Raw genomic sequence first — 62269 nt, 5'->3', positions numbered from 1 at the left:
TATCTCTAACTTAATATGTCAAACAATACAATATGATCATAATTATTAATATCACAAATTCTAAAACATGCTATCAAATTCAACTACTAATAAAAATCAATAAATATCAACCACTTATATATACAAATACATATAAAACATAGAGGGTGTCTGGGTAATTTTATAAGATATTAAAAGAAGCTTATAAATTGTGAAGCGTTTGGTAAAATTTTAAAAAGATCTTACAAATTCGGCAAATAAAATTCTGGAGAACAAATAAGATAGTTTTTAAAAAGTATATATACTACACATTTTTTATTTAAAATCTTATAATGAATAAAAATAGTTTAAAAAATCATTATCCAAATACTTTGAAAAATTAATACTAAAAATAAAAGGTAACAATTTAGTTTATTAGCTCATAAAACGGCTTATCAGATGTAATGTAAGAGTTTATCAGTTGTTTAAAATAATCTTAGGCAAACGAGACCATAATCGCGTCTGAGAATGTACCATGCCCAATGATATCTTAAGAAGATATGAAAACGCATTTTGGAGGATCAAGACTTTGAATCTTTCGTTCCCTTAAACGGAAGGGGAAATTAGCTAAAACTACGTATATCTATCCTAATTAATTTCATTCAAGGTTTTGATTGAAGTCCTTTGCGCGTTATTTTGACATAAATACCTCCACATTTATCACACTCATCCGACTTTAAATAAACTGGAAAACAAAAAAAATATTTGCAATATGAGACGGAAAATTTATTATTTTATTCTAATTTCAGGAAATTCCAAAATCCCGGTACAAAATAAATTTCAACTCTATAAGATACCAAAAACCTAAACTGCAAATTTGATCAACTGGTTTTAGTAGTTAGTTGCTTTCAGTCAATTAAGCAAATTAATTTCCCTCTTGAAAGATTATTTCACCTACCAAGTTTTGACACTAACACTAAACTTAACCAAAAGTCCAACGCTGGGATTTTAATAAGAAACCGAATTTAATTTTTTCTTAAAAAAAAAAAGTAAATTACGCCCAGACCCCTGAAGTAAGGTGAAATTATTAAAAAAAACCCTGATGTTTGGATAATTACAACCACTCCTCAATTATGAATCTTTTTACATGTTCACCCTTGCAGTTTAAAATTTAGTAGAATTTCTAGATTATGTGTATATACTCCACTTTGTACCTGTTTTACCCCCTTCGAGCTACGCATTTTGAAACAAGATGATCATAAGATATGTCGCTCGCCTTGCAAAAATCAGATTGTGGTGGATCAGAAACTGCATTTTTTATACAAAACGAGTACAAACTAGAGAACATTCCACATAATCTAGAATTTTCTGTTGAATTTGACACTATTAAAATAGACGTGTAAGAAGATTCATAGTTGTAATGTGATTTTAATTATCAAACATTAAAGTTTTTTTTTTTGGTAATTTGAAGTTACAGAATAAAATAAGGGTTTTAATGAGTGAGCCTTCAAGGTTCAACCGAAGAATTGTTGGGATTCCCACAAGATTCTTTATTTATTTTATTTTCTTTTTCATTCTTTAAAGTAAAGATTCGAATTGTTTATTAAAAAAAAAAACAATTCTGAAAAAAAATCCAAATAAATGCTCAAAACTAACTATAAGGACAGATTGACAAATGCAACTTTAAATGTCACATGTATCAATCATGGCCAGTTTGGAAGCTGATTCAATTATATTGCCAGATATTAATTTAAATATTTCGAAATAATTATTGAATATTCACTAATAACAAAATTATAATAGTTCAGTCAGTCGGTCCCTAATCCAAATAATCAGAATTAAATAAGAAAAAGAAGAACAATTCAATAGATGTATTTTCATAGTCAAATTGCCTTAAATTGTGTTATATTCTAAGTAGGAAAAATGTATAATCAGATTACATGCAGCAAAAAATAAAATAAAATAAAAGGATATTAATAATCTAAACATTGCTCGAAAAAGATGAATGAACAATCTTGTTTTGCCTTCCCATAAGCCAGAAGAGTGTCCCTTTCCCAAAAGACGATGAATTCGCCTGCGAAAAATCCAAACTATTACAGCTCTCGATTTCCTCGTCGTCACTCGCTCCGTTTTCCGACCGCCCATTCTTGCCGCCACCAACCGGAACATTCCGGTGCAACGGAAAACGGAACGAAAATGCCCTTCTCGACGAATCCGCCGCAGCACCACCACCATCAACACCCTTATCCTTCTTCCCCCTCAACCAAATTTTCGAAACCGAAAAACTCTCCCTCCCACTACCCCCACCTATTGACTTATTATCGACATTGCCATCGCTTTGGATATCAAGAATCTTGAAAGCTTCGAACCCGTTGAACTCCCTCCTCGAATCGCACCCGCACTCCGACACGGCTGCCCTATGACATTGTTTCTTGCTCGAAGATTGTTTCTTAATAGGCGTCCTAATCGGCACTTGTAACGACGAACCCTCGTCCATTACGTACGCAAACGAACCCATCGAGAAGCATCTCCTCGCATCGGCATTACTCTCGCTACTCCCCCCTTCACCCCCACCATCCACATTCTTGAATTTCCCAAGCTTCACATAGACAACCTTTTCGATTACTTTTTCTCTCTCCTGATCGCCCTCATCCTCATTTTCCACAACAATTTCACCCGATTTACGAGGCGGGTCCGCCTTAAAACCCTCGTCGGAGAAACAACTCAAATGGGAATTCACCCTATGAATATTGTTATTATTATCGGAAACGATTTCTCTAGAACTTTCGCTACTACCAGATTCAAGAACAAGAACTATGGGGGAACAATGCCCATTCGGAGAGAATTCAGACAGCAAACTCGCCCTGCAGAGGGGGCAAGTGGAGTGAGACAGCAGCCACGTGTCAATACAATCCATGTGAAAAGCGTGGCTGCATTTGGGCAGGAGTCTGAGGTTATCCTCGCCTTCGAATTCACACAGACACACAGCGCAGTCGAACGGATCCTTCTTCGCGCCGCCCAAAATCGCCTTGTAGTTGAACACGGGGAGGCCGTCGATGAAGGACTGGTCAACGCCGGCGTCGTGGAGGTGGAAGAGCTGCTGCAGCTGGCCCTGCAGGGCGGTGACGTCATCCGTTTCGTCGTGGCTCCGGCCGCTCGGCGGCCGGAGCAGAAATCTGACGAGGAGGTGGAGCAAGCCGGAGACGAAGAAGATGACTGCGAGGATTATGATGATTAGTAGCATGCTCGGGCTCACCTTGTTGTTTAAATTGAAAGCGGCGGAGTGCGGCGGCGAGGAGAGAGAAAGTGGCGGCGGCGGTGGAGGAGAGAGAAAGGTTGCTCCGTCCTTGATTTGGAGAAGAACCCACTCCATATTTTGGTGAATGCGATGCGGGAAACTTCGAAAGATTGGATCTTTATGGTTGTACCGCGTGGTACAAGTGCCCCATTTTTCTGAAGAAGAAGATGCGAATTTTTTTTGAAAGTGTGAATTCAGGTGAGATGAGATATAGGTGAAGGAGTTTCTTAGTTTTATCTTTTAACTGGAAAGAGAAACCTGCAAGGTCAAATTTACAGAGAGAGAGAGATAGGAGAGGGAGAGAGAGAGAGAGAGAATGCTGAGAGAGAAATAAATGTGATGCAGAGAGGGTGAAGATTTGAATTTTTATTTTGGCTTTGCATTAAATTTTACCAGCAGAACCCCATTATTATTGGATCTAATTAGCACTAAAATCTAATGTCAGGCTTTTTTAAAATATTATTTAAAAATACTAGGGCAGCTGGTAAAATTTTTGCATTTTTTTAAGGTTAAATTATGAAATACGCACTTGTTTTTGTGTAATTCAAAACCAAACCCTCATTTAAGAATTTTCTTACACGTTCATATTATGATGTTAAATTCAACTGAATTTTGTAGACTTCGTGGAGTGTTCTCTAATTCGTACTCTTTTTGTGTAAAAATACAGTTTCTGATGCGCCACAATCTGATATTTACAAGCTAAGAGATACACATCTTATGATCATCTTGTTTCAAAATGTGGAGCTCGAATGGTGTAAAACGGATACAAACTGGAGAATATTTCACAGTATCTAGAAGATTCCACTAAATTTGAGTCACACTGCAAAAGTATATATGTAATAAAATTCATAGTTGAGGGTGATTGTAATTATCCAAACGGTAGCGAATTTTTTAGTAATTTGACATTCACTCAGAGGAGGCCGTAATTTACCTTTTTGTTTAATAAAAAAAATACGCATTATAGATGTGTATCGAATAAATTTATTCATTCTCGTGCAATACGACAAGCCATGTGTTCTAAGTTCGATCTAAAAAAATATTCATGGAATGAGATTGTTGCACTCTTCTTTCTTTGTTCTACAATTAATTCATCAAAAAAAATAATAATAAAATAAATAAATGTTTATGACTTTGATCAAATGGTAGGAGGGTTTTGGGGGTTGACTTGGAAGAACCACCACATTTCATTAACCCCAATGCACATTTAATTCTCTTGAATTAAATAATGTAATCTTGAGCAGTAAAATAATACTTAATTAATAATTATATTAATTTAATCACCACTTTGTCATGGTATTAGTGAACTCTTTTCTTTTCTTTTCACATCTGATCACATATTCTTGATTTGGTGCTTCCATTCCATGTAAAGCCCCTTTTGTGGGAAAGGCAACAAAATTATTTACATATTCTCAAAGTCAAAGATAGGTAGTGGTGAAAACTTTTTTTAAGCTATTTAATCCAAAAAAAAAAAAAAAGAAAAAAATTGAAGCTGGAAAAAAATAAAATTTGGAAGTTTATGGGGTCAATGTGGTAGTTACGGAAATGGAAGGGACCACATATATAATTTTGAAAGTGACAATAATTATTTGCACTTTTGTTATGGTAATTGGTAGTGATTATTTTACATCTTGCTTTTGTTTTGTACTTAACTTTTTGTGCCGTCTAAAGAGCAGTCAGCTTTTTGAAACAAAATCCCCACATAGAAGATGTATCCTCTCTTCCATCTCTCCTTCAATAAAATATTGGGAAAATAATAATTTTTTTAAAAAATTTATGAAATTATAACTAACTTTCATGATTATTGCAGACGTATGAAATCTTAAAAAAATTTATGAAATTATAACTAACTTTCATGATTATTAACGTATGAAATTTTACACCCGATGAAATAAATTATGTTATTTTAAATCGTATATCTACATAAATGATTATTCTCTAAGTACATATACACATAGATGTGTGTTATTATATATAGATCAATAGTGGAGGAAATAATTATTAAGTCATAATATATGTTTGAATTACGATAGACTCTCTCTTGATCAGTGCGGAAGCCATTGTAGGACTAGAGGGGGTCGTGGCCTCCTTTTAAATTTTATTTATTTCTACTACTACTACTACTATATATGTATATATAATTTGCTGCATTTGTATTGTGCTTCTATAATTTTAACAATTTAATTTTATGTAGAAAGATATAATCAAGTATTTTTAATTGAAAAAAATAAAGAAAAATGATTAATGAGTTTAACAAGTAGGATGCGATGTTACAAATTTATAACTTGGAATCAGGGGCGAGTCCACTATTGGAAAATGATTAACTCAAGCTCATCCTTAGTGGAAAAAAGATTCACTATAATATTACACCTATATATTAGTTAAGTCCACCCAATTTTTATTATTAGTCCACTCAAAATTTAAATTTAAAAAAAAGAAAAAAAAAATCACTAAATTTTTCTTTTCCTATCTTCTAATTTGTCCTAGAAAAGAGAAAGTCGATAATTTTTTTTTCGAGTGATGAAATTCTAACTTCACGACTACAGTCGATGCTCATTTAACGCTCATAGAGTATTTGGAAGATTCTAATCATAGATAAAAAGAAGGAGCAAAACTTTTATATCATAAAGTATAAATAAATGATGCAATGTTTGAATCTTGTGTTTTGGTAATCATTAATCTTCAAATTATATTCATCTATTTCAACAACAAATTAAAAATGATGAGTACCAAAGTTAGATGCATAACCTTGATTAAATGATCATTGTATAAAATTCTTCAAACTTAACCTTTTCAATCAATTATAAGGTGACCGGCATGGTTGCTGTTAGTGAGTTGAGGTTGACCTAATTTCATTAATCACTTTTATAACATTTACTATACGTTTTCTCCGATGCTTTTGTGGCTTCTCGTTGATAGTCGAATAACGATTTCAAGGCCTATATATAAAAGCATATCATTCTTTCATTTACAAGTTCGTTAGATCTAATTTGGATCTGTCATGTGTAGTGGCGAGTCCAGAAATTTGGTACAAGGGAGTCTTAAATTTTCGAGGGTACGCCCGAAAATTTTTTAGAACTTTTTTGTGAGAAAATCAGTAAATAGGAAAAGAAAAGGAAGAAAAAAATAGAGTATTTTTGCATTAATTTGAATTTTTTGTGGACTAATTAACAATAGTAAAGGCTTCTTTTATATTAATTTGAATTTTGCGTGGGCTAATTAATAAAAAATAGATGGAAGTGATATATATACAAGTATAATATAGGGAAAATTTAGAAATTTTGGGTGGGCTTCAGTCCACCCTGCTAAAGGGGTGGACTCGCCCCTGGTCATGTGTATAGAGAACTCCGAGTTTGGCTTCAGTCGAACTTGGACGTTCTCTATCAACACGTGATATCTAACTTGCTAGTCGGAAAATAATTGTCGAAAAAAATCTCGATGTATCCAAATTGAATGATCCAGCCTCACAAACATATGATAACTTGGTATATATATTTTCTTAATTTCAATTTTTTATGATGTTTATTTATCATGATAATTAATTAATATGGGGCCTCACAAAGTGTAAATTAAATAATGGAGTTCACCTTCCAAGCCTGTGAATTGTTGAATTAATAATTAATATTGATTATCCCAATTTCGTCCAGGCAACATTATTCAGTGCTAAGGTAAGGTTCATTAATGCAATATTGTTCAGCATATGACTATTTATTACACGCCCCTTTAATCTTTAATTTATTTTATCTTTCTTGTACCTCCAATGTTGTCTAGTTGTTATTGTTTTATCATAGTATACTTAATTATTATTTTTTAATTCGCAACATATGATAATTAATTATGTGATGTAAATTTATTATGGGAAATTTACATTTTTGTCCCTCAAGTTTACCTCAATTACACATCTAGTCTCTCATATTCACAATAAAAAGTTTTAGTCCTTGTCTGGACATACGAGTCACAACCGTGCGGGAAGAGGAGAGATCAACGACGAAGCTACTAGCTACTAGTCGGAAAGAAAAGGATAAGACCACCTTTCGTACATTTATACTGGTCCAAAATTCGAATAGCGAACGAAAGATCAGGGGACGATTGGATCTAGAAAGCATTTCCTGCAGGGTTTACGGTTGTGTGGCCCTCATTCTACTGGAAGTAGGAAATCAACTCCGGCACAACCGATGACTTACTCTTAGTCTCCTTCTACGCTTCGGCTCAACCACCTACCTAACTTCTTAGAAAAAATCCGATAAGTAGCAGCTACCTAAGGCGCTTAGAAGAATTTAACATTTTTCGGTCATTTCCGTCAATTTTCCGTTAGTACTAGCGGAATCTAGCATGTGCCCATCATTCTATTAACTGATGGGCTAACGGTGAATCTGTGAAAATGACCAAAAGTGTCAAATTATGAAACATGAGGGACCGAATTAATGTGTTTTTTTGTGAATAACTGGGACCAAATATGAAACTGTGCGCTAACTTGTGGGGCGAAAACTATAATTTTCCCAATTTATTACTACAAGATTGTGAAAGACGGTGTTATACAAATTGCAAACATGGCTTCTATTAAGATTGTGATTTTGCGTAGTAAAAATCGACGTGATATTTGTTGAGTAAGTCGAGCAAAAAAATTGTAAAACTGATTTCGGATTTGGATATTCAAAGATGTGGGAAGTTCCAAAATTTGGAAGTTTCAACATGTATTACATATACTCCATCTGTTCCATAATATATGTCGCTTTGAAGAATTTTTTATGTTCTATATTATCTGTGACTTTAAATTTCTAACATTTCATTTGATCCAGCCCATTACCGTTTGGCAGATCCAGTGAAGTCCAAGGGCCCAATTAGGGTCAAAAGGCACCATTAAGCCCACCAAGAGAGGAGGACCCATTAAGCTGACGCCTTGTTAGGCGAGAGGGACCAAGCGACCCGCGAGAACGAGAAGCTCTCTCGCAAGGCTTCTCGCCCGACCAGCCCAGGAGTCGGTGCTAGCTGCACGTGGAGGTATTTAATGCATGTCTAATCCACTGACAGGCGCAGAGGAATGTCGTTCTGATCTCCTACTTTTTGCAGCTGCAGCCGCTAATGAAATGACATATTAAACTGTATTGAAGTTAATTTGGAGTCCGGGGTGCCTAATTACCGCTATTGGACAGGTAAATTAAATTGGAGAATATTTGACGTCCGTCCCCTTTCTAGTATAAATAGGGGCAGTAAATACAGGTATCGATATATATATATACAAATCTTCTACACCAATTACAAAAACATAATATCTTCCTCAAGAAGTTACTGACTTGGCCGTCAGAGTGCTAACTCCGGTTCTTTCCTTTTTTGTAGGTTCATCCGCGGACCCGGGTCCAAGTTCAGGCCTACCCATCTCTCTAAACCAACCCACCACGAATCTAGTCGGATCATCATTAATTACTTCATTTCTAGTTTATACCCTTATTAATGTTTGGGATTATGAATATAGCCAATTGAGATGTGGACCATATAGTCGTGGATGACATGACACGACACCTCCGCTAATCCTTTGTTTAATTAAAATCAACACTCCATTTCATGCAATTATTACTTCCACTCTCATTTATTTCCATTATTTCCATATACACCCCCTGATGAATTTGGCGTTATAAATCTACACACATATGATAACATATGTACAAAATGGATAACCATACGAGAAACGTAAATCCACTAGATTAATGATATGTGACACGCTTCATCTAGCACTCGTTGGCAATAGAATTCGAACTTGGATCAATTAAAACAACTTCACTTGCTCCAGCCGCTACATCATCCCTTGCAGGACAATAGTACCCTTGTTCTTGAAATGAATACCAGAAAGCCCCTAATTAAGGCGAATTTGAAGATCCAAGTATTTATTGTATAAAAAACATAAACACTGAAAACACGATAATAGGTTTCAATTTTGGATTTATGCCAAATAAATGGGATCGTGTAATTATGGCACGATGCTCAAAATTGTAATTAGAAGACTCCATCCATTATTTTAAGTCCCTATACACAAAATATTCAAAAGATGCAATCCCAATGTTTTTTTTCTTTTTTAATGCATAGCATAGGCTTCTAGCCATATTACTTATTTCATAGCCAAATATGTGATGGTTATAAATTATGGGTGAAAATTGCAATAAAATTTTCGAATTTTATCGATTCTTATTTGGTTTTTTTTTTTTTTTTTTGGAACTAATTTTTTTCGACTTCCTTTTAATTACTGAAATTTCAATTTTTAATTATTTTTCTGAAATTATTTAGTGCGGAATTGGAATATTAGGAGATTTTCCTCTTGAGCTGGGGAAGTTAAGAGGTAAATGTAGTTTTACAAACAAAAAAAGTGATCTTTATAATTAGACATATTTTAGCGATTTATTTGCAATTTAAATATTCTATTACCATCTCTTTGATTTTCATTAGGGGCATTTTTTACTGTTTATTGCCTTTTATGTTAAACTTTTGATATATAGACCAGTAATTTGAGAAAATAAATATTATTTCACAAACAAGATAAATTATTATCTTAGGAACTATTGTTAATTTACCTACAAAAAAATGACAATATATATGTATGTACACCTGGCATTCCGACAGATGCAACACGTGCGAAACCTGCAAAAGTCCAAAACCTAAATGAAAAAATTTGTTTGATTATGATTAGTACTTACGTGGAAGATCCGTTAAGTAGTTGACCTTGCCAGGAAGATTTTGCTGGACAAAAATTGACGTATTCCTTCATCCATCTCTTCTACATTTTCTATGTTATCATATGATTGGTTTATTCTCGCCTAAATAATATTTTTTTTTTTCGTTCCCGATTAGGTGAAAATAAGTTAAATTTATAAGTGCAGTAATTTAATATTTTGCTAAATTAATAAAATTTTACTAGTCTCGACTGAAATTGCACATATATTGGTCAAGAGATTTACAACGGTGGGTCCGGCGCAACTTCGTTTTTGTAATCGAAATTGTTCCTTCTTTTTTTCCCTAGTTTTCGATCTTTTGGGATTTTTATTATGGGTAAATTACAAACACCCCCCTGAGGTATGGTCAAATTACAAAAAAAAACTCCTCTTGTTTGGATAATTACATCTACCCCCTCAACTATGATTTTTTCTTACACCTCCACGCTTATGGTGCCAAATTCAACATAATCATTTAGATTCGGTGAAATGTGCTCTAGTTTGTACTCGTTTTGTGTAAAAATACAGTTTCCGATGTACCACAAACTGATATATACAAGCTAAAAATCACATATTATGATCATCTTGCTTCATAATGTAGAGTTTGAATGGGATAAAACGGGTACAAAAGTGATAATATTCCATATAATCTCGAAGATTCCACTAAATTTGAGGAGTTGAGGGGGTGGTTGTAATTATCCAAACAAGAGGGGTGTTTTTGTAATTTGACCATACCTCAGGGGGTGTTTGTAATTTACCCTTTTATTATTTATTATTGCAAAAGATAATGGGCCAAAGCTAAAAACTAAGGCCCAATAGCCAAATAGCAGAATTGTTGATCCAAAGCCAACTCTATTATTCTCTAACGAATAAATGTCCAATTTATGAATTTTAATTTATTTTTTTATCCTTTCACCTCATAGTTTCATTCATACTTCAATAACACATTAAAGAAATGGTGTAAGTGAGAGGAGTTAGATGCTACACCTAGTTATTCACACCGAATGGATTTTAACCGTAGATTTGATTAAATAACTACCCACTAAGCGCACACACACATGAGTGTGTGTTGATTATGAGTAGATCTACGACTCAAATCCACCCAATGTAAATAACCAGGTATAGCATCTAATTTCATGCTTAAGTGATTTGATACCCAATTTTGATCCAACTAATAATAAATTGACACGTGTTCGTTCGGGTATAACCCCTGATTTGAGCTGAGATGCACCAATTTCTGTTTAATTCTTTGCGGGCTTATTTTATTTAATAAAGTTTGGCCCATATGCTTATTTAGGCCCATTTCAACCTAATCAACCCGACCCACTTAAATAAGATGTGTTTCTTGACTTGTAAATATCAAATTGTGGTGCATTAGAAGCTGTTTTTTGCACAAAACAAGTACAAACTAGAGAACATTCCACGCAATCTAGAGGATTTTGTTGCATTAGACACCATAAGAGTGGACGTGTAAGAAGATTTATTGAGATGCTATTGAAATTACCCAAACTTGAGGGACATTTTTGCAATTTAAACTTAGTAATATTCCTTTTTCTAAAGTAAATTTGAGCAAAGATGCGTTGGATTCATCCAATTTTATCTAAACTCCACTAAAAATGCATTTTTTTAAAAAATATACAAAGAACAAGATTGGGGAATAGGCTATGCTCAAAATTATGTAGATGGGGGACCATAAAAGAATTGACAAGATTGGAGAGAGGAGAACAATAACAACCCCAACTACCAAAATTGACTGGTAATAATGAGAATAATAACAAAGTGGCAATGATGATCAGAGTGCACAATTTATTATTATTATATTTTTCAATTAAGGAATCTTCAGCTAAGTGTGTAAGCACTGGATAAATCTACGCTCTCGTCTAATAGCTAGTAAACTGTACAAGAGATGTAAACTACACTAGGCTAACCATATGTGACAGACTAAACTCGATCTAACAACTGTGGACTAAAGAATTCGAACATTGATTAATTTACACAAGTTCGTTACGGGACAACAAAGTGGACACTTTTCCTTTGTAGACAAGTTGGTTTGAGGTTGCCGCAAAACTCGGTGTCGGCTTCCTTTTTTTTAATTAATCAAACCCACCCCTTAAACAAATACACCGAAACAAAAGCCAGCCTTAATAACTGGCAGATGAGTTTGTGAGTATTAAATTAGCTTTTCTTTTTTCTTTTTTTCCCTCATTTTTATGCCGATTATTAAGCCTTACACCTCATTCTTTAATTAAGATAATATATTTATAGAGTGAGAGAGAGGGGGGGAATGTAGAGAGATTTCCTGAGATGTTTGTCTGTCATTAATATTATAATTAACCAAAAAAAAAAAACCAAAAAAAAAATCAAGAAAAGAAAACAACCCTTTTCTTGGTTGAGTTTGTGGAGCGGTGGGTTCACATTTATAGTGTGAATCTCGGGTTTCTTGCTTGTGATCTGGGTTTGGTGGTGTTCTTGATTTTCAGGCAAAAAAAATTAAGGTAGGGGGTTTGAAGAAATTTTTTCATTAATATACTTGTGTAAGAAAAGGGCATCTCCAAAAGAATCTTTTGATTGCTGAGGTGAAAAGTGAAAACAGAAGAAGTGGGGTTTGTTTGAATCTTTCTCAATTGTAATTTCTACCTGTAAAGATTAAATTTTTATTTCATTTTTATTCACCTCTATATATATAATTTCTCTTGACAAAGTCAGTTCCAGCTTATAGCTAATACAGGAATCTGTCTTCATCAAGACAAAAACAATTGTTTAATGATCAATTTGTTACTTGCAAAACCGGTCCATGATGGCGAAATTCCGCCTCCCTCTTTCCCAAATCGATCAGACCTAATCGAAAATATGCAATTCTTGCATTTCTGTGTTCTTCCCGATTTTCGGATATAGAAAGAGTGGTGATTTTTATTCAAGATTTTGATTTGTGGGGTTTGTTTGTTTGTTATATATAAATATTGTGGGGGAAAATGGGATTTTTGAGTATTGTGGGGAATTCGTTCGGTTGTTCGGCATCCGGCGAGCGTTTAGTCTCTGCAGCAAGAGACGGAGATCTTCAAGAAGCAAAGGCATTATTGGATTATAATCCGCGCCTCGCTCGATATTCCACTTTCGGTGTTCGTAATTCTCCGTTGCATTATTCTGCAGCTCAAGGTCATCATGAGGTATATATATCTATATATATTGCATCAATGTAATAACAATAATAATACAATGTAATAATTAATCTCTATAGTGTGGTTTGTTTGACTTTGGATTTCGGACTATATTCTTTAGATCGTTGCACTTTTGCTCGAATCCGGAGTTGATATTAATCTCAGAAACTACCGCGGACAGGTACAATTAATCGTTTTTTTTTTTTATTTTTTTTTTATTTTTTTTATTTTTTTTATTTCTTGAAAATCGATATTTTTGTTTATGAAATTTAATTTGCTTTTTTCTTGTCTATGTGGTGAATTTAGACTGCCTTGATGCAAGCTTGTCAATATGGGCATTGGGAAGTTGTTCAGACACTAATACTCTTTAAAGCAAATGTATGATAAATTGCGATTGTCTTTATGTTTTTTTTTCCGTACACTAAAGCTAATGTCTGAATTAGACATAATATTTGAGAATCGTGTTGATTTCGATTTTTAGATACACAGAGCGGATTATTTAAACGGAGGAACCGCACTCCACTTAGCAGCACTAAACGGTCACACCAGATGCATACGCCTTCTATTAGCCGATTACATTCCGAGCATCCCTAATTTTTGCAGTATTTTGAGGAAAAAATCGAGAAACGAGGAATATATTTCCGAGTTCGACGAAGGGTACTTCATTCATGCTATCGGTTCTTGATTTAATTAATTTAGTTTTTTTTTTCTTTCCTATGAAGTGGATTTGATTTTTTTTTTGTTAGTGCGCTTTACGATGTAATAAGTAGACCGGCCGATGGAGGTGTTACCGCCCTTCATATGGCTGCACTGAACGGCCACGCGGAAACGGTTCATCTACTTCTCGATTTAGGGGCTTCGGTAAATGAAGTCACGATTGAAGATGGCACTACAATTGATTTAATAGGTACAATAAAAATCCAATCTTTACTGCAATTTTATAAAGTTCCGATCTTTTTTTAATACAAAAATTGCCGAGTCCGAAATGTAAAATTTCTTGTCGTTTGCGTAACCGATGAATTAATCGCCATGGGGGCAATTCTTTAAGTTCATTTAAATGGTATTGCTAAGATTCAAGAATTTAGTTTTATGTATATGTACATATATAATGTCGTGATTTTAATGGATAAAATAGACATTCTAAAGCTCGATAATGTGTTCGTCTTAAATGTATTAATTCCAGACGAGACGTTTTTATTTTCTTACTATAGGTGCTGGAAGCACTCCACTCCATTACGCTGCATGTGGCGGTAATGCACAGTGTTGTCAGGTTCGTTTATTTGGCGATTAAAATAAGTATTAAAATTATCCGAATAAATTTATTCCTTAGTATAATTCGTATTTCGCCGTTTTTCAGCTTCTAATTGCCAAGGGTGCGAGTCTGACCACAGAGAACGCAAACGGGTACGCAAAATCCCCGTATATTTTATTGAGAACAAGTGGAATTTAAAGTATTTATTACTTTTATCGAATTATTGTTTTTCTCCTCTAAATTACTATTCTGCCCTCGATGTTCGAAGATGGACGCCGTTGATGGTTGCTCGATCGTGGAATAGAGATTGGCTTGAAGATATTCTAAGCCGAAGGCCAGGTGGCCGGCCGAGACTCAGTCCTTCACCGTGTTTATGCCTTCCTCTCATGAGCATTGTCGAAATTGCTAGGTGAGAGAATTACTATACACATAACCGATATTGATTAATTTTGTACAATAAATTAGATTTTTTTAATTTTTTTTATATTATATCTCGTTTTACGACGTTTCAGACAATGTGGATGGAGAAGTAGCGATTCGCCCAGCTCCGGGTGTATAGATCCATGCGTCGTTTGCTTAGAGAGAAGGTGTACAGTTGCTGCAGAAGGTATGCTTATTTAAAAGGGGATTTTTTTTAATTATTATTATTATTATTATTATTATTTTTTACTTTCTCTTTTTTGGTTGTGTTTAAATTGGGAGAATTACAGTTTTGGTCCCTCATGTTTGGTCCGATTCCACTTTTGGTCCCCATTGTTCCAAAGTGAACAAAGTTCACCTCCGAGGTTCAATTTTAAACACTTTCGCTCGCTGCCGTCACATGTCCGTTAGCATGTAACGAAAAACACTATTTTTGGGGTCAAAAGTGAAATTTAAAACTTTTTTGGGGCTGAAAAATAATTTCCAAACATGAAGGACCAAAACTGTAATTTTCCCGTTTAAATCTCTAAAAGGTTTATAGTTAAATACATAATAAAACCACTTCGTAATGAAATTAGTTTGTATGTAACAACTTTTGGTTAATCAAAGGCTAAATAAAATTTGAGATTCCCTTTAATTTTGCAACACGAATGCATTATCCACTGTGGACTCAGTTCGTTTGCCAACATAAGCCATGTCTAGGGCTGGAAATTTGAATATAATTCCCTTCTGATCCGAAATTTTCCAATTTTGGTACAATATTTTTCATTCCGATTGTTCCGAATTTTTTTGAATTTTAATTGGAAAAAATATGAGATTCCATTTTTGATCCAATTCCCAATTTAAAAAATAATCTCATCTCAGCTAATCCTATCACAACCAAACAAAACCCAACATAATATTTTTTTCCCCTCGTTTTTTTTCGCAGGTTGTTTCCACGAGTTTTGCACACACTGCGCGCTCTACCTTTGCTCAACAAACACCGCCTCAAACGGGGGCCACGGCCCCCCGGGCTCAATTGCCTGCCCACTATGCCGCCACGGCATAGTCTCTTTCGCCAGGCTGGCAGGGACAGAACCGATAATAACGAAAGAAATCGCGAGAACGAGCTTATCTCTACCCTTTTGCACATGCTCAACAAACGAATTTGCCGACACAAACAACAATTCTCTGGAAACACCGTTGGATTTCCACTGCGCTCGTTTTCCTTCGCCCATCGGAGCATCTTTTAGATCGCTGAGCTGTAAAAGATTCCCTTCGGTGAATTGCATGGGAGTTTCGGAAAGTTCTACTAGTCCTTGTTTGGTTAGGTGTTCGACGAGATCTTCGAGTTTTAGGCGGTCGAATTCGCAGAGTGACGGCAGGAAATGGCTGTGTTCTTTGAATCATAGTAGCTACTGCTGATTGTTATTATACATGGTTGAGAATTAATTTTATTATTTTTTTATTTGTATTGGTTTGTGAAAAAGTTGTTTGGGTAAATATGCAATTGTTTAATTTGTGAAAAAGGAGATCATATTTTTGTTTGTGGTTTACATGAATTTTGTATTTTGAGAGAGGGAATTTATTCGAATTTTTATTATTTTAATTGTACAATTGATACATAAAATCTTTAAACAATCTATCAAGAATGATATATTTAATGTGTAACTATTAATCATTAAACACTTAAATATTTCTTTATTGATTTTCTTTTACATTTGAACTTAATTAGCTTATTAATTCATAATGTTAATTATTTTATGCATTAATGAGAAAGTAATGCTTGTGAAAAACTAACAGTTTCCACCCATTGCACAGCCAATCAAATTCAAGCTAAACATCATTCCATTAACAAATATTACATTACAACAAAATTCTGCACATTGCATCTAATTCAAAACAAAAACACAAGCTACAAATTAGAAAACAGGAAAAAAAAAATGAAAAACCAAAATAAAAGGCCAAAAAAAATAATATATATAGAATGATTGAAACTTACTTACACGTACCCAATTAAGCTCAGAAGGAATAGCTAAAAACGGAGAAGATGAAAGGTTTGAACGGGATAACAGAATATCTAAAAATAAATTAAATTGCTTCAATTGAAGAAAATTAAAATAAAAGAAAATATAAGTCTTGCAAGGTCAAGAAAAAGGAAAAACAAAAAAAAAATTACTTAAAAAGCTCAGAGAGGATAGCGCCCGAAAACTTCAAAACTTTGCCGTTAATTTTTTTCCCGGCGAGTTTCGAAACCGCAAAACTGTTTTATTCAGACATGAGAACTCCACAGAACATGCATTCTTCACCTCGTACAGTTCCATATTGATAGTTTTGATGAGAGAGAAAGAAGAGAGAGAAAAGACAGTCATCATATATGAAATTATGAATGTGCTGCTGTGAAGTTTGAAGTGATGGAATTTGGAACTAACTTGATGAATGTAGCATGTTTATATAGACAATAAATGGAGCGCAAAAATACATAGGAAACTGCATTTAGTATTTTATTCATTTATTTTTTTTATTTCCTTTTTATCCAATTTTTTTAGTGGTCCAAAATGGAATATAATTTTGTTGATTCCTATTAGAAAATTATTGATTTCGAAACAATATTTTCTATTTCAAATTATGAAATGTTTCGATTTTCGTTTTTCTCGAAACATAATTGGAATACATATTAGATTCCAGTTTCCAATCCAATTTTAGATTTCAATAATATTTTTAAATTTTTTGATTATTTTTCTAAATTACACTTACAATATCAACGTTATTATGTATTTGATATTACACAATACAAATGACTACATTATAGAATTTTTAACGTCCGCCATTTCCAATTTAAAAGTTTGAAATTGTCGAACAAATTTTGTCATTTCAAATTTTTAAGTTACGATTTTTGCTTTATGTGCAAACTATTTTTGAGCGGATTTTCACTTAGTCTCTTATTTCGGAAAAAAAAAATCTCCAAAAGTGTTCATTATTAATTTATGATTCCCAATCCATCCGACTTCCACCCTTAATAACAGTCTCCCAATTAAAATATTTGAATTAAGATACTCTCTACTATCCCACTTGAAAAAATAAGTTTATTTTTACCAAAAATAAATAGGATAAATTACTGCCAATCTTTGAGGTAAGGTCAAATTACGAAAAAAATCTTTTATGTTTGGGTAATTACGGCCACCCTCTCAACAATCAATCTTCTTACACATCCATCTTTACGGTGTCAAATTCAGCATAATATAATCTTCTAGATTCAGAGCAATGTTCTATATTTATACTCGTTTTATGCAAATTTTAGTTTCTACTGTACCACAATCTAATATTTACCAGCCAAGTTATGATCATCTTGTTTCAAAATGTGAAGTTAGAATGAGATAAAACATGTCCAAAACTAGAGAATATTGAAGTTTCTATTTTCTAATGTATATTTCTTTTTTTACATATATGCAGTGTCAAACTTTGAAGTAATAAATTAGTTCTGAAAATACAAAAAAAAAAAAAAAGTCAAAAAAAGTCAACTATACTGTATACTTATGCGTGTGTGTGTGTGAGTGTGTGAAACTCTGCAAAGTTAGAAAGCAGAGAAAAATCAGAAGTTGAAGTAATGTGACTGAACAAAAGAACTCTGCCACTCACATATCTTTTATCTTCTGTTTTACGTTATATGCCTAACACTTAACTTGGGAAATCTCAACTCTTTTCTACATCATTTAATACCTAATATGTATTTATATATATGTATCTATACGTATGGTTTTTTTTTTTTTTTTTTTTTTTTGACTATTTATTAATTTTAGGTGCAGAGTAGTCTTCTTTAATTATGCACTGTAGCTTTCAGAAATTAATTGAAGGAAAAATAAAAATGGTGATCAATGAATTCCAATTTGCTTACTGACTAGTTCTTGTCTAGCCTTACACTTGATTAAGACTATACACTTCTCCCAATCCAAATTTAGTTTTAATTAGCTAGTCAACAACTTGTTGCATAGAAAAATATTATCTATTTTTTCTTAAAATGTGTTTTATTGCATTTTTTTTAAATAGTGATGAGATATATTTTTATTTTTGGATTTCATAGTTTTAAAAGGATTGAAGTATATAAAAAAGGTAAGTTACAACCACCCTGAGGTATGGTTAAATTACAAAACATCCCTCTTGTTTGGGTAATTACAACCACTCTCCTCAATTATAAATCTTTTTAGACGTCTACCTTTGCGGTTTAAAATTTAGTGGAATCTATTATACGGAATGTTATCACTTTTGTACCCATTTTATCCCATTCGAACTCCACATGTTGAAGCAAGATGATCGTAATATATGTTTTCTGGCTTGTATATATCAGATTCTGGTGCATCAGAAACTGTATTTTTTGGCTTTTTATTATGTTTGCTTTGTTGAACAATCAAAATATTAATATTACTGTATTACACAATAATAGTGATTTTTGTTGTGTTAATATTACTATGTTAGAAAGTATTATAGCAATATTACTGGTTTAAACAGTAATATAGTTAATATTACCGTGTTAAACAGTAATATAGTTAACACATCCGTCGAACACATCAATATTATTGTTTAAACGGACAAATAAATGTTGAACAAAAAACTTAAAAAAAAAGGGTAAATTACACCCACACCCCTAAGGTATGCTTAAATAATTTTCAGGACCCTATGGTATCGATAATTACAGTCACCCCCTGAAACGTAGTTAGAAACTCTAACGGGATAATGCATTGGATACATTATTCCGATATGTTTCTAATGGACTATTACTTTTAGCTAGTGGTGGAGATAACATAGAGTTGTGGGGAGTAATGGGGTGACATGGCTCCCCCAATATTTCTTAAATCACTCATAATCCTTTGTTGTCTCCACCATTTCCTGAAACCAATAGTCCGTTAGATTTCTCTCGTAATAACGTATCCAATACATTATCCCATTGGAGTTTATAACAACGTTTCAAGGGGGTGAGTGTAATTATCGATACCACAGGGACCTTTAAGTTATTTAAGCATACCTCAGGGTGTAGGTGTAATTTACCCTAAAAAAATAAAAAAAAAAAATAAAATAATAAAAAATGAACGCCGCCGAAAACCAGCGTCGACTGTCGGTCAGCGACGTTAGAAAAGAAACAAAAGAGTCAACGTCAAAGATCCACGGTTACGGGCGAAATTATAGTCAAAATTGAATTAGAGGTCAAAATTAAATAATTGGTGAAATTTGTGGTTAAATTAAAGTTAAATTGAATTAAATGATAAAATTGAAGCATATTAAAGTGTGAAGGGTATTTTTAGTGTTTTGCTTTTATATAATTACTATTACCATAAATCACTTCGATAAACACAAATTACTTAAATTATACATTGTTTTCTAATAGAAAGAAATTAAATTATATTTTTATGGATAAATGGCAAATAGAGTCATGATAAGGGCATCTAATTAAAAATGAGACATTCAACTTTTTTGTCTTTCAACTAAATCCAGCTCATTCAAACTTATTTTCAAGTAAGGAAATTTTTTTTATATATGCCAAAATTACCATCAATTCCTTGAAACTCTAATTCAACTCCAATTTCATGATTCACACCCCAACTTAGCCCAATTTTACCAATTAATCAATTTTGACCCTCATTCCAATTCTGACCCACCACCGTCGGTGACCGCCGTTGACCGTCGGTCTCTGGTGTTGTCTTTTTTTTTTCTTTTTGAAATTTTATTTTTTCTTAAATAAAATATTTAATTAATATTACTGTCTTGGCTGCTAAATTACTATCTCCATCGGTAATATAACTGTCTGAGATAGTAATATTACTGTATCCGGCGTTGATTTTTTTTTTAAAAAAAAAATTTAATTAATATTACTGTCTTGGCTGTTAAATTACTTACTGCAATAGTAATTTAACTGTCTCAGACATTAATATTACTATTTGAGACAATAATTTTACTGTATTAATTAATTTTATCGTCTTAACCTGCAATTGTTGTCTTCGACCGTAATATTACTGTCTCATGCAATAATATTACTGTTTGAGACAGTAATATTAGTAATATTATTATTTTGGTATTTAATATTACTATTTTCAGACAATAATTTTGTTGTTAACACAATAATTTAGAGAGGAAAAAAAAAAGTCAACGCCTGAATCCGACCTGAAAAATATTTTAGAAAAAAAAAGTTTTCAAAATAAAAACTATAAATAAGTCAACACCGGAATCTGGCTGAAAAAAAAAATTCATAAAAAAAAATATTTTTTGAAAAAATAATTATTTTTTCAAAAAATTATGAAAATTGATATGATATATTGATCAAAAATCCGAGGTCAATGTTTAATATTGAGAAAATTAGAGTATAATGAAAGGAATTGCATAATATAGAGGATATTTTTGACAAAAGACATGAGTATGAGATTATTTACAAGACTCTTTTTTACGTAAATCTAAGTGCATTTAAGTCCCTTATCATGGGCCTCATTGTGATTCTCTCTATTTTTATATTTATAAATAATCTAAAGTGGAAATAGTGTATGAATATTCCAAAAATATTAATTAACAACTATATAAAGCTGAGGCTACAGAAACATAATCAGAGTTTTTTTTAATCGTAAATCCTGTGATTATTATTATTTATTAATAAAATAGTGCGTGTCACAATGTAAATAGGGTAAAATGTGGGGCTACTTTCACAAAACAAAAAAGTAGGGTTTTGTGCTTGTTCTGCTTCTGCATTTGTGCAGTAAATATGCATAGGAAAAACAATTATTCCCTATTAATTTTATACGCCACTTATATACGGAATATATACTTTTTATATAATTCTAAATTTTAAATAATATTTAGGGTAAATTATACTTCCCCAAATTTAACTATTGTTATTTTAGACCCCTTAGATTTGAAAAATTAAAGACACATCCCTTGAGGTTTGATTTTAAGTTACACTTAACCCCTTGTGGCAATTGACGTTTTGAATATTCTATTTTCACTCTGAACGAAAATATTGAGTAATTTATATTGGCCCTCTATGGTTGAACCTAATTGTATTTAGACCCCTAGAGTTTTAAAGATATTATAGAGACCTTCTTTAAAGTTTAGTTTTAACTAAAAATTGAAGGGTAAATTCCATTTCACATTGGTTTGGTATCACATTACCCCCTTTTATTGTCGATTGCATCGATTTGCCCTTCTGCAATTGAATAATTGTCTCAATGTGGCAATGTTAAGGTCAAAGGTCTAAAAACTAACGGCGAGGGCCACATTGAGAAAATTTTCAAGTACAAGGGGCAAATCGATGCAATCAAGAGTAGAAGTGAGTAAGTGATATCGAGCCAAAATACAAGGGGGGAAAGTGGAATTTATCTAAAATTGAACTTAAACTCATATTCAGGCTTAATTTCACTTCGTATCCTTTAAATGTAGCATTTTGACACTTTGCACCCATAAAATACAATAAATTGATCACAATAACAAATTAAATTGTTCTTTCTTCTATCCCCAATATAAATTCAAGTGTACAAAAGGCAAAAAAAAAGAAGAAAAAAAAATCACAACGAATTATTGAAAAAAACTATAATTTCTTACAAATTGTTTCACTAAATTATTTGACTAATTGGTGAAGATATTCGGTAAAAAACTTTGGAAGAAAGTACAATTTTCAAATAACTTGATAAACAAAATAGCTGAAGAATTTTTATTTTTTGTAAAATATTTTTTGTGAAAATAAATAAATAAATATATTGATGAAATGTATTTTTATTTTTATACTTTATAGTTTCAAAAGAAATGATATTATGATTGAATATTTGGCATCCTAAAAAATACTACTAAAAATATTAAATTATGCACAACCCCTCCCCTAATCTCCGCTCTTTTTTTCTTTTCTTTTTTGGGTAAATTACACACACCCCCCTGAGGTAAGCTTAAATAACTGTAAGGTCCCTATGGTATCGATAATTACACTTAGCCCCCTGAAACGTAGTCAGAAACTCTAATGGGATAATGAATTGGATACGTTATTCCGATAGGTTTCTAACGGACTATTGGTTTCAAAAAGTGGTGAAGACAACAAAGAGCTATGGGGTGACATGGCTCCCCGAACATTCCCGAACATTTCTTAAATCACCCATAGCTCTTTGTTGTCTCCACCACTTTCTGAAACCAATAGTCCGTTAGAACCCTATCGGAATAACGTATCCAATTCACTATCCCATTAGAGTTTCTGACTACGTTTCTGGGGGCTGAGTGTAATTATCGATACCACAGGGACCTTACAGTTATTTAAGCTTACCTCAGGGGGGTGTGTGTAATTTACCCTTCTTTTTTTTGTTCTTTTTTCCTTTGGTATATCTAAGTGGTGGGTGACCATGGTGGGTATGTTAGAAATTTATCGTAAACACATATACGAAGCCCAAGACCAACATGCTAGAATCAACGAGAATTATACAGAAATATAAACACGGAAGCGTACCTTACATCATGGAATTGAATCTTCGAATCGCCACTGGATTTGGGACAGGTCTTCCAAAAAATCCACAGTTCCTTAATTATCTCTCTAACGATGGATTTTAGAAGAGACGGAATGGTTGCGTTTCTTTGGGAACCATGACCCTTTATATAACTTTTAGATAGCGATACGCATTTACATTACATATATTGGCCCACATAATTATTGAAATAATTCCAACAGTACAGTGGGAGTGGTTATGGAGAGGACAATGATGGATGGTAGCGGCGGGCATGGTGGGGATGGTTTGAGGCGAATTCCCAAGGTGTGGCTTGGTTATGAAAGCGGCTATGGTGGGGTGGTGGGTATGAAGGCGCCTGTGGTGGGTGGTAGACCTGACAGCGGCTATGGAATCAGTGGGTATGGGATGTGGTTATGGAGGCAGGTAGGGCAGAGGAGGTTGTGGTGGTGATGGTGATATGAGAGGTGATGATTATATTGTGGTATACTGCGATATTGACTACACTGACATTGACTACTATGAGTGTCTACGGATGGCTGACGGCTAGGATTAGAAGGGGAGTTATGCTTTTCCAATAGTGTGAGTACGAATGACTATAATTGACTGAGAATTATTACGGGTTCCTACGATTGTCTATAGATGACTACTACAAAAATTAAAATAACAATATGTTATTTTCAATATTACGTAGAAACATAAACAAATAATTAGGTTATCATAACAGTGAAAAAAATATAAAAGTGAAAAGGAAAAAACAATGTGATCTACATAAAAAAGAAAAATAATAAAATTAATAAAAATGTTAAATGAAAAACTAAAGATATTGAACGCAGAATAAAAAGTAATACTTAGTGCATATTTCACTTTTTGCATAAGGAGGACAATTTTAAAATGAATTTAATAAAAAAATGTGAAACAAAAGCTTAATTGGAGTTATCATTTCATTCAATAATTTTTGTAGCTACCTATATCTTAAGACAAATATTTACTAAAAATTATGATCAAGCAACATGTCTACATCCTTGTAATATAAAATACTCCTAGACCAATTAAAAAACCCATCTTTTCCAATAAATGAATTATGATGTAATATATATATCAAAGTGATGTCATATTTTATCCATGGCGGACATTGCCCAAACCACCATATAATCAATAAAATTATAATTCCGTTGACCTTATTTTACCCCCCTTCCAATTCAGTTGATTTGAGCTTTGGTGGATGATTCTAGATATGGCAATCACCATCCATATCCCATCCCCTTCTCCGCCGTCATTTTCCGCGCCGCACGCCTCCGCAAGCCTCCGCCGTGAGCAAATTCACGGCGGCGCCGCCTTCCCTGTAAAATTCCCCCGCCGCCGCCCCCCCGCCCTTCGCTCGCTCCGTGCTAATTGCCAGCTAGCGGACCAACGAGTAACACCTCCGGCGGCGACTCCGGCCAAGACGAGTAGAATTAGTAGGCCTTTGTTGTCGGTGTCGGAGACAACCTCGGAGGCGGAGCTGTGGGCCGCCGTGTGCCTCCGCGTACGGACGTTCTACGACTTCAAGGAACCCACGTTCGGCATCGAAGTGAGTGCTATGCTGAAATCCATTTTTTACTAAAAAATTATTGCAATTTCTGTGTTTTGTTTGATATTTTTTTTTCAGATTGGTAGTAATTGCTTTTACACTACTCTTGTTCAATTGAAAGTTTGCCGATCATCTGTCTGATCAATTAAATTTGGACAAATCGGACCCGAAATTATCCATTTCGAATTGAAAAACTAATTTCGATTCCGTTCCGGAAAAATTGGAAATCGGAATTTCGGAAATTTGAATGATAGAACTTTGTTCCGTAATTGTAAAAATTCGGATTGGAATCGCGGCCACTTTTTACTCACTTAGGGCTCTCATGGTTACCTATATCGGATAAGTTTAGATTAGATTAGATTATCGGATAAGTTTAGATTATATTAGATTAGATTAGATTAGTTCTCTACTGACTAATTAATTATTTAGTTAGTATGATGTTCGGTATGTAAGCTTAGATCTTGTATTAAATCTGTTAAATTTTGGTATTATATGTGATTAGCCTGTAAAACATTTTAGGGTAAATTAAAACCCACCCTTGAGGTATGGTAAAATTACGAACTCCCCTCTTGTTTGGGTAGTTACAACAACCCCTCAACTATAAATTTTCTACACGTTCACCCTTCAGTTTCAAATTTAGTAGAATCTTCTTGATTATATGGAATATTATCACTTTTGTACCCGTTTTATCCCATTCGAGCCCCACATTTTGAATCAAGATGATCATAAGATGTGTTTTTTAGCTTGTATATATCAGATTGTGGTGCATCAGAAACTGTAGTTTTACACAAAACGAGTACAATCTAGAGCACATGTTCCACGAAATCTAGATGATTATGTTAAATGTGACACCATAAGGGTGGAAGTGTAAGAAGATTCATAGTTTATGGGTAGATGTAATTATCCAAACAAGAGGGGGTTTTTCATAATTTGACTATACCTTATATAGGGTGGTTGTAATTTATCTAATATTTTATTTAATAAAATTAATATGTGGTTTGAAGGATAAGCTAGTATTTTACTTGTTTAATCACCTTCTATTAAATTGAGCTCATGGGTAGGGGTGTAGCGGACTTTGATTTTAGGTTTGAAAAAGTGTGAATCTTGCCAACTGAATGTGTTACTGACCTCTACTATTTAGTCAGTAGAACCTTATAGTGGTAACCAAACGAGCCCTTATTATACTAAATGCACATTAATGTCGATATTATAAGTGTAATGTTGGGAAATAAATCGGAATTGTTGGATTTATGTTCGGCAATTAAAACCGGATCAAAATCAGAATGTAATATGCATTCCAATTCCGTTTCGAATTTTTTTTTTTAAATCGGATGTCAGAACTTTCGTAATTCTGAATGAAAAGTTGATATTGCTCCAAAATCGAAAATTTTCGAATCGGGATCGGCTGAATTCAAAAATTCCATTCCAATTTTGATATTTTTCCCTCAGATGAAGCTGATGTTTTTTCTCCTACTTGTCAAGTTTTAATAGGATCATAAAAAGTACTTGGCTGAGCGCGAATTCGAAGCGCTGAAAGAACGAGTATCGGGATTGAGAAAGGGCTTCAGAAAAGTTTCCTGCATCAATGCTACACTGCCACTCTCATTAGTTCTTAATATCTCCGAAGAATTGTCCGCCTCTTGCAAAGTAATCACCTGTTCTTTCGATTATATAATTTGAATGGGCCTTTAATCAAATTTTGAATTTGATTTTCGACATTTTTCCCGTTTTGCAGTTTTCGCAAAACGGAGCAGATCGAGTTGTTGTTGGGACATTAGATCTGAACCAGTGCCTTAGCCTTCCGGATGAAATGATAGGAACGAAGCCTAAGGTGTTCGCATTCACATTAATATTTATTTCGTAAGTTTATTTTATAAACCAGACGATCTTCTAAAAAGGTCTTTATTTGACTTACTTCAACAGGGAATTGGAGCTGATTTTGCACGGGCATACATTAGCAATGTATGCGTGGCTGAAGAATTGCAACGAAACGGTTTGGGCTACGAGCTTATTGCAGACGCAAAAAGGGTCGCTCAAGAATGGGGTAAGCAGTTACATACATATAGATAGGGTGAATTACGACCACCCCCTAAGGTAAGGTCAAATTACGAAAACCCTCTCCTGTTTGAATAATTACAACCACCTCTCAACTATGAATCTTCTTACACGTCCACCCTTATTGTGGTAAATTCAACATAATGTTCTAGATTTGTGGAATATTCTCTAGTTTGTACACGTTTTGTGCAAAAATACAGTTTCTGTTGCACCACAATCTGATTTTTGATATTTACAAGTTAAGGGACAGATCTTATGATCATCTTTTTTTCAAAATGTGGAGCTCGAATGGGGTAAAATGGGTACAAACCGGAGAATATTCCACTAAATTTGACACCGCAAGGGTGGACGTAATTTACCCAAACAGAAGGGATTTTTTTCGTAATTTGACATTACTTCAGGAGAGTGGCCATAATTTACCATATATATATATATATATATATATATATATATATATATGTGTGTGTGTGTGTGTGTGTGTGTGTGTGTGTGTGTCTGCGTTATCTTTTGGCACCTGTCACATGACTCAATTTTTTCGACGATTTTTTGTTTTAAGGAATAAGCGACTTATACGTGCATGTGGCTGTGGATAATGAAGCAGCTAAGAAACTGTACATAAAAAGTGGTTTTACGATAGAGAGCGACGAACCTGCATGGCAAGCCCGATTTTTGGATCGGCCAAGAAGGCTTCTTTTGTGGACTGCTCTTCCTATCCCGTACGAATTGTAATAACCTTCAATAAATGTCGTCATAATTAAGACACACACATTTTTTCGCTTTCTATATATAGTGTCTTTTGTAAATTACATTCTTGTATCGTGTCCTGTACACGAACGACGAATTATATTGTTAATTACGTTAATAATTGAAATTGCCTCACGGTTTTCAAGAAGAATCAATTATAATTGTTCGTTTTATTTTTTTTTTCGATTTGGTATTTATTCAATTCAGCGAGTATTTTCACATATTATCTTTATTTTTCACGAGTTTGCTTAAAATTTTCACGAAAAAATTATTCATCCACATGCTTGTCGGAAAATGTTCTCTTACAGCAAAACCACTACTACGTTACAAATTATTAACGATGTCTCGGAAACAAATGACAAACAATTTCATAAACGCCATAAACAATGAATTCGCACTCTATATGCTTCAACTTTTGTAGAATTGCAGCTCGTATTTCGTATACGTAGCAGAGAGAATTAGCATGTGATTTATAGTCATCGACCATGTCTTGTACTTTTGATAATCGTTCATCATGTCCAGCTTCGTTATTCCCTTGTCTGTTTTTAGTACAATTAGATAGCCTGTCTCGATTTTCCCACCTTCCGAATCTTTATATATCTCAGCGTGCAAGTCGATCACAGTACCTAAAATAAAAAAAATAAAAAAAACAAAATAAATTCGTTTGTATGATGCTAGCAAGTTTTGATATGGATCATCTTTAATGCTGTCACAAATGTACGTTTATATGAAAAAAGGTGAAATTATAGTTTTCATCCCTTAAGTGCATTTCATATTTGGTCCTTCATGTTAACAAAAAACACATTTGATCCCTCATGTTTTAATAATTTAACATTTTTGGTTATTTTCGTCAATTTACCGTTAGGTCGTCAGTTAAGAAATGATGGGCACGCACTTGATTTTGTTAGTACTAACGAAAAATTGACGGAAATGATTAAAAGTGTTGAATTTTTGAAACACCAGGGGTCAAATGTGATTTTTGTGAACATGAGGGACTAAATGTGAAATCAGTGCAAATGCGAGGGAAGAAAACTGTATTTTTCCTGAAAAAAAAAACCTACTTTCTTTTTGTCTTGTGAAAGCATTTAGCATGTTGAGTTTCTTCAACTTGAGAACAACCTGTATAATTCAAGAATAATATCTTAGTTTAGAAATGCAATTTAAATAAGAGTAAATTACGAAAAATTTCCCGAACTTAGGCTAAAATACGAAAACACCCCACCTATCTATAATTACCAAAACCCCCCGAAGTTTGTTTCCATCTTACACCGACCTCCTTACCATGTGATTTTTCACGGAATCTTTTTGATTCCGATGTATATTTCGTGAAAATTGGTAATTTTATCCATGCAGACGCGACATTTCCTTAACTATGTTACTTTTTTAAGACAAAAATTAACCTCAAAAGGGCAATGGTAATACTAAAAGGTCGTGAAAATGTTATTTACGAAGAATAAAGATTCCGTGTAAATGCCCTCATAAGGTTATTTTTTGTCTTTAAAATGTAGTATAAAGAAATGTCACGTCAGGGATAGAAACGACATGTTTTTGGGAATAATCCCTCGAATAAAAAAGATTCCGTAAAAAATCACACCATAAGAGGGTCGATGCAAGACAGAGACAAACATTGGGGGGATTTCGATAATCACTGATAGGTGGAGGTGTTTTTTGTAATTTACCCTAAGTTCAGGGTTCTTTTCGTAGTTTACCCTTTAAATAATCATAAGTTAGCAGTAGTATAAGTAATTAAAATTACCTTTCCTTCATGATTAAGGATGATTGTGACTAACCTCAGCAAATACCTTCCTGTTTCAACATTACATGTTAATCATATACTAAATGTGATTAGGGAATGGAAATCGGAAGCTGGAAAACCGAGTTAGAGGAAAAAAGTAGCGGATAAACGGAGCAAAGCGACGTTAATAATTTTTTTTTTCTATAACAAAACGATTATGATAATATTCGTACCGTCTTTTGTCTCGATATTGAGCTCTGCACCTTTGGCCAAAATCGATCTGCATTTATCGAAATTGAAATCGATTTCGTTATTATCTTCAATCGGCAGCACTGGAGAGCTTCCGTTTATTCTGTTCTTGTGACCTCCTCTGGCTTTTAGAGTATCAGCTCCTCTTATTGCTTCAATAAAATCGAAAAATAAAAGTTGCATGATTGAGAAAACGAGAAGAATACTTAGGTTCGTAAATTGTACGTAACAGCCTAAGAGACATATTATTAATTCGTCAGTTTGAATAATGGAATTTTCTAATTCCATTGATCCCGATTCGAATATTTCCGAATTTGGAACAATGTTTTTCACTCTAAATTCCAAATTTTGATTTTTCCGATTCTTTTTTGGAATGGAATTGGAATTCATATGAGATTCCCTATTCCGATCAGATTTTAATTTTCAAAAACTTCGATTTTATCCAAAAACGACACTTAATATATCAATATTATTATGTAGTTTATATTATAGGTGACGAAAAATCTGGAAATTGCGAATTCCGCCAATTCTGATCCGAAAATTTCCAATTATGAAACAAGTTTTGTCATTCCAATTTCTGAAATTCCGGTTTCCTTTTATTCGAATTCTTATGGAACATAATTGGAATTAGATTTCCACTTTCGAAACAAAAAAATGGATTTTTTCCGCAAGTACTAATTCCGATCCAATTTCCAAGAATTAAATTTCGTGCTAACGCGTTATAATCATAATTAAATAATAATAGTAAAAAAGATAGGTCGTTACATGTGGAGGCGGCAGCCGTCAGCGCAACTATCTCACCAGCGTTCGTGCTACTTATGGCGGAGCCTATCACACCCCTGAGCTGCTCCCTCTTCGCCCCCATAGCCTCCGCCACCTTTGCGCATTGTGCCGCCACCAAGGCGGCAGCCGAAGCAACGGCAGATTCCTTATTAGTGTCGTGTTTCGAGTTTTCTGCTGCTATTGCCGCCAGCGCAGCCGCAACTCCGGCCACCGATATTGCTGCGTGCACTTCTGCGTTCTGCAGCCTCTGCTCGTCTTTTCGCCTCTGTTTTATTTCCTTCACCCATTTTTTTATTGACACTTGTTTAAATGGTGCCATTTTCCACGTCATCTGAAATCGTATAAATTGTCAAAAAACTCCCCGTGTTATAGTTATTAGCAAAATACCCCCTCCGATTCAAGTTTATTAGCAAGCTATGAACTTGCTTTTTTATAGAGAACGTAAAGTTCTACGATCTTTAAATAGATCTCCGAAACAAAATTTGAAGACCCGTTTTGCTTACTCAACCGAACTTGTCTTTAGAGAACTTGTGTGCAAAAAAAATACATCATAAGTGATGCTGTTGCTTATATTTAAAATATGAGGGGTTTTTTAGTAATTCAGTATAACAGAGAGGTACTAAACGCAATAAACTAAGGAATCGAGATTTACCCATTTCCTTTTGAAGTAGCTGTTATAATTCACTTCCGGGTGCATTGCTTGCTGCATCCATATCCATGACTGAACAAACGATGAAAAATATGAAGAAAATGTTAATATTTTCTCCATGTAAATTAAATTAGACTTTGTCCGATAACTTCATTTTTAACGTGGTAATAAAAATTGTTGTTTAATTTACCTTTATATCGTTCGATTTCCAAGGAGGCGCAAACGTATCTCCATCGCCCAACTTTGCACTCTTGTCCATATGCTGCATGTTCTTTTTTACATCGATCACATAATAATTAGTGCGTGTATGGATATACGGACGCATATAAGTGTTACGTATAATCAACTTACCACATAGGGAGTACTAGGATCATGCTCGAATACCTTAACCGGACTTTCTTGAAGAACAAGCGATTGATGATTATCGTATGTCTCGGGTTGCAAAGCTTGAACTGCAAAATTGCACCAAGAATTCGAAAGAAAATCCATACTCTCGGGGTGTGCTTGAGAAAGTGTCGGCGGATCGATTTTCACTAACGCCATTTAATTCGATATAAGAAGCTAACTAATTTCAGTTACAAAAAAAATGTCCCTTCATATATAGGTACTATTTTTTCTTCTGTCTTCTAGCCTTACTTTATTTAAGCATCTATTTAAAGTTGCTGTTTTGGAGCTGTATGCTGATCAATCACAAAAAAATAATAAAAAAAAAAATTCAATTTAATAAAATGGGGTACAAAAGAAGCCTAACCACATGATTACAACTTGTTGGATAACCCCATTAAATGCATTACTTTTGATTAAATTAGAATTCCATGCATGTGTGGAATGATAATCCATGAAAATTTAGTGCCACACTACCTTTATGTCATCTCAAGCAAAATTTAGAGAAGATTATTTGATGAGATTTTACAGTTGGAAAAGATTATGTATAAATTTACGAAATTCGATTTCGCGATAAAATTAGATTAAATGGCGTCGGGAAGATAAGATGACCCGTTAAGCATATGTACATGTTTGTGCATATTATACATAAGCACGAAGTTAAACCTCAATAAATTAATACAGTTGGGACTAGTAAAATTATATTAATTTAGCAGAGTATTAAATTATTAAATTTATTATTTAGCACATTACCCTCTAGTCAGAATCAGAATAAATTATTATTTTAGCAAAATTATTATTAATTTATTAAATATTATTTATCGAGGTTCTTCTGTAATTTTTTTTAGGGAAAAGCTCTTTCAAATATTAAATGGAAAAATTACACATGCTAGCCACTCATGATATGCATGAAAGATTAAATGGCTATGTATATATTTTAATTTGAAAGATAAGAATGTGGGGTTTTGGGGACACTGTTTTATATCTTGCTAACCATCAAGAGTTTTGATATAAAATTCTTTGTTATTTTTTAGATCTTTAACTTCTTTGTTATTTTTTAGGGTAAATTACACCTATCTTTGTTATTTTTTAGGGTAAATTACACCTATGCAACTAAGGTATGCTAAAATAACTTTAAGATCTCTGTCGTATTGGTAATTATAAGTTTATAACCACACTCCTAAAACAATTACCGGAGCCAAGATTTCATGTCCTGGAGACCGATATGCATTACATTTGTTTTCCGCGGGCCTGTTAATGCGACCGTAGACGGAAATCTATAAATCTTATATAAAACAATAAGGATTTAAGAAATGTTTGGGGAGCCATTGTCTCCACCACTGTCTGAAACTGATAGTCCTTAAGACCCCGAACATAATAATTTATCCAATACGTTATTATGTTAGATTTTCTAATAATGTTTTAGCGGGTGATTGTAATTACATATACCCAGGAATCTTAAAGTTATTTTAGTATCTCAGGGGTTTAAGTGTAATTTACCCTATTTTCTAACATACTAATTATAAAATGGTCATATCTAAATTTAATGTGTTTGATTATAATATGTTTGAATCAATGTTATGCTTGATTACCATTTTTGATTAAACAAATGTGAGATGAAGATTAGCTTTTTGAGTGTAATGATGTTTGGACAAACGAGCGAACTACTTTTCAATCACGTACAAGGCATGTTATTGATTCAAGTTGTCGACATTATGCTTGCTAAAATATATTAGTTTTTGGAAATTTAATTATAGAGATATATAAAATATATATATATATATATGCGTAGACACGTAAATTTAATATAATTTATATTATATTAAATTGAATCCCAAGATTATAATTTATCTTGCAAAATAAGTCATGGAGATAATTATCAATTAATTATTGACCAATAGGATTGTTTCTTCTCTTCCAAGTTATAAGAGATAAATATCAATTTAAAGAGAGCCAATCAAATCGCGCCACGTCATCAAGAATACTTTGTGTAGGACTCTTATTCTACCACTATAAATAGGGACCCTCCCTACACAATTCAAGACACAACTCAAGAAGAAGAAAAACCGTAGGAGAAAATTCTCTCTACAATATTCAAGTCGTTCTTCAACAAAGAACAAATTCAAGGCGTTCTTCATCAAATCGAGGGCGTTCTTCAACAAATCAAGATCGAAGGAAGATTGAAGGGCCAAATCCATCAAGAATCAAGATCTCCAAGTCAAAACCCGTTAAAGATCAACAAAACAAGATCGAAGGAAGAACAAATCAAGATCGAAGAAAGATTGAAGGGCCAAATCCATCAAGAACTCCAAGATCTCCAAGTCAAAACCCGTCAAAGATCAACAAAACAAGATCGAAGGAAGATTGAAGGACCAAATCCATCAAGAACTCCAAGATCTTCAAGTCAAAACCCGTCAAAGTTCAGCGTTAGATCCGAGATTCAAGTCGCAAGACCCTTGGAAGACGTTATTCAAATCCAAATCAAATCCGGAGAAGATCAAGTCAACGACCCGACTCCGAAATTCAAAGTCAAACGCATATCTTTCTTGAGAGAAGAATCAGAGGATTAAATTAGAGTTTGTAACCCGCAATATTTTATTTTAATTCAATAAAATTATTTTTGTGCAAGTTTTTCTTGTTTGTCTAAATCGCAGATAAGAATTTGTTGCTACAAATTTTGGCACGCCCAGTGGGACATCTCTACCTCTCATCTCTTCTCTCTCTCGAAGATCCTCAAAGTGTTGCAGTGACTGCTCTGCGTTCGCAATGAAGACTGCTACTTTGGATTCATCAAGTATGGGCTTAGTTACAAGGAGTATGGTTAAGAAGCGGCAAGCATCCTCCAAGACTAGCACGACGCCCCAAACCGTTCAAAAAGGCTTACCACCTCTTGTCAACACAAGCACAGACGTGGAAGGCTCAAAACAAGAGATTTCACAGTCCATGCCTCATTCAACATCAAACTACTCAGAGATGACATCCGTCATGACAACAAACGCTACAACTATGGAAGAAGCATCCTCCAAGACTAGCTCGACGCCCCAAACCGTTCAGAAAGGCTTACCACCTCTTGTCAACACAAACGCATAAGTGTAAGACTCAAAACGAGAGATGTCACAGCCCATGCCTCATTCAACATCAAGCTACTCAGAGATAGCATCCGTCATGACAACAAACGCTACAACTATGGAAGAGCAAATTGCAAGTTTGACCAAGGCTATTGAGGGACTCGCAAAGCATGTTCAACAACGAAATTCTCAAATTGCCAAGTTGATCGAGAAGATGAACAAAGCCGATGCTAGTCAAATTGTGGAACAGATAGAGGCTCAAGACGAAGTCGAGGCATCCACAAAGCAACAACCAGTTGAAAACGAGAAGGCTCAAGCTCAAGATTTTCAAGTTTCTCCAGAAGGGATGATTCATGTAGATCAAGTGATGACGCTGATCGGTGGAACCATCAAAGACAAGTTGGAAGGAGGCTCGAAGTCTCCATCAACCTATGTCAAGCCATACACGCAAAGGATTGATGATCTAAAGATGCCAATGGGCTATATACCTCCAAAGTTTCAACAATTTGACGGCAAAGGCAACCCCAAGCAACATGTGTCACACTTCATCGAGACTTGCAATGATGCCGGGACGTACGGAGTTCACCTCATCAAGCAATTCGTCCGATCGCTCAAAGACAACGTGTTTGATTGGTACATTGATTTGGGGGCAAACTCCATTGATAGTTGGAAGCACTTGGAGGAAGAATTTCTCAACCGCTTTTACAGCACTCGAAGAACAGTCAGCATGATTGAGCTCACCAATTCCCGCCAATGGAAGAAGGAACCTGTCATCCACTACATCAACCGTTGGAGAAATTTGAGTCTTAATTGCAAGGATCGACTGCCTGAGACATCAGCTATTGAACTATGCATCCAAGGAATGCAATGGGGACTCCGATATATCCTTCAAGGAATTCAACCTAAAAGTTTTGAAGAGTTGGCCACTCGAGCACATGATATGGAATTGAGCATCATAACTGCAAATGAAGTGGAAGAACCTTCATTCCAAAAGTCGTATCAGCTCAAAGATTGAAGAAGAACAAGAAGATCATGAGGATGGGGGCAAGTCTTTTGAAGAAACAACATCCTATGCAATATGACAAGTCAAATCAAATGAAGCACTCCTTGACATGAGTTTAAAAGGTCTACATGTCCAAATTGAATGAAACACTCCTTGACACGAGTTTAAAAGGTCTACAAGTTCAAATCAAATCAAAGCTCCTTGATACGAGCATAAACTATCTATATATCCAAGTCAAATCAAGGCTCATTGATATGAGCATAAACTATCTATATATCCCAATCAAGTCAAGGCTCCTTGATACGAGCATAAACTATCTATATATCCAAATCAAGTCAAGGCTCCTTGATACGAGCATAAACTATCTATATATCCAAATCAAGTCAAGGCTCCTTGATACGAGCATAAACTATCTACATATCCAAATCAAGTCAAGGCTCCTCGATACGAGCATAAATTATATATATATATATATATATATATATATATATATATATATATATATATATATATATATATATATATATATATATATATATATATATATATATATATATATATATATATATATATATATATATATATATATATATATATATATATATATCCAAATCAAGTCAAGGCTCCTTGATACGAGCATAAACTATCTATACATCCAAATCAAGTCAAGGCTCCTTGATACGAGCATAAACTATCTATATATCCAAGTCAAGTCAAGGCTCCTCGATACGAGCATAAACTATCTATATATCCAAATCAAGTCAAGGCTCCTCGATATGAGCATAAACTATCTATATATCGGAATCAAGTCAAGGATCCTTGATACGAGCGTAAACTATTACAAATTCAAGTCAAATGCTCCTTCAGCACGAGCTTAAACTGCAAATGTTTCTCCTTGTCCACATGAGTGTAAACTGTGCATGACATCCCTCAAAAGGATATATTTTGAACTACGTTATGACTTGATCCCTCTATAGGGTACGTAGGCAACTTAGAATCTCTCTAAGTCCAGTCATGATTTCAAAAAAATGTATGTGCTTTGCTAGATCAAGCTGCAATTGAAGTTAAACAATTATCGAGACTCATTCACTCCAAGACGCATTGTCCGTGAACAAGTCTCGAGGGGGCATTTGTAGACACGTAAATTTAATATAATTTATATTATATTAAATTGAATCCCAAGATTATAATTTATCTTGCAAAATAAGTCATGGAGATAATTATCAATTAATTATTGACCAATAGGATTGTTTCTTCTCTTCCAAGTTATAAGAGATAAATATCAATTTAAAGAGAGCCAATCAAATCGCGCCACGTCATCAAGAATACTTTGTGTAGGACTCTTATTCTACCAGTATAAATAGGGACCCTCCCTACACAATTCAAGACACAACTCAAGAAGAAGAAAAACCGTAGGAGAAAATTCTCTCTACAATATTCAAGTCGTTCTTCATCAAATTCAAGGCGTTCTTCATCAAATCGAGAGCGTTCTTCAACAAATCAAGATCGAAGGAAGATTGAAGGGCCAAATCCATCAAGAATCAAGATCTCCAAGTCAAAACCCGTTAAAGATCAACAAAACAAGATCGAAGGAAGAACAAATCAAGATCGAAGAAAGATTGAAGGGCCAAATCCATCAAGAACTCCAAGATCTCCAAGTCAAAACCCGTCAAAGATCAACAAAACAAGATCGAAGGAAGATTGAAGGACCAAATCCATCAAGAACTCCAAGATCTTCAAGTCAAAACCCGTCAAAGTTCAGCGTTAGATCCGAGATTCAAGTCGCAAGACCCTTGGAAGACGTTATTCAAATCCAAATCAAATCCGGAGAAGATCAAGTCAACGACCCGACTCCGAAATTCAAAGTCAAACGCATATCTTTCTTGAGAGAAGAATCAGAGGATTAAATTAGAGTTTGTAACCCGCAATATTTTATTTTAATTCAATAAAATTATTTTTGTGCAAGTTTTTCTTGTTTGTCTAAATCGCAGATAAGAATTTGTTGCTACAATATGAAATGCTCACTATGCTCATGTGATAAGACATTACTAAGTTTTGGTTGGCTTTTATTTATTACCAATTTAAATGAGGAATATTATTTGTTAAAAACATAATTTAGTGTCAACCCTAAAATAGGGAAAAGGAGAAAAACTCTAGTCTTGTAGATGCTAATATGTTTTTTTCCGAGAGTTGTATACGCTAGTATGCTATACCGGATGAAATATTTTAAGACTTTTCTTTCTATTACGCATATAATCACACACCAATGTAGGGCCCACGAGGATGTATGTAAATTATGTACGTTCGTCGGATGAGTTTTATTTGATGTAGCATAGTATTTGAATTTGATGTGAAGTTTTAGAATAAATATCTTAGTATTGCAAGTGCAATGAATAGAGATGCTTAATCTAAAGCAATTAGGTACTAATATTAGTAATTTATTGCACTAATCATTTGATTCTGGATAATTAATTTCACGCCATCAATATTGTGAAGTTTCCAAGCTACTTCACATCAAGCATAAAGAATTCTGCCCAATAAATTAAATTAAATTGATAATGGATTCTTTCACTGTTTAATCAATTGATTGGCCGGCCCACCATTAATTCCTACTTGGGATTAAAAATCTAAACCAACTTTTGGAGGATAAATTAAATTTTGATAGAATAAACTTTAGTAAAATTAAATTCCGCGTAATTGATTCTACAAGTCTTTTGAGATGCTATCATGTTCGAAAGGTTTTGTAGATGCTACAGTCAGTGATATACATTGGGTGATCATACACTATTAATTTACATATAAAATAGCTCACGTACACATGTGAATGTGTGTTTAGTGGATAGTTATTTATATAGATCTATGGTGCAAAATTACCTGATATTTTTCACCAGGTGTAGAATCGCATAGACCTGTTCGAGGTGAAAGAATAAACTTTAAATTTAGTGAATCATTTTTAAGTTAATATAAGCCATTTAACCAAACTTAGGGTTGGAAAACATATAGTAGAAGGCAAGTTGTATAAATTTAGACAATTGTGTGACTCTTATTTGGTGTAACATGTTCTTTTGGTTTTATTGGTAAAGCACATGTCGCTTCTGGTGCAGATTTTCAAGCTCAATCAGGGGTGTAAATCGAACAAATTGAATTGCATCAGCACTTTCAAAATTCCAAAAGAAAAAAATCATAAGTGAAAAGTTTATTCCAATTTTGTTCAGGATTTCTTTGTAAAACCGATAATTGGAATTTCATAATTTGGAATGAAAAAACATGTTCCAGAGTAGGAATTTTTTGAATTAGAATCGATGGAATTTCCAATTATTTAATCACCTATAATATAGAATAAATAATACTATTGATATTTAAAGTAATCTTATGAAGAAAAAAACTCGCAAATTTTGGAAATTAAAAATTGCGTCGGAATACAAAATCTAATGTGTATTTCAGTTTCGTTCCGAAAAAATCAGAAAAATCAGAGACCAATTAAAAAGAATCTAATATGTAGCCCAAGGCCCGCTATGTGCTAAGGCCCATATTTATTCATTTTACTCAAGAAGATGCTTAATTTATGAAATTTAATGAATTGTGTGCATTCAACCCATAATTAAACGAATCTAAACTATAAATAGTCTAATTACCATTAAGATTGCCTCAAAAAACTTTTTTTTATCATTATAGGCAAAATTAATTCATTCCTAATCACTTTTATGCATTCTCAAGCTTCTCTCTTCGAGTTTTGAAGCAAGCTTGAGATTTTGAGGATTTTCACCAGGACCAAGTTCTCGACGCCCTAATACGTGTTTGTGACGCAATTAGCGACCTACTCTTCCAATTGAGAAATCTGCTAAGTGTCCATCAGTTGATTTCAAAGATAAATTAAGGCGAAGTGAGTTAAATTATGTTTTAATTACAACATCGTTTATATTTTTCATTATTAAAAGAATTATTTTTGAAAAATGTATTTTTTCCTTCTAGAAAATTTGATTTTTTACAAAGAAAACAAATATAGTACAATGTAAATGGGTAAAATTAACTAAAAGTTCATAAAATTAGATAAAGACAACAATTTTGTTATATCCATAAAATCCCTCGCTCGTATGTTTAAAAAGCACTCTAAGGAATGCTCTGTCAGTTTTATTCGACCAATTTTTCAGAAGTTCAGTGTCATATCTTGAGAAGTTCACTGTTAATTTTCACAAGTTCAATACCATTTTTCATAAGTTCACTACCATATTCAAAAATTCACTTCCGATTATAATGCCGCTGTCATTTTTCATAATATTACTACCATATTTTTGTTAAAATACTCGATTTTTAAAAATTCTTTATGAAGTTCTCGTTGCCATCAACGTCTTCTACATAGATTAAACTTCGACAACACACAGTTAGACATTAATGACAAAATCGTCATCTTATAATTGGTTATGTATGTTAAACAAAAAAACTTATACGTCACTACAAGCCAATGAATCGTCTCTACGCCTTAATCAAATCGAAAATTCTGATTTTTTTTTTGACAAATTAAATCACATTATGAAAATGTGTTATTCGAGGCCTAAACGATATCTTGCTAAATCGAACGTATAGCTACAACAAAATAATAAGAGATGCAATCAACAATAATGTACTAGTAATTAGTCACAATGTGTAATTTATAATTAAGAGACTAGTCACCAAAATAGAGAAACATATAAACTATTACTATCATCCTTGTCATCATCATCAATATTTTTTGGGTTTATTAGTTGAAGCAATAAAGTCAACCAAAATATTTTTGAGAGATTTAATGCTATATATATATATATATATATATATATATATATATATATATATATATATATATATATATATATATATATATATATATATATATATATAATATGTACACAGAATAATATTACATTCTTGAAGATCATTAATAACCTCCTCCTAATTACATCTTCAAAGAAATAAAAAAAAAATTATAAGAAAATTTATATCCGATAAAAATAAAAATAAAAAATATTAAAATTTCGAAGGTTCGAACCTCTTCGCAGCAGCAGCAGCAGCAGCAGCAAAGTGTCTCATAACATCAACCTGAACTCGTAGCGAAAGGATATAATCTAGGGTTTCTCTAATCAACGAATATTCGTCAGATATTCTCTCTCCTCCAGGTACAAGTCTTTTAAGCACGCGCGTCCTCTTCTTCACTAACTTCTTGGCAATCGAGAAACTACTCGATTTACGTACAACTCCTCTCGTCGCTTTGTGTCGATGGCTTCTTCTCAAAATCCTCTTGCTGCAGTTGTTAGTGCTGCTGGTAACCGAGGCGGCCGCCGGTTTATTCTTTCGATCAGAAACTAATTTGCGGCCGACTATTTGTTCGACCAAGGTTCGGTTGGTCGACACGGCGTCGTTCATAACGGATTGGCTCCAGCGCGTCGATTCGTTTCTAGTCGAAGCGATGGCCACGTCAGCTGATAGTTTGATGGCGTTCTTTCGGTCCAAAATCGTCATTTCCTTGTTGAGGTTGCTGCATGTTTGGACACCCTTTATCCATTTCTTCAGGAATTCTTGCTTCAGCGATGAATTATTCGACATTCTGCAGGGACATCATATAATATAATTAATCCAGGAAAATAATTAATATTAATATGTATAATTAATATGTATTCAAGAAAGGTCAAAAAAGTATTATTAGTACTATAGTTTTGCAGAAATTAAGACATGTAATTTTAGTTGTACGAACTTACCTTGGTTTCATCGAAATTATATTGCAGAAGATCAATGCATGTGAGATTTTCTTGGGATCCAACGAAGTGTATTATGTACTACAGCAGAAACAGAAGATAATTTCAGAGAGAGAAAGAAGAGAGAGAAAGAAGAGAGAGAGAGAGAGAGAGAGAGGAATGAGAAGGAGAAGTGAAGTGAAGAAAAAAGAAAGGGCATTTATTTGGGTGAAAGAAGCAAAGTGTGGTGGGGGCAAAAACAGAGAGACACAGCACATGCGGCCACATGCAATTTCATGGCCCGCATGTCAAAACCCTAATTAAACAGACTGTTGACATTTTTTTTGGGAGAATATATTATACATTTGGCCTCTCATGTTTGGTCTGATTCCACTTTTGGTTCCAGTGAACAAAGTTCACCTCCAAGTTTCAATTTTAAACTGTTTTGGTCCCCGTCGTTATATGTCCGTTTCCATGTAACGGAAAACACTATTTTGGAGCCAAACTCGAAATTTAGAATCTCTTTGGGGCTGGGAAATAATTAGAAATTTAAAATATACTACTTATAATTAAATTTTAATATTACTATACTTAATATTATTAATTTTTTTATTATAAGTAGTATATTTTAAATTTCTACTTCTTGGGGTCACCCCAAAAAAATTCAATTTCAAGTTTGGCCCCAACATAGTGTTTTCCGTTACTTAATAACGGGCATGTAAGGGAGGAGATCGAAAGTGTTTAAAAATGAATCTTGGAGGTGAACTTTGTTCAATTTGAAACAACGGGGACCAAAAGTGGAATCGGGCCAAACATGAGGGACCAAAAATGTAATACTCCCAAATTTTTCATCTTCATTATATATATATATATATATATATATATATATATATATATATATATATATATATGTGTGTGTGTGTGTGTGTGTGTGTGTGTGTGTTTCTAGTTATTATTAATTAAATGTAAAAGCAAAGTTTTGAAGAGTTTCTTGATGCAATGTAAGCCTAATATTAGAAGATCGTCATTTAGGAATTCGAAGAGGCACATTAACCATATCATGAATTTGTTTTTAATATTTTGTTCTTATATTTTATATTAGAAATATAGATATCAAATAATTCATGTCACTAATAACTTAAATTTTTAGATGTAAGGTGGCCGGTTATTCAACATGATATGAGTCAGAGTCATGTTAAATGAAAGGTTTTGATCGAATCAGTTCCACTTTTCCCTGTTTGATATTCTCTAAACTTGAAATTCGAGAGTTTTCTTCCCCTAAAAACCCATCTCTTGACGGATTCAATTGATCTCAAGCTCAATCGAGATAAATGTTGCCAATAAAGTTCGATCTCAAGTCATTTGAATCCACGCTCTTTTGTCAATTATTGTTGTATACAATTATTATCATCTCTATCAAACAAATGGGCTCTAACAAAAGCCAATCAAGAATTGGCCGTTGAGAAAGAAAATGAAAATTGAGGGGTGGGGGTTGGGATGGGGGGGGGGGTGGGGGTGGTTTGGGGGGTGGTCCAGAAAACATGGGAAAAGAAGAGAAGGATGAAAAATTAAAGGGTCCCAATGGAAGAAAAGAAGTACTCTTAGGGCATTCATTTTGGGAGAAAATAAAGTGTTCACAACTTCACATGGTATCCACATGGATTCCTATAAAACTGACAATTGTGAGTTGTTTTGTCATCATATATTTCATATTTTTATATATATCATTTCGTAAAGTCAAATTATGAAAAAAAAAAATCTTGTGTTTGGATCATTAAAATCACCTTTTAACTATAAATCTTCTTACTCAATCACCCTTGTAGTATCAAATTTAATGGAATCTTCTACATTATGTCAAACAGGGCCGGTTCTAGTGCATATGCAACTTAGGCCTATACCTAGGGCCCCCAAACTATTTGTAATATCCGTAGGGTCCCGTAAATTATGTGTATTATAAATTAGGGCCCCCAAATTTGAAATTAATTTTTTTATAATTTCATAAAACTAAACAAAAATATTTATATGAAAGCCAAATTATAGAAAATATAACATAACATCTAATAATTTTAATATTTGCACTTCAAATAATAAGAAAATACCAAAAGAATATTTGATTTTAAATTAAAAAATAATAATATAAGGACCCCCCAAAAAATTATTTGCCTAGGGCCCCTATATGGGCTTGAGCCGGCCTTGATGTCAAGTGTTCATCAGTTTGTACCCGTTTTACCAAATTTCAGCTCCACGTTTTAAAACAAGATGATCATAAGATGTGTTTCTTGGCTTGTAAATACCAAATTCTAATGCATCAGAAACTATCTTTTTTGCACAAAACAAGTACAAACTAGAGAACAATATTGCACATAATCTAGAAGATTTTATTCAATTTGACACGATAAACATGAACATGGAAGAAGACTCATAATTGAGGGGTAATTGTAATTACCCAAACATAAGTGGATTTTTTCGTAACCTGACCTTACTTCAGGGAATGACCGTAATTTAACCTATAATCCATATCGGTCTAAAGATATTAACAATTCAACTATATATAAAAATCTCGTAGGTAAACTTACAGATAATATTTATTAATTTATAATCCATTCATCAAATTAAGATAAACAATTTTTTTTATGGACTCCATTATATATAATATAATAATAAATGGAGAATTGGCGGGAAAGAAGCATGCCCACACGCTCGAAACCAAGACAAAATCAATAACACTTGTTGACAAATAGCCGCATGTATCCACGTGCGCACATGGGATTGTCCTAACAAAGTTAAACGTTGTTGATACAACCCAATCATTAAGTCTGCTGCCCCTTATTTTAAACTAAACAATTTTCAGATATTACGTTTGAACTAAACATTTTTAGCTCCAAAGATTTGGCACATTGAACAAGCTACCCTTTTGGCCATTCTTGAAAATAATTTAATCAATTAGTCTATGATATAATTTGAAATCGGAGTCGTGTTTCGGGGTTTTTTGCTTATACTCCCGAGTCCATCCGGTTTTTGTTGGATCAACTCGATATTTCCATCCAAGTTCTCCGTTTATTACTGCAACAACTACATATTTTGCTTAATATACGAGCTACGTAGTTAATCATATTTTTAGACGACATGTTTTGCTCCGTTATGGTACTTTTGGTTTCCATATTCACATTTGTTGACTGAGGCTTCGTTTCCTATGTTTTTAGATGACGGTCATTTTAAAGTTTGTCGTCAATCTACTTAATTACTATCTTTTTTCCTGGCTAGGCCACTTCTGGACCGTTGTCACTTTAATTTGTATGACATTTATGGTTTTAGGGAATGTTAGTGCAAGGCTCCTAGCCTAAACCTCCGTCGCATTGGCGTGGGCTTAAAAAAAGAAGTGATACGACCAACGCATATATTTATCTATATTTAGTTTTGAAATTTAATTTGTATTAGAAAAATGTCCAAAAAATAATGACCTCGCCTATATGTCATGTACCTTATCATTTTGTGTGTGGAAATAGTTACAATTCTCACCAATAAATGGGGTAATTGACTAGCTAAAATGAATATTTTTTATAGAGAAATCCCATCACTACATAAAATAATTAAGTGATGATAGACGTTTTAGAATATTGATAAAATTCCATAGGTTCAATTTTCTTGATATATATATTTGAAAATAAATTCACAAACATCATGTATTTATGATCCACATGAAATAATTAATTTGGGAGTTAATAATTGCGAGCAAAATTAATGAGCACAACCACACGAATGCCTAACTAACCTAAGAGATTGAGACAGTAGAACGATAAAGGCGATAATAAATATGTGTGTAAGAGATGCATGAAAATATATAAATTGATAAATGTTGTGGCATGCAATGAATCTAATTAGAAGCAGCCATGCACGTGTGCCTCATTTAATTTTCAACCCTAATTAATCCACATTGACATACTACACGACCTTTCACTATCCACACATGGATTATTGACCTATCCATATCCATCCATCTATATTCACTTTCAACTCAACTCTACATATATGTATGTGTTCATACCTAATGCATTATGTGTGTGTGTATACACGACAGTAGAATCTCGATAAATTAATAACTTCGTTTAAATAATAGTCTCTTCCGGTCCCAACTCGGTAAAATCGTATTAAATTATTAGTTCGATTATTTACTATTTCGATAAATTAATCGAATTTTGTTACTCCCAACTGTATTAATTTAGAGAGGTTTAACTGTATAAACTACCATTAACCCTTTTCAATCTTTCATTTGATGAAAAATATATATGATTGGGTGGGTTGGATGATACAAGATAAGCATAAGGGTAAATTCATTAGACACTGGGGGTACTTGTATTTATGCAAGCATCAATGTTTTTTTTCGTTATTAGACCTTACCCCAGGGTGCGATTGTAATTTGACCTCAAAACAATGAGGCTTCACACTTAATTTTAAAAAAATAAAAAAAAAAATTCGAGAACTGCACTTATAATATCAATATTGTTATTATTTATTCATTTACTATAGGTACGTGACAAAATAAATAGATTTTTTTTTCGAGAACTGCACTTATAATATCAATAATATTGTTATTATTTATTCATTTACTATAGGTACGTTGACAAAATAAATAGATCTTTTTTTTTCGAAAACTGCACTTATAATATCAATATTGTTATTATTTATTCATTTACTATAAGTGACAAAATAAATAGATTTTTAGCAATATTACGTGGATTCCAATGCGACAATTTCTGGTTTTTGGAACAAATCTATTCATTCCAACTTTCAAAATTCCGATTATTTCTGATTCATTTCCCTCTTTTCTTTGAGCAGAGATGGATTAACTCTTCGACTTTTGAAAAAATAAAAAAATTACAGAGGTATTAACTCCGATCCGATTTGTTCGGTTTCCACCTCTAAACATATCCGTTCGCCATGGGGACCAACTAAAAAGACGATAGTAGCTTACGTTGATTGTCATTCTGATAGGCCTAGGCCCAAAATTTTGGTCCATGAGTCAACCCAATAATTACGAGCTGAGGTCCAACACAAAGTTATATATGAACTAGATTCAAAGTCCCATGTAGGCCCAATCTTATAAACTCAATAATGATTCACCGAGTTTATGCCAATCATAAGATGCTCGTTCTCGTTTAGTTACATACATCGGATTAATTTGAATTAGATGAGATTGGATTAATTTCCTACTGACTAATTAATAAGATGTTCGGTACCTCATATTAAATCTTGAATAAAAATATGTTAAACTTTGACATTTTATGCGATTTGTCTTTAAGACTTCTTATTTAACAAAAAATAACACATAGATTTGAGGATAAAATAGATTTTTCTTTGTCTAGTGACCCCTACAAAATTAATCTTCGAATCAAAAAACCTAGAAAACGACAATTTATTATCTTGACAAAGTTGTTTTCGTTAAATATTTTGACAAAGTTGATATATCCATCCCACAAATTATTTTTGCCGGAGTCATACAGCCCGTGCGAGGGCTTCAACGTCAGAAACTAAAATTATTTACTACAAGAAAAAGCAATCACAATGTTACAAGATCAACATATCTATGTCCTAAGGTACAAAGCCACACAAAAAGAAAAAGAAAAAACAAAAAAAAAATAAAAAAAATAAATGAAGGAGTACAAATCTAAAGCTAATCAAGTTACACAATTTGACTAAGTGACGAAACATACCTAGGTTTGGTTGATTGTGGGCCCGCAGTGAGGTCACTCGACCGCAATTTTACGCTGCTTCTTCTGTGGTAAAGGTTTTCCTGCGTTAACATTCGCACCATGCTGTTAGAATTTTTATCTAACTTCTCCCATAAACACACACTATATCGCAAATACGCGCAGCAAAAATCTTGAACCCGAGACCTAGAATCGAAAGTCCGGTTTCCTTTGATTTAGGTTAAGCAGTTGATCTTAGACTGCGTGTACACTTCATACACAACACGAATGAACTACGCAAAATGTAGTATATATCTCGAATAAATACGAGATTCTGATTGTTTCCGAAATTTACACTTACAATATTCATATTATTATGCTTTTCGTATGTCAAGTGACTAAAAATTGGAAATTTTTGAAAATCCGCCGATTTATATTCGAAAGTTTCCGATTTCGGAACCAAGTCTTTTTTCATTCCAGTTCCCGGTATTCCGATTTCCGGCTGGAACGAACATTAATTCCTCGAAGAACCAGAGCAGAAACAGATTAATAGAAATTCGATCAGATTACAACTCCAACGTTAATTTCTTCGCATATCATCTCAAATATTTACCATCGAATTTCTATCCTATATTCAATTATCATAAATGAAATAGTCTACACAACATTCAGCTGATCAAGCAGTTCAAAATCACACGATGCACGTAAAAGGAACAGAGTATATATATATATATATATTATATATATAACCTTGAAGAGACGAAGAGAGGCAGTTTTGATGAACTACGACATGCTTTATCGTTTCCCTTTGCAGGAGATTGCGTTTAACGACAACTGGCGTTTTAGGAGCACATATTTCATCGACCTCCGTCTCAGTTGATCTGTTGTTGTTAAGGATGTTTGCATCTTTTGATGTTGTTTCCTCGGTTCTTGATTCAATCTGATTAGATGTTTTACTCGTATTCGCCTTCCCTTCACCTAAATCCCCAATTATATATGTTTGTCAAAATAATATCCATAATCCATGATTAGCCCAAAAACAAGAGAAGCAAAAATTGCAATTTTGGTCCTGTATGTTGGCATATTTAGGAATTTAGTCCGCTTACGTTGTTCCATTTCAATTTTACATGCAACAACTTTGCAAATTTAGCAAAGTAGGATAAAAAAAATTATGAAAGTGTAAAGTTAAACTAAAAACTAAAATAGAACAATTTAGAGGACTAAATCACTAAGTAAACCAACGTTAAATTAGATGCTACACCTGGTTAGTAAATCTACATGTAATCACACAGACCCATGTGTACCCATGTATATGTGTGCTTAGTGAGGAGTTATTTAATTAAATTTACGGTTCAAATTCATCGAGTGTAACCAGATGTAGCTATGGCATCTAATTCCCTATAGACCAACATAGAGGACCAAAATTGCAATTTTCCGAACAAGAAAACCTAAAGCTTGCATTTTCAAGATTCTTAGGAAATGCAATTATTGAAAAAAAAAATATAAAAAACTATACGAAACAACCCGATTGTACCCGATGGATGAATTTCGGAATCCGAAACCGATTCGTTAGCAATTGGGGCATACATGTAAGAATCGTAATTCAGATAGTCCTCAACTCCCTTGAACAATTCCTTTTTCTCGTTTTCCCTGATGGGTTCACCTGATCACAACAACAAAATTCAAAAGTTTAATTATAACAGAAACAGAAACCCTAGAGAGAGAGAGAGAGAGAGAGAGAGAGAGAGAGAGAGAGAGAGAGAGAGAGAGAGAATTATTACCACAAGAGGAAAAGGTGGACGGGAGAGAAGATTGAGGATGATGATTGAGCAAGGGGGCAAACATATACGTGTCTGATTTCAAGTAATCGATGATTTTCTTGAATACAATTTTGAGTTTCTTCTTCTTGTTGGCGCCATTTTTGATGGGCTGCTTGTTCTTCTTCGTCTTGTGAAGTGAAAAGGAGACAACTTTCTTCGCCATTTGAATTTTTTCTTTTTCTTGAAAAAATAACTTTTAACAGAAACCAAAACAAGGGTAATGCTGGAATCGGGAAGCGGTTATGGGTGCGTGTGTTTTTTCCAGAGCTGCGAAATGGCGACACGTGTGCTTTTGGGGGATGACACGTGGCGGTTATATACGATATGTCGGAATAGTAGTGATCGTCTTCATCTTTTACTAAATTTTGGAGTAATTCTAAGATAAGAAAGAAAAAAATCCAAATCACCGGAATAAATCTTGTCATTCCGGTTTGAAAGCGTGATTTTTGGTCGATTTTTACCTACATGGTTTGTCTAGCTTAAACGGTCTCGAAAAGTCTCAAACCGCCTCATATGCCAAATATCAATTTTCAAACTTTTGCATTAAAATCGTAAAAGTTTGGGTTCGCCTCCATCTCGACGACCTATTAATCAGGCGTCACCGCAATTTTTTGAACACTAAATATATGTATATATATATTATTATCATTATCCTTAGGGGTCTTAAGATATAAGTTCTTGGTGACAAACCGTATTAGAACTAAATGACAAGTCTAATTAAAATTTGCTTCACATCATTTTTTTAATTTATTCCAAAAATGCCCCTCTACTCACAAATTCAAAATTACAGCAAATTATAAATATACTATGATAAACTATGGTATTATTTAACATTTTTAAGTTTGCATCTACCATTTTTTTTAATTTTTCTTGGAACATGTTTTTTCTTCGTATTTTTCATTATATAAAAATCAATTTTTCCCCTTTTCTACATAAAATTAAAAATTATGGTTTCTTGTTTCTTTTTTCTTTTTTTTTTTCTTTTTCGTATTTTTTCATTATATAAAATCTATTTTTTTTCCCTTCTTTTTTAGATAAATTGATTTTTTTTTTGACATCTACAGAAACCCGTAGTAATCCGTAGTAACCCATAGACATCTGAAACCCTAACTCCTTTCAACCCTAGCCGTCAAACACCATAGACACCCATAGACACTCATAGACATCTAAATTGAAAATTTTTAAATTTTCTCCAACAAACCCTAAATCCGATCTGCCGCCACCACCGCCACTACTCCCCCTCTCCATCCCCCCACAACCAGACCCACCTTCACGATTCATCCCCTTTGGTTGCAAGCAAACAACGAGCCTGCCATCACAGAGCCTCTCGATGCAACCCCTACACTGAGCGTCGCCATAGCCGTCGTCGTCTATCATAACCGCCGCCATCTACCATAACCACTATCATAGCCTTCATTATTTTACTATAATTCAAAAGAAAAAAAAGGAGGAAGGGAGGGGAGAGGGGGACGTGTGTGAGAGAGAGATCAGGAGAGAGAGAGAGAACGAACCAGACCCTGAATATGTTGAGCGGCGATGTCGAGCGGCGTGAGAAAGAGAGGGGGAAGAAAGAGAATGAAATAAGAAAAAAAAAAGACACGTGACTTTTATTAGATATTGCAAGGGTATTTTTTGGTTAAATAAAAACAAGAATGTGTATAAATTTTTATTTTAAAATATGGATATAGTTAAAATATTTTATTTGAGTTTGTCACTCATATCTAATTAAGTTTGGTTTGAGAGATGTGAGGCATATTACCCCTTATCCTTATTATTAATAATATTATTTGTTATTGTTGTAAAGAATAATAATATTTCTTATTGGACTCAAACTAGAATTCCGTTTCATTACTTAATAAGAATTCCCCTATATAAACATATTGCACCACCCCGTAACATAAACATATCATTATTTAATCATCTTCTTTCTCTTGGAATTTTTTTTTTCTTTTAAGATTTCTCTTGGAATTCAATTTCTTCAATTTCTTTCAAAAAGAAATTCAACAATGGCGTGGGAATCCTCTGATAATAGCCGGTCGGAATCAATTCCGGAAACCCTACCTCTTTTCCAACAGGTACTCCATTGTTTTCCGATCAATCGATACAAAAATCCGCATCTCGAAACCGGTGAAAAGATCATCTTGCCGCCATCGTCGCTTTCTCTAATCCTCTACAATAAAATCCAATACCCTCTAGTTTTGAAGCTCCAAAGTTACAATACCAACGCAATCTCCTATTCCGGAGTGATGGAATTCAATGCGGAAGAAGGCAACGTCTATCTGCCAGAGTGGATGATCCAGAATCTGAACATTCAAGAGGGCGAATCCATCGTCGTGAGCAACGCATCCAATGTACTGAAAGGGTATTACATGGAGCCTCGATCAGACGGTTGTGGTTCGATCGAGAGTGTCGAAAATGAGGAGAAGGAAGAAGGGCAGGGGTTTAGGCCATTTACCGGAAAGGGGCAGCGGTTGGGTGGGAAGTATACGGTGGCGGTGGTGGCGGAATTGTTGTCGGAGATTGTGATTGAAGATGACAAGAAAAGAAGCGCCAAAGAGGAATTAAAAACAGAGTTTGAACCCTTCACGGGCAAGAGTCATGTTCTTGGAGGACTGTTATTTTGATTTTCTTTTTTAATTATAATTTTTTTTTAATTGTAGTAAAATAAAACTTGACTTCTTTAAATAAAACTTGTATAATGTTTATTTTTAGTTTTAAGGTATAATTATTATTTTTTGTTTAGCCTTCATTCTAGCCGTTGTGACAAATTAATAGTTGAAAATTACGATTTTCATTCATTAAATTTGCACTGATTTCACATTTTGTCCCTCATATTTACGTAATACAGATTTGGTCCCTCATTTTTAAATAATTTACCATTTTCTTCTATCAATTTACCGTTAGTCTTTCAGTTAAGACAGTGATGGTCACACTTTTGATTTTGTTAGTACTAACGGAAAATTGACGGAAATGACTAAAGATATTGACTTTCTAAAACATGAAGGATCAAATGTGTTTTTTTTAGAATATGAGCATCAAACGTGAAATTGACGAAAACTCGTAATTTTGAGCTTTCTTCATACTCCAGCCACTAACTAAGCCTTGAGATAGTAACACTCTTCGCGCCATTGTTAAATGCATAAATGTGGGAGTTTTCGAAAATGGCTAACTTTGGATATACTCTAACTGTAATTAACGCAACTCTTTCCTTTCCCGCCAAAACTATCTACGATCCGAATGGGCCTATCTGCACAAATGGTAATAACAGTATATATAGTTTTCAATTTTTCGTATAAAAATAAATCTTCGTTTCGGTCGGTAAATGTGCAAACACAACATACTGACACATATACATGTGGGTGTGTGAAAAACGTTGTGTAAAAGTATCGTAATGAACTCGTAAGCCACATACCAGGGTTCGTAGAGAAATCTCGATCTCGATTAAGATCTACATAAAGAAACGTGACCCAAAGATTGCATCTTTCCCATGTGTTTTTAATAAAGATCGGTTGGAAAATATTTAAGTGATTATTCGATATAATATAATATATATATATATATATATATATATATATATATATATATATATATATATATATATATATATATATATATATATATATAGGGTAAAAGTGGCATTAAAAGCATAGGCAGAATATGGTTGTGCGTCTTGAATGTTGAAAATGAATTGTCCAAACTGTGGTTGGTTAGGAAGATAATTACTAGAGAGGGAGACTAATTAATGAGCTGTTATTTTTATTTTTTTTATTTTTTGTTAATTGCAACCAACTATACAGATGCACTGGATAAACCTACACTCTCGTATAATAGCTTGTAAATCATACGAGAGATTTAAGCCACATTAGACTAACCATTGTGTGATAAACTCGACCTAGCAATCGTTGGCAAGGAGATTCGAACCTGGGTTAATCGACACAAGCTCATTTGCTCCAACCGCGCGTTAAAATGGTCTATCACTTCCATCGACATTTAGATTCTATTGGATTTGTGAAAAAGGAACTAATTTCAAACGATGATAATTAAAAAAAAAAATAGACATTATTTATTTCTTGAAGAACAATTAATGTTCATCAAACAATCGAAAACACGTGAGAATTCGAAGAGTCATCAATCAAACAATGTGACCATTTGCTTACAACCGTTAGAAGAAAAAAAAAGACCGTAAAAACCGAGTATGTAAAAATGACAGAAGCATGTGTGTCCTCTCTTGGGATATAGATATATATTGATACATAAATATATTTCTAGAATCTAAATATTATTTTTTCACGATCAAATTAATCAGCGTTCGAGATAGGCTTAAAGCCGTATTTCATTGCAGCCTCCCACACCGGATCGATTCTCTCGACATCTATGGCCCCGACTTCATGGTGAGTCCATCCTTCCAATGAATGCACCACTCCACCTGCATGGCATGCATGGACCACTCCTCTCTCCATTGTGTACTGCAATTATTTATAATTTAAAAAAAAAGAAAAAGAAAAAAAAAAGACGCCTTATTTTTCAAATCCGATCGTTGATTCTATTGGCCGTCTATTGTTATCGTACCTATCTGAGATGATGACATGTATATATTTGTATATATATTGTAACTATAGATTCTTGATAGTGTATAGACACATTTTGTTTGTTTTCGACTAATTATGATGTTAGAAGGGTATTTGAGTAAATTAAAGAAAAAAACGGGGGCTTACTTCGCAAACGCCTAGGCCTTGAACATCTTCCGGTAGCCTCATTGCAGCAAGATCACCGTAAGTACAGTCCCTTCTGAATTGGAATACGGGCGGTACCACAAATTGATGAAAATGTGCGCCCGGCGGTGCGAATTTTTGCTCTCTTGGTGTTATCCATTTTCCTACTATCCATGTCTACAAATATAAATATAAATTCAATAAATTGAATACTTGAATTGACATATATGATATTCGAGTGCTCCTAATTTTTCGTGAAAATTGGCGCAAATTTACGAAGAAACTTCAAAATGCAGCAACGTCGGTAATATAAGAAAATTATTAATACGATTACCTTACAATTCTGTGCCGCTTGGTACTTTGTCACCTGGACAAGATTATTCTGAAATTCGGCCGGTGCTTCTATCTGAATATTTTTGAATCTTTCCGCCGATAGAGTTAGCATCTGCACGAACAATATTGCATAATATATTTCAATTACTAATAATTGCTGGTGTACCGTATTTCTTTTTACAGTAGAACCTCGATAAATTAATAACCTCGATTAAATAATAGTTTCTTTCGGTCCTGACTAGGTGAAAACGTATTAAATTATTAACTTGATAATTTAATAATTTGCTAAATTAATAGAATTTCCCTAGTCCCGACTGTATAAATTGATAGAGGTTTAACTGTATTTTATATATAAAATAAATTACCAAAACTCGGACTCCTTTTCTGCAAAGATAAAGGGCGATAGCTCTTCCAAGTTTGGAAGTGGCTCCGGTTAAAAATACTTCGGTTACATCCTTAGGTAAGTCGTTTAGAATCACGGCTGCTGTCAAAGTATTTCCATGCACAACTCGGACTTTGAGATTCGGATGTTTGTTAACAAAGAGCGTCCCTCCTCCGTTTAGAGCCTCGTTCTAGACAATACAAATCAATACATACAAAGTTATATACATATCTTTTGTCTGAATTCTTGAAAAACGAGAGAGATAGAGAGAGAAACGGTGATTGGTCGATCGAAAAAAGTAATAACCTTATTAAGAGCAGCAAGGCTAATAACTTTAACTCCCATTCTGTCAGCTCTAAGAATAGCCTCTTCTATCTGCTTATTGATTCCTTCTGCAGCAAATGGCAAGAAATACTGCACAAAGATTTAATCGCATTTTGCACGTTACCCCCCAGACTAAAAAAAGTTGCAAAATCAAGAAAAATGGCCATTTTTGGGGAGGGGCAAAATCGTCAACTCACCTCACTTTTCACCAAACAAAATAAAAAAATAAAATTTACGATAATAAACGGTTAAAAGTATATATATATATATACCTGAAAACCGAAGCGGGGAACGAGCCACGTTTGGTGGAGGAGGCCCCTAAGGTTGTAGAAGGATAATAAGAAAGTCTTCGATTTAGCCCACATGATAAGCATGACGATAAAAGATATCGGCAAGAACGGTAGCATGTAAATTCTTGTGTAGTAAGGCATCGACGACATCGAACGGTTGATAAAAGGACCGTGCATGGCCGACGACATGTCCACTACATGCGCTAGGAACACGAAATCCGGTACCCTCCCGTTTTTATCTGCATTTTTTTTTTCAAGAAACTATAATCGATCCAATTTTTTTTAAAAGTCAACTAATTAACCGTAGATCTTTGCGTAGATTTTTTTTTGTTACCTGAAGCTAAGCTGTTTTTTCTGTGCATGTCCCATGATTTTTCGTTCAATGTATTTCCTAATGCATCGAAAAGCGGCATGAAAAGGCAATAATTCGTGTTCGTTTCAGCGTGATGGAGGTTATGGTACCTGCGAGTCGATATACGTATACGAATATATGTGTATATATCAGAAGCAATGATAAATTGTAAAGCCTCGTTTCGTTAAATCTCATGGTGTCCTGATTTAGTATCTATTATAACATGTTTATTTGCCCTCCTAATGGTGAAAACACGATTAAGTTACACCTCGATAAATTAATACAGTTGAGACTATCAAAATTTCTATTAATTTAGCGAAATATTAAATTATTGAATTAATAATTTAAAACATTGTCACCGAGTCGGGACCTGAAGGCATTATTAATTAAGCGAAGTTATTAGTTTATCAAGGTTCTAGAGGTTCTATTGTATATAGATATAAAACTACATGTCAGCTTAATCAAAAGTACATGAAATATCTATTATATGTATCAATATATTAATCAAGGGAAAATTACGGCCATCCCCTGAGGTAAAGTCAAATTAAGAAAACCTCTCTCTTATTTGGATAATTACAACCACACATCAACTATGAATCTTCTTACACGTCCACCCTTATGGTCTTAAATTCTACATAACCTTCTAGATTCCGTGAATGTTCTCTAATTTGTCCTCGTTTTGTACAAACATGCAGTTTCTCATGCATGCACCACAATCTGATATTTACAAGTCAAGAGGCACATCTATGATCATCTTGTTTCAAAATGTGGAGCTCGAGTGGGGGTAAAACGGGTACAAACTGAAAAATATTCCACATAACCTAGACGACTCCACTAAATTTGACAGTGCAATGGTGGATGCGTAAAAAGATTCATAGTTAAGAGGGTGGCTGTAATTACTCAAACATGAGGGATTTTTTTGAATTTTGACCTTACCTCAGGGGAATGGCCGTAATTTACCCAATAAAACAATTTTAAACATGTTTCGAAAAGAATTTTTTTTTACTTACGTAGGAGTGTAAAGTATATATTTCAGAAACGGGATCGCATCGAATACTTGATGGGGAATGATTTCCACATTTGAGTGGCCTAAGCATCTCAGAAAATCGAACACCAAAACATAGCCGTAGATCAAGCTTATCGATCCACGGCCAATAATAAACGTGCCAACTATCGGCACTCCAACAACCACAGTCAACAAAAGATGTTCCAAGAATGTACCATGTCCAGCTACAAAAAAAAGGGTAGTTAGAAAATTAAATGATTTTCCGATGTGCTAAAATTACTAAAATGCCCTTATCTAATTAACTAATTACCTGTATAGGGCTGCGGCACCGGCGAAGAGTGGTGGAGAAAATGGTAATTTTCGAAAAGATATTTTCCGTGGAAGCATTTGTGTATGCTGTAGAAAAGAGGCTCCGATATTGCAACATGAAGTGCTAATGCTGCTGCGAAACCGTTTTTGTTCCACAGAGGTTCTTTTTCGAGTGTCCGAAAAACGTTCAACACTAACGCAGCTACTATAGCTTGTAGTAAAATAAAATTATCCCTGATTAAATGAAAAAAAAAATAATTTTTTTTAATAAATTTAATAAACAAAATCTAGACATAATTTAGAAAAATAAAAATAAAAAAATTTAATTACCAATGCCATTCTTTGTCAATCTGTTTAAAATCGACGCCTTTCTTGACAATAATGCGATTCCGATTAAGGAAGAGCATATTGCTGTAAGAAGTCCATAATTGGTACACAAAAAGTCTAAGCATACATATGATGAATATATGAAGGCACCAGCTTTCTTTCATTGATTCTTGTTGATAATATATTGAGTACATTGCTTTGCCAAGAAAAACCCCATAAATAACAATCTGCATACATAATTTAAATTAATAAATAAATAAATTTAAAAAAGAAATTGCAACTTAATTATTATGTGATTTCTTGTCCAAAATAAGACAGTATACTATGAACATATACTTGTAATTTACCTTGCTACTACCCATGAATTCCCATGGCCAAGCAAACAAAGGTGCAGCCATATGTGTGTGTGTGTGTGTGTGTGTGTGTGTATATATGTATATATATTGTTTACAATTAGGGTTTATAACACAAAAATTGTGAATTTCTGGAGAAAGAATGAGATGTATATATATACTGAATATTTGGAGAAAGAAAGAATTTATCTTATTTTATTTTATTTATTATTTTTGGCTACTAGTGAAGAGAGAGAAAGTATGTAGTAGTGGAAATGCTATTTCTTCTTTCTTCTTCTTGGAGTTGTATTTATGAAGGCTGCGATGAAACGAGGCATTTATTCCCACAGCAATTGCACAGATGGAAGGTAACAATAATAGTAACAATTTATTGTACTTAGAGGATCTTAATTTAATTTAATTAATTAATTAATTAATTAATTTCGTTTTCAACTATTGCAAATTGGCTTTGATTCATAATTTAACTAATGGAGTTTGTGCTTAATAGTAGCTGGTTGGCGTATCCAACCCTACTACTAAGTACTAATGTATACATGTAGTGTTACTTAATTATTATTCCGGCTAATATATCCACTAATCAGTGATGGAGCCAGCATACAGCTGGGGGCAATGGCCCCCGTAATATTTCTCGAATCACTATCAATTTATGTAAAAATGTATTTTTTTTGTGTACAATAGCATTAATCGTCTCCCCTCAGAAATCGTCTAATGCATTTGGTTCACGGGACTTAAAATCCCGGCTCCGCTACTACCACTAACTTACTGTAGTTAGTTAGATATTTGATTTCATTATCTAAATTATGTTAGTAGTTAGATATTTGATTTCATTATCTAAAGTATGTAATATTGTTTGGGGGGGGGGGGGGGGGGGGGGGGGGGGGGGGGGGGGGGGGGGGGGGGGGGATTAAAAATAATGGTCCCAATTTTCCAATGTTTTTTATTTGTGATTTGGTAGATTGGGTCCGCAAGGGGTGTAGTGTTAAATTTTGCTGGCCTAAAAATTCTATAGTAACTTGGAGGAAAATAAGGATATATATATTTTTAGACATTGATATCTAAATAGTTATTCCCATTAATTATTATATGTAGACATCGAAATTTTGAAATAAATCCTCAATTAATAACCTAAATAATAGGCTATTAATTTGGTTCTCTAATTAAAAGTCCGATAAATTTGGGCTTTACAAATATTTCAGTGCGTGCCGTAAGTCAAGAAATCCTAATTTGTGCCAAGAAACCCTAGCTTGTGGCTGTAAAAAAAAAAAAAGGCTTCGGTGCATGGAAAAAGACAGACTCACATAGACACATATCGAGCTCTCAAGCTCACATCTCGAGCCTCCACCTCGAAATCATAACATATTTGACTTTGAGGTGATCATATTTATTCGATTCAAGAAGAAGCTTCTAAGCCCTTGAATCGGTTTAGGAGAGAAGAATCAGCGCAATTTCCCGGAAATTGTGATCCACTTTCGTTTTGATTGATAAATTGTATTTGTTACTATTCTCTTTCTTGTCTTGTAATTAAATTTTACAGATTTGAAAAATTTGCGGTTTACAGTATATATGTACACGATCTAATAGCTAATTCGGTTACTGTACGTAGTTTGTACGGCAGTTTATTCGAATCTACATATGTTGAACGTCTCCAAGTGTAATTTAATTGTACATGTGTATTGTCAACTACATATTCACTTTTACAAACACCATGTATATATATGAGTGATTGTATATATGTAGATCTATATGCTGTAAATTTACATGGTGTATTTCGAGTGACTGTATTTCGACGCGGAATAAAATTAAATTAAGTGTGCATCTACTAACTTACAAGAAGGGGGGCCCTAATATAAAGATGCATGTTATTGAGCTGGATTGAAGAGTTGTAGTTGATAATGCATTAAATTCCCCCAACAATATATAGGCCAGCAGCAGTGAATAGTGATGCCTAAAAACTTTTAATTATTATTAGACCTCATTCCAGTTTCTACATTCTGGATTTGCAGTTCACATTTAGAGTAGTGGAAACAAAATTTTCGAAATTCCGCTGATTTTGAAATAATATTTTTCAGTATGCATTCCGATTTCTGATTTTTTCGAACTTTTATTCAACGAAAATAGAATAAATATATTATATTTCAATCTCCGTTCCATTTTTTTTAATTTTCGTAACATTCAATTTTTTTCCTCCCGGAAACTACATTTATAAAATATTATAATGCATTTTAATGTTTTAGGTGACCAAAATTTGGAATTTTGAACTCCGCCGATTCCTAGTCCGAACATTTCCAATTTCGGAACAAGTTTTTACTTATTCCAATCCCGATTTAAGATTTTTTTTTTTCGAATTCTTTTGGAACAAAATTGGAGATAGTTTTTCACTTCCCGAAAAACAAAATGAATTTTATTTCCATAAAGTGATACTTCCAATCTGATCCGTCTGATTTCCTCCCCTAGCCCTACCTCGGCTACTGCACCCACCTTTTATATTATTATTATATTTTCTTATTATTATATTTTTTTGGGCAAATTACGGTCACCCCCTGAGTGATGGTCAAATTATGAAAACTCCCTCATGTTCGGATAATTACAGCCACCCCCCTCGTGCCTCAACTATGTATTATCTTACAAAAATACCCCTGCAGAGATAAATTTAGGGATGCTAAATCGATAAAACCGAAACGAAATTTCGGTACGTCAACATTTCATACCGTTTACCGAACTGAATATACGATTTGGTTCGGTAAATAACCAAATTACATAAACTTTATGTAAAAATATTTAAAAGGAGAGAGGTGGCAGTAATTACCAAAACAAAAGGGGTTTTTTCGTAGTTTGGTCATCGCCCGGGGGCCGTAATTTGCCCTATTTTTTTATTGCGCCAAATGCATACTCTTGGTTCATGCATGAAGATTGGAAATTGGCATAAATACCGAGAGCAAAATTCAACAGTACATATGCTACTACCTAATTAAGATAGCTTAGGAACATAATAGTGCTAAATGTTTTACTATTCATAATTATTCATAATGTCACCTTCCTACTCTAGTATTCCTAACTTTACCCAATTTACAATTTAAATCCATCTTAAATGTTATTTCATCGTATTTTTAATTTTCTTTAGGGTAAATTACAAACACCCCCTGAGGTATGGTCAAATTACAAAAACACCACTCTTGTTTGGATAATTACAACCACCCCCTCAACTCCTCAAATTTAGTGGAATCTTCGAGATTATATGAAATATTATCACTTTTGTACCCGTTTTATCCCATTCAAACACTACATTATGAAGCAAGATGATCATAGTATGTGATTTTTAGCTTGTATATATCAGTTTGTGGTGCATCGGAAACTGTATTTTTACACAAAACGAGTACAAACTAGAGCACATTCCACGAATTCTAGATGATTATGTTGAATTTGGCACCATAAGGGTGGAGGTGTAAGAAAAAATCATAGTTGAGGGGGGTAGATATAATTATCCAAACAAGAGGGGGGGTTTTGTAATTTGACCATACCTCAGGGGGGTGTTTGTAATTTACCCTTTTCTTTATAATGAAGGATTCAACAAACCAACTGCATCGATACATTATGAAGAAAAAAAATAGTTTATTATTTTCACATACAGAAAGTAAAATAAATAAATAAAATCAAATATTACTAATTTTCTTATATTTGTTCTTTTAAAATATATTTTATAAAAAATAAATATTAATTAATGTGTTAAATTAATTTCAGTTGAAATTAAATTTTAGGGCGTCTTTGTAATATTTCAAAATGTGAGGGATTCATATGTAATTAGACCAACTTATTAAGATTATAAGGGAAAAATAGATAAAACGGTAATTGATGCATTATTTGAATTATAAAGTGACTGGTAATATGAACCAAAAGAATTCTTTAAAATAAAGTTAATTTGAAACCAATGCAGTATATTTTTGGCTTAAATTACCACTATGGCCCAATAAATGTTACAAGTGTAATTGTGAATTGTCATCCTAAACCGTTTCTTGAGGGAAAAAGTATATTAGAAACATGATTTATGTGTTAATGAATTGTAAAATAATCAATTAATTTGTATTTCGAAAACGTAAAAGGAAATTCCTATTTTATTTCATGTTACATATGTATATGTTTCTTGTCTATGTAGTATGGCCACGGGAACGCCGACACGAGGAAATGTGGAAAAAAAATTGGATACAAAAACATGGGAAAACCTGTAAACATTTGAAATCTATTCATAAATTCTAAAAAATTGTATACACAACACATGAATATATATATATATATATATATATATATATATATATATATATATATATATATATATATATATATATATATATATATATATATATATATATATATATATATATATATATATATATATATATATATCCAATTAAACATGTGTAACAAATTTTATTCAACTTACAAGTCACAATCCTTATTATCAAAACACAAATTATCAATCTGACACATATAAATCAGTGTTCTAGGCGGCCGATTAATCGGTCTCCGAGACGGAGGCGGTCTAAATCATTTACGATTTCAGTGTAGAAGTTTAAAAAATTGGTTTTTTGCCTGTGAGGCAGTTTTAGGCGGTTTGAGGCGGTCAAACTTAAGGCGGGTCAAACTTCAGTGTCAAAAATTGGTCAAAAATAGGTTTTTATTTTTATTTTTTATAATTCAAAATAAAAGTTGGGATTTTAATAAAAAAAATGAGTTTATGCTTTATTTTGTTTATGGTAACTATTATTGTTAAAGAACGATGTATGCCAGGAATGTATGTAAATTCAAAAAAAATGCTTTTTTATTTATATTTTATAAGGGTTTTATGTATTATGTTCTTATTATTATTAAACTTTTATTATGTTATTAGGATATATATATACATAATGGAGATATAAGTTATAACTATGTTTAAATATCTTTTTATCTATGTTTTGAGTATTTATAAATAATATCTACAAATATATTATATTAAATTTTAAAAACCGATTTATTTCCGATTTATCACCGATTAATCACCGCCGCACCGATTAATCGTGAGTCGGTCCCTGACCGCCTCCGACCCGATTACCGTTTTTTACAACCTTGATAAAAATATGTTTTACTATAGGATTAACATCTATAAAAAAATATCAAAAGACTACTAGAAGTAAAAGAAAATAGACATAAAATTTAAGTTTTTTCCAAACATA

The 62269-nt window shown here is 33.5% G+C and overlaps 7 protein-coding genes across 10 annotated transcripts; 2 read left to right on the top strand and 5 right to left on the bottom strand.

Annotated features, from left to right (window-relative positions):
* Positions 1 to 1832: 1832 nt before the first annotated feature.
* LOC105952271 (RING-H2 finger protein ATL13) lies at positions 1833 to 3630 on the bottom strand. Its single transcript, XM_012975804.2, has one exon. It carries the CDS (start codon positions 3329 to 3331, stop codon positions 1940 to 1942), a length of 1392 nt encoding a protein of 463 aa, XP_012831258.2. The 5' UTR covers positions 3332 to 3630; the 3' UTR covers positions 1833 to 1939.
* An 8312-nt stretch (positions 3631 to 11942) lies between these two features.
* On the top strand, positions 11943 to 16372 carry LOC105952331 (putative E3 ubiquitin-protein ligase XBOS32). The gene is made up of 10 exons (XM_012975874.2): positions 11943 to 13121; positions 13234 to 13293; positions 13419 to 13490; positions 13594 to 13769; positions 13859 to 14019; positions 14324 to 14382; positions 14470 to 14516; positions 14633 to 14773; positions 14877 to 14971; positions 15713 to 16372. The coding sequence occupies exons 1-10, from the start codon at positions 12927 to 12929 to the stop codon at positions 16186 to 16188; spliced, it is 1482 nt and encodes a 493-aa protein (XP_012831328.2). The 5' UTR covers positions 11943 to 12926; the 3' UTR covers positions 16189 to 16372.
* A 7976-nt stretch (positions 16373 to 24348) lies between these two features.
* LOC105958371 (Acyl-CoA N-acyltransferases (NAT) superfamily protein) lies at positions 24349 to 27749 on the top strand. The gene is made up of 5 exons (XM_012982380.2): positions 24349 to 24795; positions 26287 to 26442; positions 26531 to 26626; positions 26719 to 26839; positions 27407 to 27749. The coding sequence occupies exons 1-5, from the start codon at positions 24448 to 24450 to the stop codon at positions 27577 to 27579; spliced, it is 894 nt and encodes a 297-aa protein (XP_012837834.2). The 5' UTR covers positions 24349 to 24447; the 3' UTR covers positions 27580 to 27749.
* Positions 27750 to 27848: 99 nt separating this feature from the next.
* LOC105958370 (auxin canalization protein (DUF828)) lies at positions 27849 to 31652 on the bottom strand. 4 transcript variants are annotated; one of them, XM_012982379.2, is made up of 8 exons: positions 31395 to 31652; positions 31201 to 31281; positions 31014 to 31082; positions 30344 to 30692; positions 29563 to 29730; positions 29351 to 29400; positions 28656 to 28713; positions 27849 to 28220 (listed from the first exon to the last, which is right to left on the bottom strand). In XM_012982379.2, the coding sequence occupies exons 1-8, from the start codon at positions 31551 to 31553 to the stop codon at positions 28003 to 28005; spliced, it is 1152 nt and encodes a 383-aa protein (XP_012837833.2). In that variant the 5' UTR covers positions 31554 to 31652; the 3' UTR covers positions 27849 to 28002. The 4 variants fall into 4 exon arrangements, with proteins under 4 accessions (XP_012837833.2, XP_088680101.1, XP_012837831.2 ...); XM_088823975.1 differs by having other exon boundaries at positions 31201 to 31272; XM_012982377.2 differs by having other exon boundaries at positions 31362 to 31651.
* An 8671-nt stretch (positions 31653 to 40323) lies between these two features.
* Positions 40324 to 41370, bottom strand: LOC148767716 (transcription factor IBH1-like 1). Its single transcript, XM_088824791.1, has 2 exons — positions 41195 to 41370; positions 40324 to 41043 (listed from the first exon to the last, which is right to left on the bottom strand). Exons 1-2 carry the CDS (start codon positions 41203 to 41205, stop codon positions 40467 to 40469), a joined length of 588 nt encoding a protein of 195 aa, XP_088680917.1. The 5' UTR covers positions 41206 to 41370; the 3' UTR covers positions 40324 to 40466.
* Positions 41371 to 46693: 5323 nt separating this feature from the next.
* Positions 46694 to 48909, bottom strand: LOC105958364 (uncharacterized). The gene is made up of 4 exons (XM_012982372.2): positions 48639 to 48909; positions 48392 to 48520; positions 47608 to 47835; positions 46694 to 46961 (listed from the first exon to the last, which is right to left on the bottom strand). The coding sequence occupies exons 1-4, from the start codon at positions 48838 to 48840 to the stop codon at positions 46915 to 46917; spliced, it is 606 nt and encodes a 201-aa protein (XP_012837826.2). The 5' UTR covers positions 48841 to 48909; the 3' UTR covers positions 46694 to 46914.
* Positions 48910 to 52717: 3808 nt separating this feature from the next.
* On the bottom strand, positions 52718 to 57414 carry LOC105958372 (very-long-chain aldehyde decarbonylase CER3). Its single transcript, XM_012982381.2, has 11 exons — positions 57060 to 57414; positions 56716 to 56939; positions 56387 to 56619; positions 56081 to 56300; positions 55053 to 55180; positions 54701 to 54957; positions 54411 to 54518; positions 54088 to 54294; positions 53724 to 53834; positions 53393 to 53566; positions 52718 to 53143 (listed from the first exon to the last, which is right to left on the bottom strand). The coding sequence occupies exons 1-11, from the start codon at positions 57108 to 57110 to the stop codon at positions 52976 to 52978; spliced, it is 1881 nt and encodes a 626-aa protein (XP_012837835.2). The 5' UTR covers positions 57111 to 57414; the 3' UTR covers positions 52718 to 52975.
* Between the last annotated feature and the right edge of the window lie 4855 nt (positions 57415 to 62269).

This window comes from Erythranthe guttata, chromosome 10 (assembly GCF_056151865.1).
Source record: "Erythranthe guttata isolate IM_541 chromosome 10, IM_541, whole genome shotgun sequence".
Classification (NCBI taxonomy): domain Eukaryota; kingdom Viridiplantae; phylum Streptophyta; class Magnoliopsida; order Lamiales; family Phrymaceae; genus Erythranthe; species Erythranthe guttata.
Note: the sequence above shows the minus strand (reverse complement) of the source record. Positions and strands in the feature narration are given on the sequence as shown.

Excerpts from the sequence above, each read along its gene's own strand:
- LOC105952271 (XM_012975804.2), bottom strand. The coding sequence starts at position 3,331 with ATGGAGTGGGTTCTTCTCCAAATCAAGGACGGAGCAACCTTTCTCTCT.
- LOC105952331 (XM_012975874.2), top strand. The coding sequence starts at position 12,927 with ATGGGATTTTTGAGTATTGTGGGGAATTCGTTCGGTTGTTCGGCATCC. Across the intron at positions 13,122-13,233 it reads CAGCTCAAGGTCATCATGAG|ATCGTTGCACTTTTGCTCGA; the intron begins GTATATATATCT and ends TATATTCTTTAG. Across the intron at positions 14,972-15,712 it reads GTGTACAGTTGCTGCAGAAG|GTTGTTTCCACGAGTTTTGC; the intron begins GTATGCTTATTT and ends TTTTTTTCGCAG.
- LOC105958371 (XM_012982380.2), top strand. The coding sequence starts at position 24,448 with ATGATTCTAGATATGGCAATCACCATCCATATCCCATCCCCTTCTCCG. Across the intron at positions 24,796-26,286 it reads AACCCACGTTCGGCATCGAA|GATCATAAAAAGTACTTGGC; the intron begins GTGAGTGCTATG and ends AAGTTTTAATAG. Across the intron at positions 26,627-26,718 it reads TGATAGGAACGAAGCCTAAG|GGAATTGGAGCTGATTTTGC; the intron begins GTGTTCGCATTC and ends TTACTTCAACAG.
- LOC105958370 (XM_012982377.2), bottom strand. The coding sequence starts at position 31,553 with ATGGCGTTAGTGAAAATCGATCCGCCGACACTTTCTCAAGCACACCCC. Across the intron at positions 29,401-29,562 it reads CAATATCGAGACAAAAGACG|GAAGGTATTTGCTGAGGTTA; the intron begins GTACGAATATTA and ends ATGTTGAAACAG. Across the intron at positions 28,714-29,350 it reads TCCTTAATCATGAAGGAAAG|GTTGTTCTCAAGTTGAAGAA; the intron begins GTAATTTTAATT and ends TGAATTATACAG.
- LOC105958364 (XM_012982372.2), bottom strand. The coding sequence starts at position 48,840 with ATGGCGAAGAAAGTTGTCTCCTTTTCACTTCACAAGACGAAGAAGAAC. Across the intron at positions 47,836-48,391 it reads TTCCGAAATTCATCCATCGG|GTGAAGGGAAGGCGAATACG; the intron begins GTACAATCGGGT and ends TTGGGGATTTAG. Across the intron at positions 46,962-47,607 it reads CCTCTCTTCGTCTCTTCAAG|GAAAACCTTTACCACAGAAG; the intron begins GTTATATATATA and ends ATGTTAACGCAG.
- LOC105958372 (XM_012982381.2), bottom strand. The coding sequence starts at position 57,110 with ATGGCTGCACCTTTGTTTGCTTGGCCATGGGAATTCATGGGTAGTAGC. Across the intron at positions 56,940-57,059 it reads AATTCATGGGTAGTAGCAAG|ATTGTTATTTATGGGGTTTT; the intron begins GTAAATTACAAG and ends TTATGTATGCAG. Across the intron at positions 54,958-55,052 it reads AAAAAACAGCTTAGCTTCAG|ATAAAAACGGGAGGGTACCG; the intron begins GTAACAAAAAAA and ends AAAAAAATGCAG.